The sequence below is a fragment of the Syzygium oleosum genome, unplaced genomic scaffold, assembly GCF_021117445.2.
Source record: "Syzygium oleosum isolate NSW1041296 unplaced genomic scaffold, Sole_v2.1 Sole_v2.11, whole genome shotgun sequence".
Taxonomy (NCBI): Eukaryota; Viridiplantae; Streptophyta; class Magnoliopsida; order Myrtales; family Myrtaceae; genus Syzygium; species Syzygium oleosum.
Genome location: NW_026607495.1, coordinates 1,967,968 through 2,022,091, shown reverse-complemented (window position 1 = coordinate 2,022,091; position 54,124 = coordinate 1,967,968). Strand labels below are relative to the sequence as shown.

Genomic DNA, 54,124 nt, shown 5'->3' with positions numbered 1-54,124 from the left:
CTAGCTTTGAAGGCAAAATGGAAGAAGGGTAATTTGTATCGTTCTCAATTTACCCTCAATCATCTCATTTCTAACATAAACTCCTGTTTTTGTCAGAAGGGAATTATCAACATCCGAGAAAACTCAAGGAGTTGTCAATTTAATCTTAAATGAGGGGAATCACGAAGGGTAATGTTGTATCGTTCCCAATTCCTATTCCCTCAAAGAGCCGTTCATTGACACGGTCTTTCTTATTGCTTTACAGGTTTACCTCGTCGCTGCTACAGCGTAGGTAAGTATTTTCTTTCCCTTAAAACTTTAAGAGTTGAAAGAATCAAAAGAAGGAGGAAACATGTTAAAGCAAATAAATGCTTAACCTTCCCCCAAGTGCATTGCATGTCTTTTGGAAAGAATTTCGCATGGTAATTTTACCTGTTTAATTCACCAATTCCCTGTGAAAATCTGGACAATTCGACGAATGGTGTCGAACTGCTCCGATGTATTGAACGAGGTGTCTCAGGATGATGAGAGGCAATCCTTAGCCTAAACACATTCTCAAGTACCAAACCCTTGCAAGATGAGCAAAAAGGTTTCACTTCTACAAGGTAAAGAGATTTCTCGCATAAGGTACGGTAGCCAAAATGACGAGAGGCGCTCATTTCTCTCGCCCCATACACTACCATTAATCCTTTGCTTGACCATTTGAGCCCATACACTTGGAGGTTCTTTTTAAATCACCCCTGTCAAGAACCACCCCACATTGGGCACTTGAGGTAAATCAAGATCACAGGGAGAATTCAAATTCGGAGGGAGCAAGACGAGCCCCTCCCTTTCGATCACTACTCCCGTGGTTTCGGCCTTGTCGTCCTTACGGATCCGGCGGTCCTCGACGAGTCCTCCAAGACAAGCACACCATCGACGGCTGAACAGTCGAGGCTAAGAGGGCTTTGTCAAGAGAGAAGCAGCAAACTAAAGCTTGTCTAAAATGCCAACATCTTATTGATAACAGTGATGAGCAAGACAAGAAGGATGAGGAGTTTGTAATATCTAAAATTTTCTATGATCATCAGCTGCATCAGCTCACACAAGGTGAAAAGATGAATAGAAATTTTCTTGCTCTCATTTGCATTAATCTTTGAGTGTTATTATTACAGGTGAACTCTCACGATAATTTGAGTGCCCTAGGATGACGAAGAGCAGTTCTTCTTCTATCCCATACACTTATATCCCTTGCTAGCCCAATTGAGCCGGCGATTTCATTTCGTACCAACCCGGGCTTGGTGATCATCCCCTACACCGGGCAAGGCAAAAGTCACCACAGCTTGAGCATCGTGGTCTAAAGTACCGAATCAAGATGAAGACTCCAAGAGCCTAATAACATTGTTCTCGCTCAAACTTGTTTAGGCTAGTCCCGACAATACCAAAAGAGCAGCAAAAAAAATGCTGAAAACTAGGGGCATGAAAAAGCAAGTGCCTGGTAAAAGCAAGGCCAATGCCCATGAATAAAAAACAAAGAAAAAGAAAAAGGAGAAGAAGAAAAACGATGAAAAGACGACCCCAAAGGGTTAAACTCGAGTTCTTCTTCGATACAAATTCCTACTTTAGGAACTCTGTCTTGACAAAGATCTGTCACAGAGATAGAATGGTATCCAGGAAAATGCTGGACGCAGAAGCTTCTCAAGAAAAAGTTGTCAAAGAAGCTAAAACAAGGGATTACCCAGGGAGTTTTCCAAAAGAGTCCCGACGGTGGAGAAAAAGGCTGGTGACAATGCCAAGATGATCACCAACTCTCACCCTTACACACATTTTTGAGCCTAACGATCCTTTCGTTTCTCAACCTGTGAACCGAGCCCACGTTACGTCCCTCAGGAAATCTCTTCTGACTAGGACACTTGAATTAACGTGGAATTTCAAATGTTTATAAACAACGCTCGAGGAAGTGCGAGCAAGATTATTTCTATCTCGTTTTGCAGGGTTCTTGACTTGTAAACCCGGAGATGATTGCAGAATATTTTCTTTCATGGCATTGACTTGAACAGTCACCTTCATTAAGCCATTGACCAAGCCTGCATTACGACCCTGAAGAAGACCTCTCAGATTGGCGTCGTACCGCTTGCGAGAAAACTCAGACCCTTGCGGATCTGATAACGGTCAGATTGAGTGTTTTCGATGTTCCCGCATTAATGGACGGGACAAATAACCCTTTTCAACGAGAGCGAGTGGAAACTGAGAATCCCTCGTTCAGCATCTTGAGAAGTCCACCTCCCGAGTGAATATTGTCTTGATTGACCCTCAGTGGATGTTTGGTGATGCAAACATGGCGAAATCATCATGTATGAACTTTCAAATACACATTCTGGGATAGCCTAGCTTGTCTATCCTTGATGAATGCATGCATGTTTGTGCTAACCCTCTTTGACAGCTCAAAGTTCTAATCCTCAGTGATAGAACACGAAAATTCGGGCACTGGAGAAGCCCTGATTATCATCACAAAAGAGATGCCCCGAAAAGGTCGGGTATTCAAGAGATGATACATCAAACCTCCTGATAAGAAATCCCGTGTATTTCATCGATTTCTTTTCAAACTACCCAGAAGGTAAACAGGGTGTTTCTTTGAAAAAGAAAAGCATCTTGACCAGCTGGTCAAGATATTTCATACGATATTCAAGAATAGCCTCAGTTGTCTATTTCTCCGATGAATACGTATGTCTTTGCACAAAAAAAATTTGTCTGACAGGAGACACGCCCTTAAGAGGCAGGAACGTGCCCAGGTAAGTACATTTTACCCATGCCTGATTCCAAAAATCCATGTACCTACGATTGTTATGGTACCCTTTGAACATCGGAGTGACCCCGTTGTTCACCCTCTGAACATCGGAGTGACCCCGTTGTTCACCCTCTGAACATCAGAGTGACCCCGTTGTTCACCAACTGAACATTGGATTGACCCCTTTGTTCACCCTCCTGAGCACAGGAATAACTCCCTCTGTTCCCATCAAGTCTTTTCAGGTACCCCTTATGATGCAGGTACTTTGGTAAAGCAAAATCCAGTCAGTCAAGGCGACCGAAGAAAGGTTCGGGTCCTAGACATACAAAATCCAGTCAGTCAAGGCGACCGAAGAAAGGTTCGGGTCCTAGACAGGCAAAATCCAGTCAGTCAAGGCGACCGAAGAAAGGTTCGGGTCCCGGACGAGACAAAATGAAATCCAGTCAAGGCGACCGAAGAAAGGTTCGGGTCCTAGGTAAGCGATTTCCCCAGTCGAGGCAACCGAAGGTAGATTCGGGTCCGAGACAAATGAAATCCAGTCAAGGCGACCGAAGATAGGTTCGGGTCCTAGACAAGCGATTTCCCCCAGTCAAGGCGACCGAAGAAAGGTTCGGGTCCTAGACAAAAGCAATTCTCGTCAAGGCGACCGAAGACAGGTTCGGGTCCTAGACAAACCATTTTTTTCGTCAAGGCGACCGAAGACAGGTTCGGGTCCTCGACACACAATATCAACTATCTGGAATTACTCTACCCTTCGGCAAGGTAAGTAGCCCCAGGTATGTTTTTACTTGCTTTAGCATGCATCATCTTATATCGCATCATAAAAATGGGACTCCGGTCTCGCCAAAAATAACATTCATTGAACATGCATGGGCCAAATTTAGGTGTCATTTTATCTTTGAACGTAACCTCTGCGAGCTCAATCTCTGCGAGCTCACCTTCAAAGAGGGGCAGCTGTTGACACCTATTTTTAATTTGCCCAAAATTAATTGCACAAAATTTAGGAATTAATTTTCTTTAATTCCTAAAACAAAAAAATATTTCTATTTAAATGCATTGCATATAGACATTAGGCATATGTGCATTAATAGGGCCTATTAGAGCATATTTTCTTAAATTTTAAACAAAAATTAAAAAAAAAAAAAAAAAAAAAAAAAAAATTCGGGCCGGGTCGGGGCTGGGCCGACCCGGCCCTTTTCTTTTTCCTTTTCTTCCCCCCGCCTGGGCCCCGGCCCATTCTTTTTTTCTTTCTTTTTCTTCCCCCCCGCACGGCTGGGCCTGGCCCGGCCCAGCCCTTTCTTCTTCCCCCTCGCCGGTCGCTCTCGCGCCCCTGTTCTTCCCTGTTCGCGACGTCACGCCGACGCACGGCGGCGCGCCGCTCCTCGCCGTCGCTATCCGGCCGTGAGGAAGGCCGAGAGAGCACGCCGACGGACCGGCATTAATTGCCGCCCGTCCTCCCCGTGTCCCGGCTTCCCTTATCTCCTCCTCCTCTCGCCTCCTCGTTCGTTCCGCTCTCGCCTCACCGAACCGATCCCGCCCGCACCGGCCTAAATGGCCGCGAAAGTCGCGTGCCGTAGTAGGCCGGTGCGACTGTCGTCATTACGACGTAACTGAGCGCAGGGCACCGTCGTCCGGCTATAAATAGCCAAAGGGAGAGAGAGAGCCCCTAGCAAAATTGAGAGAGAAACAGAGAGAAAAAATTGAGAGAGAAAGAGAGAAAATTGAGAGAGAAAGAAGGGAAAGTCGGTTTTTGCAGGTTCCCAGCCGCGTCGCCGTCGCCCCCCGATCAACCGGAAAGCCCCAGACGCGCCGTCGACGGTGAGCTCTCAGTCCGGCCCGAACCGCCTCTGTTTTGCTCTGTTTTTCTGCTCGGTATGGCCGGGACTCGCGCCGGCCGTTTCGCGCGAATCCCGGCCCATACCGTCATCCCCCGCCGTCCGTGTGTCCTCACCGAAGGTAGGTTGATTCGCCTGAATCCTCCGGTTCGCCGGAACAGGTCAGGATTTGTTGTTTTTGGAAGCGCACACCATCTGTTCGACAAAAGTCCTCAATGAAACCGGTTTTTGTTTTGGTCGCCGGCCGGCGAACGGCGGTCGGACGGTGACCCCGGTGGGTGGAGAGGCTTGGTTTTACTCCCAGGAGGCCGATTTGGGGGCGGCGCCGGTCTGGGTCGGCCGGTGAGAGGCCGTTTTTGGCTTCGACGGGGGCTGCTCCCACCGGTTCGGCCTGACCCGGTTCAGTTGACCCGACCCGGTCAACGCCCCGGGTCGGATCTGTTGACCCGGGTCGGTCCGACCGACCCGGTTCAATCGATCCGACCCGGGTCAACGACCGGGTCGGATCCGTTGACCCGGGTCGGTCCAAGACCGCTTCACCGATCCGACCGGTCAACGACCGGGTCTGGTCCAACAGACCGTCACCGATCCGACCGGTCAACGACGGTCGGATCCGTGATCCGGCTTCCGACCCGGTCCGGATTCCTTTTTTTTTATTTATTTTTATTTTATTTTATTTTATCGCTTTTTTTTTTTTAAAAAAAAAATTTTTTAAAAAAATTTCAAAAAAAAAAAAAAAATTTTTTTTCTTTTCTTTCTTTTTCTTTCTTCTTTTTTATTTGTTTTTTTTATTTAAAAAATATTTCGTATTTTATTTTATTTTTTTTTATTTCATTTTTATTTTTTATTTTTATTTATTTATTTTTTTTTTTTAAAAAAAAAAAAGAATTTTTTTTTTTTTATGTGATATATTGTTGTTGTTTTAATCTAATGTGATATTATTTTGTAAGTTTTTGTCTTATTTAAATTAGACAAACCTAAGGTTGCGCGGTAGTATTTGCATGTTAGTTTTTATTACCGTTGTATTGTTATGCATGTTTTTAATACAATTGCATGAATGTTGTGTTTTTGAATGTCATCTGACTTAGTTAGGGTTAGAACCTTAGGCTGCATGAATTGCTGTGTTCCTGACTGCTGATCGTTCCTGATTATGCACTCGCTTGATCACCTCACATATTAGGAGAAAGGTCCTAAAATCAATCCAAATTGCCTGACAAATGTTTTCAGAAATGAATAGGGTAAAATGGTACCGAAAGGGCATTAGTTATCCAACTAGTGTAACCAAGTTCCCGAATTTAGTTAATCACTGGTTCGTAGGAATAGGGTGATTCTCCCATCACCCTATTTGGGTTTCTAATCGGCCCACCCCAAATCGATTAGTGGCGACTCCTTGATATAAACCACTTGCATGTTAAACACTTAAACCCTAAGTCGCGATATGGTATGGGCTTGGGAGAGCCCGAGTTAAGTCCCGAACCTAGACTTAGCACGTACCAGGCGAGCCCCCCCTTTTTTTGCATGTTGTTTAAAAAGGGCTCGGGAGTTCGGTCGCGACAATATGTATATATGCAAAACTGAAATTAACTTATAAGAAACGCTTTTTAACATAACAACAACGTTTAGTATTAAAATTTCAGTGTTAAGCATGCTCAAGTGAGAGCACTGCTAGGATGAGTGACCTTCTGGAAAGTGTTTACCTACATGCCAAATGACAAAACCTAAAACTTGGTATAGGATGGACCAAAGAGGACAATAACTTAAATGAGTTAATCTTAGGGTGTCACAATATGGTGTTAAAGTGGTAACTTCAACGATCGGTGTGTGCTTCGAGGACAAACCACATAGAAGCTAGTGGGCCTATAACGACCCAGTCCGACGAGGGACAGGGAGTGTTCGTTGGGATCGAAGGGCAAGGAGCAATTCCTTGTAGACTTCCAAGATGGAAAAGGGAGTAAAACTGAACTGAATGGTGCATCCAATAGGGAGAGAGTGTTCTTAAGATATCATGTGAAATTGGAATCAACTCACAAAAAGTGTTTTTTGACTTAACAACAACGTTAAGCGTTAAAACTCCAATGTGAAGCATGCTTAGACGAGAGCACTACCATGATGGACGACCTCTCGGGAAAGTACCAACTTGTACGCCAAAGGACAAAATTGTGAGATTTGGTATGGGACAGGTTAAAGTGGATAATACCTCAAGTGAGTTAATTTAGTAGTATCACAATACGATATTATAGCATGACCTTCTCCCGTATGTGTGTGGTTTGAGGACGAACCACAAAGAAGCTTGTGAAACTATAACGATCTGGTCCAACAAGGGTGGGGAGTGTTCGCCAGGGCTAGAGAACTCAGACAATGAGTGGCTCCTGGCAAGTTTGTAGAATGGTAAAGGGAGTAAAAATGAATTAATTTACACACCGAATATGGGGACTAACGTGGGGAAAGTGTTCTTGGGATATATCCATGAAACTGGAATTAACTCACAAGAGGCATTTTTTTACGTAATGACAACGTTTAGCATTAAAACTCCAATATTAGCATGCTTAGATGAGAGCATTATTAGGATAGGTGACCTATTAGAAAAGTGCCCATATGTACATCAAAGGACAAAACTGTAAGACTCGGTATGAGACAGACCAAAATAAATAATATCTCGAGTGAATTAATTCAGGATTGTCAAAGTTTAAACTTTTCAATAATTCTTGAAGTAGTTTTTCCACTTTTGAATGTAAGTTTGTGAGCAACTTTTATATTATTTTAAAAACGCTGGTCAAAGTAGGCCTACTTCTTGCTTAAACATACTTCATACTAATGCAATAACATTACAGTGGCTCTTCAAATAACCATGACATTTATGACATTACTCGTTTTCATGACTTCGAAGTTTATTTATTTAAAGTAGATTGTCTTCATAAAAAGTACGTGTCGCATTATTCAACGGCTAAGATTAGCAAGAAATATAATTAATGTCTAACTATGCTTTTTATCCACCCTTTTGTCGTTCGGACTTGACAAGCAAAGCAGGCAAAAGTTCACCCTACATCGAATTGACTCGCCCACACATTATAGCCAATTCGAAAGAAAAAGCAAAGAGTCAAACGCCCAAAAATTAGGTTGACTGGATCGCAAAAATAATGAACTCAAGCTAAAACTGACCAATTCGAAATTGGAAACCAACCCGACCCGACGCATAACCCAATACTCTGTGAATCCGAGAAAACTTCATTTCAAGAAATGGTCAAACCTAGTTTGCCAATTAATTTTTCATATAAGCAATATCTAATAATCTATATAGTCTAGTATATCAATATCAAAAGGCCATTCATAACAAGAGCATATCATAAGTAATTCGAAATGGGATCGTCAAAAAATATGTAAAATTAATCAATTATTTCTATAAAAGAAATCCCTAAAGTTATAAGTGGGAAAGGGTAGAGAGGTCTAAGTATTTGGGCTATCCAAATTGACAAAAGAGGCATAACCTCACGGGACGGTGGCGCATGTCGCATGTGGTAATAGTAAATGCTTTTCTAAATCCATTCTATTTGACCAAATTAATTTTAAGATTTACCCTAATCAAAACTAGATTAATGGTAATATCATGAAATTTGAACATAAGATAATACTTTTTTTTTTATCAAAGAATATAGTGATTTGTGTTCATTTCATCGAGTAGGACACATTCTATTTATGCGAAAGCGATCATTCATAATTTTAGCGGAAAAAAAAGTGCCATTAGTATTACCCAAAACTAAAAGATATAACGATACTAATTTTCAGAATTATTAAATTAAATAATATGACAAAATGTCATTCTCAAAATGGAATATGACTCGTTTGTTCAGATGTTTACTTACATTATATCGCATTCATGTGCGCACGGTGTGATTAATAAAATTTACGTAGCATTTGGATGTTTGACATATACAAAATCAAATAATAGAAAAGGTCAGCCTTATGGGCTGAGTCAACACCTTGTGTTCTACAGTCAAATTTTCAACAATGCCAACCACGACCTCTTCCTTTTACATCGCCTACGCGTACTTCTCACATATAAATACGAACCCCAACCTCCTTAACCAAAACCACTTCAATCCTCAAACAAGCAATCCTCTCAAAATCATCACATTCACACCCTTGAAACACACACAAAAGATTAACAGCAACACAAGACTTGTCACCTTCATCAATGGCCGCTTTACAAGCTTCCTCTCTCTTAGTTTCTTCTTCTTCTTCTCCCTCTTCGGGTTGTTCTTCAAAGAGAACGATCACTGCATCGATCCAAGTCCCGAAGCCCTCGAGACTCCGGCTCGCAGATCCAAGCATGATGATCACGAAGAAGCTAGTCGAGGAATTGAGAACCAGGAATGGTTACGCGGAGCCATTACAAATGGACGTCGCCCAGAAAGATGGGGCTTTGGAGTCGCGCCTATCGCCTACTCCTTCTATCGAAACTATCACGAAGCTCTATGCAATCTTGGAGGCTGTCGAAGATAGAGTGGAGATGCACAATAACATGGGCGAGCAGCGAGACAACTGGAACAAGCTCCTGTTGAACTCGGTCAACATGATGACTCTCACTGCCACAACCATGGCCGCCATGGCTGCGGCTGCGCCGGCTCCGTCGCTGAGAGCATGCTCGGCTCTCTTGTTTACCGCGGCCACTGGGATGTCGCTCGTGATGAGCAAAATCCAGCCCTCACAGCTGGCCGAAGAGCAACGCAACGCCTCAAGGTTGTTCAAGCAGCTCCAGAGCGAGATCAAGGCGATACTTGCACTCCAATCTCCATCTGCGTCAGACGTGAAGGAGATGATGGCGAAGCTGCTGGCCTTTGATAGGGCTTATCCGCTGCCTCTGCTCGGAGCAATGCTCGAGAAGTTCCCCGCAAAATTCGAGCCCGCCGCATGGTGGCCTAGGGTTTCCAACAACTGCCACCAATCTCGAGGGTGGAAAACCGTTGCGAACACCGAGCGAAATGGATGGAGCGAGGACCTAGAAGTGGAGATGAGAGCGATCGTCCAAGTCCTCAAGAGCAAAGACAAGCAAGACTACTTGAGGCTCGGGAATTTGGCTCTAAAAGTGAATAAGATAATGGCAGTTTCAGCTCCTTTGCTAACAGGCATTGCCGCAGCTGGCTCGGCCTTCGGTGGCTCAACAGCCACAACGGTGGCAGCCATCGCCGGTGCGATGGCGGCGATCATCAACGGAGTCGAGCATGGAGGTCAAGTCGGCATGGTCGTGGAGATGTACAGAAACTGCGCGGGGTTCTTCGATCTTATGGAAGAGACGATTGAAGCGACGCTCGAAGAGCAAGACTACAGCAAGAGAGAGAATGGAGAACTGTTCGAGATGAAGGTGGCCATGAAGCTAGGGCGGAGCTTGTCGCAGCTCCGAGTTTTAGCACGAAAATCAATGGCTTCTTGTGTAGAAGGGACCGAGGTGGATGAGTTTGGAAGCAAGCTTTTCTGAACTCCTTTGAACAAAGATATACAGTGTATAGATGATACATGTACAATGAGGTTCATCAAACATGATTTTTTCATTCTTTAATACTTTGTAACAATTAATTCCACAAAAGAAAAAATTAAAAGCATTAATTGATAAGCGGGTCTGATTTTCACAACCACATTTCATTCCATTAATTAATTAGCCTGTGTAAAAAAATGTCAAATGGACAATGCTTTTATTATATATCACGGTAGCTAAATTTGAGTCCAATTTTTTTTTTCACAATTATAGTGATGATAAAAAAAATTGAGTCCATCACTATAATTGTGAAAAATAATGTGTCTTAATTCTTAAAATATGAACTTGTTGGTTGGGTCCGCCTCTCTTGTTGGGCCCAGATAAAACGTAAATACAAAAAAAGAAAGTCAAAAAGCCAAAAAAGAAGTGAAAGTGGGGCTGCTTCGTGCGAGAACACATGGCTTGTGTACGAGATTTATCTGCTCTTCATATACATGTGGTCTTCCTTCACCTATTAGAGTCGAGTTTTCTTCCGGTTTATGTCATTATGTCGCAGAGGATGTTTTGACTTTGATCAATACTGAACAATTTGATCTTGAAAGCTATACGTATAGTGTCATTTGAAATAATGTATGTAACGACGTAGTCTGACAAAGGGGAGAGTGTTTGTAGAGGCCAAAGGGCCGGATAAGAAATGGCTCCTAGCAGACTTTTAGGATGTCGAATGAGGTGGGAATGAACCAAATTGCGCAATGAAGTGGGAGAAAGTATTTTTGGGATATATATGTACATGCAAAACTGGAATTAACATAACAACAACATTTAGCATTAGAACTTCAATGTTAAGCATGCTCAAGTGAGAGCACTGCTAGGATGACTGACCTTTTGGAAAGTGTCCATCTATACGCCAAAGGACAAAACCTGAAGCTCGAGATAGGATGGACCAAAGAGGATAATACCTCGAATGAATTAATCTTAGGGTGTCAAAATATGATATCAAAGTGAGACCTTCTCCAGTAGGTATGTGCTTTGAGGACAAACCACACAGAAGCTAGTGGGCCTATAATAACCCAGTTCAACAGTGTTCACCGGGACAGAAGGTAAGGAGCAATTCCTTGCAGGCTTCTAAGATGGCAAAGGGAATAGAACCGAACTGAATTGTGCATCTAATAGGGAGAAAGTGTTCTTAAGATATATATGTGAAATTGAAATTTAACTCACAAAATGGGTTTTTTGACGTAGCAACAACGTTAAGCATTAAAACTCCAATGTTAAGCGTGCTTAGGTGAGAGTACTACCATAACGAGCGACCTCATGGGAAAGTACCAACTTGTACACTAAATGACAAAATTGTGAGGTTTGGTATGGGATGGGCTAAAATGGACAATACCTCAAGTGAGTTAATTTAGTAGTATCACAAGAGCATGACCTTCTTCCGTAGGTGTTTGGTTTGAGGACAAACCATGAAAAAGTTGGTGAACCTATAATGACCTAGTCCAACAAGGGTAATGACTGTTCGCCGGGGCTAGAGAACTCAGACAATGAATGGCTCCTAGTAGGTTTCTAGAATGCTAAATGGAGTAAAAATGAACCGATTTGCGCACCGAACATGGAGACGAACATAGGGAAATGTTCTTGGGATATATCCGTGAAACTGAAATGAACTCACAAGAGGCGTTTTTGCACATAATGACAACGTTTAGCATTAAAACTCCAATATTAAGCATGCTTAGATGAGAGTATTATCAGGATAGGTGACATCTTGGGAAAGTGCCCACATGTACAGCAAAGGATAAAACCGTGAGATTTGGTATGAAACAGACCAAAATGAATAATATCTCGAGTGAATTAATTCATGATTATTCAATAATTCTTGAAGTAGTTTTTCCACTTTTGTATGTAAGTTTGTGAGCAACTTCTATATTATTTTAAAAACGCCGGTCAAGGTAGGCCTACTTCTTGCTTAAACATACTTACATACTAATGCGATAACATTACAGTGGCTCTTTAAATAACCATGACATTTATGACATTACTCGTTTTCATGACTTCGAAGTTTACTTATTTAAAGTAGATTGTCTTCATAAAAAGTACGTGTCGCATTATTCAACGGCTAAGATTAGCAAGAAATATAATTAATATCTAACTATGCTTTTTATCCACCCTTTTGTCGTTCGGACTTGACATTTTCAAGCAAAGCAGGCAAAAGTTCACCCTGTACCGAATTGACTCGCCCACACATTATAGCCAATTCGAAGGAAAAATAAAAAAGTCAAACGCCCGAAAAATTAAGTTGACTGGATCGCAAAAATAATGAACTCAATCCAAAACTGATCAATGTGAAATTGGAAATCGACCCGACCCGAGACCCGATACTCTGTGAATTCCAGAAAACTCCATTTCAAGAAATGGTCAGAGCTAGTTTGCCAATTAATTTGTCATATCAGCAATATCAAAAGGCCCATTCATAACAAGAGCATATCATATGTAATTCGAATTGGGTTCGCCAATAAATATGAATAATTAACTAATTATTTCCATAAAATAAATCCCCATATACGTGTGTGAGTGAGTGAGAAAGAGCTGTAAGTGGGAAAGGGTAGAGAGGTCTAACTATTGGGGCTATACAAATTGATAAAAGAGGCATAACCTCACGGGACGGTGGCGCATGTCGCATGCGGTAATAGTAAATGCTTTTCTAAATCCATTCTATTTGACCAAATTAATTTTAAGATTTACACTAATCAGAACTAGAATAATGGTAATATCATGAAATTTGAACATATGATAACAGTTTTATTTATCAAAGAATATAGTCATCCGTGTTCATTTCATCGAGTAGGACAAATTCTATTTATGCGAAAGCAATCTTTCACAATTCTAGCGAAAAAATAAGTGACGTAAGTATTACCCAAAACTAAAAAATATACTGATACTGATTTTCAGAATTATTATATTACTCTGCTTGTTTAAATGTTCCATTCATGTATTAGGAAGTGATTAACAAAATTTACGACCTCTTCAATTGGATGTTTGACTTGTACAAAATCAAATAATAGAAAAGGTCAGACCCCAGGGGCAGAGTCAACACCTTGTGTTCTACTGTCGAATTTTCAACAATCACGACCTCTTCCTTTTACATCGCCTCCGCGTACTTCTCACATATAAATACGAACCCCAACCTCCTTAACCAAAACCACTTCAATCCTCAAACAAGCAATCCTCTCAAAATCATCACATTCACACCCTTGAAACACAAACAAAAGATTAACAGCAACACAAGGCTTGTCACCTTCATCAATGGCCGCTTTACAAGCTTCCTCTCTCTTAGTTTCTTCTTCTTCTTCTTCCTCTTTGGGTTGTTCTTCAAAGGGAACGATCATCGCATTGATCCAAGCCCCGAAGCCCTCGAGACTCCGGCTCGCTGATCCAAGCTTGATGATCACGAAGAAGCTAGTCGAGGAATTGAGAACCAGGAATGGTTACGCCTTTGCGGAGCCATTACAAATGGACGTCGCCCAGAAAGATAGGGCTTTGGAGCCGCGCCTATCACCTACTCCTTCCATCGAAACGATCACGAAGCTCTATGCAATCTTGGAGGCTGTCGAAGACAGAGTGGAGATGCACAATAACATCGGCGAGCAGCGAGACAACTGGAACAAGCTCCTGTTGAACTCGGTCAACATGATGACTCTCACTGCCACAACCATGGCGGCCATGGCTGCGGCTGCGCCGGCTCCATCGCTGAGAGCATGCTCGGCTCTCTTGTTTACCGCAGCCACTGGGATGTCGCTCGTGATGAGCAAAATCCAGCCCTCACAGCTAGCCGAAGAGCAACGCAACGCCTCAAGGTTGTTCAAGCAGCTCCAGAGCGAGATCAAGTCGATGCTTGCACTCCAATCTCCATCTGCGTCAGACGTGAAGGAGATGATGGCGAAGGTGCTGGCCCTTGATAGGGCTTATCCGCTGCCTCTGCTCGGAGCGATGCTTGAGAAGTTCCCCGCGAAATTCGAGCCCGCCGCATGGTGGCCTAGGGTTTCCAACAACCGCCGCCAATCTCGAGGGTGGAAAACCGTTGCGAACACCGAGCGAAATGGATGGAGCGAGGACCTAGAAGTGGAGATGAGAGCGATCGTCCAAGTCCTCAAGAGCAAAGACAAGCAAGACTACTTGAGGCTCGGGAATTTGGCTCTAAAAGTGAATAAGATAATGGCAGTTTCAGCTCCTTTGCTAACAGGCATTGCCGCAGCTAGCTCGGCCTTCGGTGGCTCAACAGCCACAATGGTGGCAGCCATCGCCGGTGTGATGGCGGCGATCATCAACGGATTCGAGCATGGAGGTCAAGTCGGCATGGTCGTGGAGATGTACAGAAATTGCGCTGGGTTCTTCGATCTTATGGAAGAGACGATCGAAGCGATGCTCGAAGAGCAAGACTACAGCAAGAGAGAGAATGGAGAGCTGTTCGAGATGAAGGTGGCCATGAAGCTAGGGCGGAGCTTGTCGCAGCTCCGAGATTTAGCACGAAAATCAATGGCTTCTTGTATAGAAGGGACCGAGGTGGATGAGTTTGGAAGCAAGCTTTTCTGAACTCCTTTGAACAAAGATATACAGTGTCTAGATGATGCATGTACAATGAGACTCATCAAACATGATTTTTTCATTCTTTAATTCTTTGTAACAATTAATTCCACAAAAGAACAAATTAAAAGCATTAATTGATAAGCGGGTCTGATTTTGACAACCACATTTCATTCCATTAATTAATTAGCCTGTTGGTATTTTCATTTTTTTAGTTTTCCTATGTAAATAATTGTCAAACGGACAATGCTTTTATTATATAATATGGTAGCAAAATGTTTTGTACTAAAGGCATTTTCTAAGACAAAATGAGTCCATCACTATTATATATAAATGTGAAAAATAAAGTGTTTTAATTCTTACCATATGAACTTAATGATAAAGTTGCCAGTGGGGAAAAAGTCGTTTGTAAAATATGGTATTAAGATACTATCACGATATTGATTGGGTCATATGATTCTATGTGCATAGATTCTCAAATCTTGATTAAATTCTAAAGTAATATGTTCTCCGAGTCTGGTTTCGATCCATATAAACATTCGATATCTTATCTAATTTAGGTATTTTATAATTTTACTAAACGATTAAGCAATTTCATAAGGCCATGGTTTTAATTTTTTATGAACGTTAGATGTGTAAAGAAAAACGAAGGGCAATGCGTCATACCTTTTTCACGATGTGGACGCAATCAAATGGTTGAATTCCTAAATGTCTCCTACCGCAAAAAAGGGTCTCTATGCGAGAGCGGCTTTGAATTTTCTGAAAGAGTTGACCTTTCTTACGAATGCAGTTTCCCTTTGCCCTTTGTTATTGGGCGTTGACTTGTTCTTTGTTCCATCCTGGAGCAGCAATTTGAGCATACTTCGTAGTATTTAAATGCTCACTCAAAAGTTTAAATTGATAGGTGGAGCAAAATCATATGTACATGAAAAGCATACAAATCCATGGACAATTGATGTGGGATATTTAATGCAGCACCATGGCTTTTCTCTTTCTGATTCTAAAAAGGTTTTTCACGTAAAAATATACATGTCTTCTTCTCTGATTTTTCTCTTTTACATTTCATGTTTTTAACCCTATCGGATTAAACTTTTGGGATGGATATTCTAATATGTTTCAAATTTTGTAGCTAAAGATGGTTCTGTCTTCTATACGTGTGTTCCTTAAAACGCTCGAATTGTTTAGTCTCAATTTCATTTCTAATTTTTCATATTTTAGCCATATCTACGGACGGATGCCATAATATCACGGTGGGTCTTTAAGTAACCATTACATTTATGACATCACTTGTTTTTATGGCTTGAAGGTTTACTTGTTTAAGATAGATTGTCTTCATAAGAGTATGCGTTGCGTTTTTTAATGAATAAGATTAACAAGAAATATAATTAAAATCTGACTATGCTTTTTAACCACCCTTTTGTCTTGACATTTTCAAGCAAAGCGGACCAAAGTTCACCCTGCATGAAATTGACTAACTCACACATCATAGCCAATTTGAAGGAAAAATCAATAAGTCAAATGCCCTAAATTTAAGTTGACTAGATCGGAAAAATAATGAACTCAAGGCAAAACTGACCAATGCAAAATTGGAAACCGACCCGACCCGACCAAAACCCGATACTCAGTGAATCGGAGAAAACTTCATTTCAAGAAATGGTCAAAGTGATATGTCTATAGTCTAGCAAGAGCAATACGTTATTCGAATTGGGTCCGCAATAAATATGAATGGTTAATTTGTTATAGAGCAATATCATACGTAATTCGAATTGGGTTCCCCATTAAATACGAATATTTGATTTATATTTCTGAAAAAATCACTAAAAAATAATGTATGTGAATTATAAGTGGGAAAGGATTGAGAGGTCTAACTATTTGGGCTAGCAAAGTTGACAAAAGAGGCAAAGGTTCGCGAGCCGAGGGCGGCATGTGGTAATAGTAAATGATTTCATAAGTTCATTCTATTTGACTAAATTAATTTCAAGATTTACTCAAATCAAAACTATATTAATAATTATATCGTGAAATCTGAGCATATGATAACGCTTTTTTAATGAAAGAATATAGTCATCCGGATCCTATATATTGTCCATGTAATGCTACAACCCCGTTTATTTATGCAAAAGTGATCTATCATAGGTATTACCCAAAAGGAAAAGATACACCGACACCGATTCTCGAAATTACTATATTAAATAATGTGACAAATTGTCATTCCAAAAGTTATATATGACTCGCTTGTTTAGATGTATACTTGCAATGCGTCATAATTCATTAACGTACCAATTAATATTATGATGAGAACATATGTTATAACTTATTACTACAATTAATCGTGATTCTATTTCATAAGTCACGTATGTATGGGGTGATGCAAAAAATATTTACGTAGCGTTTCATGTTTGAAGTGTACAAAATCAAACAAAAGAATAGAAAAGGTCAGCCTCGTGGGCCGAGTCAACCCGTGTTCGTCAGTCAACATTTTCAACAGCTACGACCTCTTCTCTTCCCGTTTGCATCGCTTGCTTCAGCATATAAGTACAACCCAAATGAACCTCCGACCTCCATAACCAAACCCACTCCAATTCTCTTTCAATCCTCTCAAGAACCATCAAATTCACACCCTTGAACCACACACACAAAAGATTAACAGCAACACAAGACTTGTCACCTTCATTAATGGCTGCTTTGCAAGCTTCCTCTCTCTTAGTTTCTTCTTCTTCTTCCTCTTTGGGTTGTTCTTCGAAGAGAACGATCGCCGCTTCGATCCATGTCCCGAAGCCCTCAAAGCTCAGCCTTGCTGATCCGAGCGCTGTGATCACGAGGAAGCTAGTCGAGGAATTGAGAACCAGGAATGGTTACCCCTTCGCGGAGCCGCTACGGATGGACGTCGCCCGGAAAGATAGGGTTTTGGAGCCGCGCCTATCGCCCAATTCTTCTATCGATAAGACCGCAAAGCTCTATGCAATCTTGGAGGCCGTCGAAGATAGAGTGGAGATGCACGATAACATCGGTGAGCAGCGAGACAACTGGAACAAGCTCCTGTTGAACTCGGTCAACATGATGACTCTCACTGCCACAACCATGGTGGCCATGGCTGCGGCTGCGCCGGCTCCGTCGCTGAGAGCATGCTCGGCTCTCTTGTTTACTGCGGCCACTGGGATGTCACTCGTGATGAGCAAAATCCAGCCCTCGCAGCTGGCCGAAGAGCAACGCAATGCTTCGAGGTTGTTCAAGCAGCTCCAGAGCGAGATCAAGTCGATTCTTGCGCTCCAATCTCCGTCTGAGTCAGACGTAAAGGAGACGATGGCAAAGGTTCTGGCCCTTGATAGGGCTTATCCGCTGCCTCTGCTCGGAGCGATGCTCGAGAAGTTTCCCGCAAAATTTGAGTCTGCCACATGGTGGCCTAAGGTTTCCAACAACCGCCGCCAATCCCGAGGACGGAAAATCATTGCGAACACCGAGCAAAATGGATGGAGCAAGGACCTAGAAGTTGAGATGAGAGCGATCGTCCAAGTCCTCAAGAACAAAGACAAGCAAGACTACTTGATGCTTGGGAATCTGGCGCTAAAATTGAACAAGATATTGGCGGTTTCAGCTCCTTTGCTAACCAGCATGGCCGCGGCTGGCTCGGCCTTCGGTGGCTCGACGGCCACGACGGTGGCGGCCATCACGGGTGCGATGGCAGCGATCATCAACGGCTTTGAGCATGGAGGTCAAGTCGGCATGGTCGTGGAGATGTACAGAAACTGCACGGGGTTCTTCGGGCTAATGGAAGAGACGATCGAAGCAATGCTCGAAGAGCGAGACTACAGCAAGAGAGAGAACGGAGAGATGTTCGAGATGAAGGTGGCGATGAAGCTGGGCCGGAGCTTGTCGCAGCTCCGAGACTTAGCAAGAAAATCAATAGCTTCTTGCATAGAAGGGACTGAGGTGGATGAGTTTGGAAGCAAGCTTTTCTGAACTCCTTTGAACAAAGATATGCAGTGTACATATAATACACGTACAATGAGGCTCATCAAACGTGATACTTTCCTTCTTTAATTCTTGGTGCATATTTCATGTACATTTTGTGGCAGAGAAAGAAATATGATCCAAGTATCAAAATCACTATTTCCCTTTTAATTATTGAAATGGATATATGCTTTGACCTTAGCTTAATACAATATACTTTTTTTCAAGATGGGCACGCAATCCAATGGTTGAATTCTTGAATGTCTTCTAATGCAAAGGCGGTCTCCATCCGAAAGCGGCGTGTCGACCTCACCTCACTGTCACATGCAGACTCGCTTTGCCCTTTGCTTTTGGGCATTGACTTTTGCCTTGTCGTGTCCCCCCATCGGGCAGCAACTTGAGCATCTCGTGGTCCTTTGTGTAGTCCTTGATTAGAGTGTTTTAAGATAGCAAGTGAAGGTCAGACCACGTGTGTACCCTGGACATAAACGACGTGCGATACTTTAACGCCACATTTTCACGCGCTAGAATGTCGAATCCAGAGGTAGACATGGCCACGGACCAGTTTTGGCACGGAACCAGCCCGGGTCAAATTCGGAATCGGCCCGTTGACCGGGTTCGCGGTTCGGAACTGGAACCAGCCCGTGGCCTACGAGTCCAGTTCCGATTCCACAAAAAAAAAAAACTGCTGCTGCTGCAGCCCCACGTTCCCACCTCCACCCATGCCTACCTCCTCCAGTCTTCCTCCTCCAAATCCCTCCTTCCCCTCTCTCCCCTGCGCCTCCTCCGATCCTCCCCTTTTCTCCTCCGCTCGTCCCCCGTGTTCCCAGAGCTGACCCCCGCCGCTGCCGCTGCCATCACCCCCGCCCATGGCCGCAACCGCCGACGCCGACGCCCCCTCCTCCTCCCCCTTCGCTACCTTGCGCCTCCTCCCCTTTTCTCCTCCGCCCGCCCCCTGTCTCCCCAGATCTGACCCCCGCCGCCGCCGCCCATGGCCGTAACTGCCGACGCCCCCTCCCCCTCCCCTCCTCCCGACCCTGCCCAGCCCCCGGAGGAGGAGGACCCCCTGCTCCTCCTCCCCGTCCCTGTCTCCGTCCCCCTCTCGGCCCCCTCCTTCTCCCCCTCGCCGCCGCCTCCGCCCCCGTCTCCAGCTTTATCTCCTCGCTGCCTTGAACCTCGCCTCCGCCACCGTGGCCAAGGCCGCGAAGCCCGAGCGACGACCGACGGAGGACCCAGGCCTGCAATTTTTATTTTATAATTTATTTTATTAATTTTTAAATTACGAACCGGAACTGGAACCGGCCGGAACCGGAACCGGCTCGAAACCGCCGGTTCCGGTTCATACATGGCCACGAACCGGAACCGGCGGTTCCTAAACCGTGGCCATGTCTATCCAAAGGTTCAGCCAACCAGATGTATGTAATGAAATATAAATCTCGTAAACAAGTGACGTAAAATGCTTTAACAACTTCAGTCTTTTCTATCAAACGTTATCGTTGAGGCGCGTGCTTTTTAAATGCTCGATTCACTACTTCGTTTGAGCTCGAGCTCAAGCAAACCACTAGAGAATATATGTTCTTAGTGACTTTTTTTCCCCATGAACTATTACATATATTATGTAGATTAGCTCTTATGTTTTAATCACGAGACCTTCTTTACTATACAAAATCGACATCGTGGTAATTACGCTCGAACAGCTGTAACCTAATGAAAAGCATCTCCCCTAGATTAACCTAGTCATAGAAGTCTAAACAATCAACAGTACAAAGTACGAATTTGTACCCAATTTGTCAGAAAATAAGTACGTAATCTTTGTGGGTAAGGGGCCGCACTGCGAAAGATTACATAACAAAGTCACCTAAAAATAAACAAAACCGAGGGCCAAGTGGCTTAGGACCAAATGAAATTGCAATTTAAGGCCTATATTTTCGTGCCACACAATCTTAAATATTTGAACAGCCAGGAAAAAGAAAAGGAAAGGAAAAAACATACGCGTAGCTTGTCATTTCTGACTGGGAGCGTCGTCGTTTTCGCGTTCCCGCTTGGTGAATCTTTCTTGGATCTCTCCATCTCCAAAAAGGATTCAACGGTTCACTGCTTGTTGCCTTCTTGAAGTTCACATTTTTGGCATGACTCTTTGACCATATGGACGTATACCTTCCCACCACGCGGCTGTTTTTTCAAGGATTTTTGGGGAACGGATCCTGGATCTCTCAATGACCGTGGGATAACGAGAGAGCGAAATTTGCCCGTTTGATCGTAAAGTCTTTAAATTTTTGTGTGCCATGACCTTTTGCATAAAAGGTATGAAAAGTTACAAGAAATTACGGCCCGTTAAGAACAAAGAATCCCTTTTTCAAGAGAGTTTGTATAGAAGTTACGAAAATCACAAGAAATTACGGTCTGTTAAGACCTAGGGATCCTCTCCCCCTCCAAATTTTCGATGATGTTGGTCTTCTTTAAGGCCTTCTAGAAGTTCATCTTTTTTCCTAATTTCCGTAGTCGATGGTAGTATACCGGTAATTCATCGAGGGTACACGAAAAGGAGTGTCTTAATAACGGTCATCTTCTAATACTTACCAACTCTTTCAAACATTTATCGATACCGAGAAAGCTGTCTTTTTTTTTTTCATAACAATATAGTAGAATTTTCGCGGGGTTGAATTATCGTATATGTTCAAGTAGCGAAGTTAATATGTCTCCAAAGGTGATTCCCATGGAAATCGAATGAACAAGCTTTAATTTAGTTAAAACAAAGTTAAACCAAGATGAGCATTTTTATGCTCCTTTTTCTTTGTTACATCAATGTGCACCAAATATGTGCCAAGAATCAAGGAATGAAAGAATCATGTTAATGAGCGTAACTTGTACATGTACATTATGTACCAGCTACTATCTTGTTCAAAAAGAGTTTCAGAAAAGCTTGCTTCCGAATTCCTCCACCTCGATGCCCTCTAAGCAAGAAGTCATTGATTTTCTTGCCAGGTCTCGGAGCTGCGACAAGCTCCGCCCCAGCTTCATCGCCACCTTCATCTCGAACATCTCTCCGTTCTCTCGCCTGTCGTAGTCTCGCTCTTCGAGCGTCGCTTCGATCGTCTCTTCCATGAGCGCGAAGAACCCGGTGCAGTTTCTGTACATCTCCACGACCATGCCGACTTGTCCCCCGTGCTCGAAGCCGTTGACGATTGCCGCCATTGCACCAGCGCTGGCGGCCACCATCATGGCCGTCGACCCGCCGAAGACCGAGCTGGCTGCGGCGATGCCGGCGAGTAAAGGACCCAAAACCGCCAACATCTTATTCAGTTTTAGCACCAAGTTTCCGAGCCTCAAGTAGTCTTTCTTGTCTTTGCTCTTGAGGACTTGGATGATTGCTCTCATCTCCACTTCCAGCTCCTCGCTCCATCCGTTTTGCTCCGTGTTCATGAAGGTTTTTCGCCCTCGCGATTGGCGGCGGTTGTTGGAAACTCTAGGCCACCACACGGCGGGCTCAAATTTCACGGGGAACTTCTCGATCATCTTTCCAAGCAGAGCCAGTGGATAAGCTCTATCGAGCGCCAGCACCTTCTCCATCATCTCCTTCACGTCTGACTCCGTCGGAGACTGGAGTGCTAGCATAGATTTGATCTCGCTCTGAAGTTGCTTGAACAACCTCGAGGCGTTGCGCTGCTCTTCGGCCAGCTGCGAGGGCTGGATTTTGCTCATCACGAGCGACATTCCGGTGGCGGCAGTAAATAAGAGAGTGGAGCACGCTCTTAGCGATGGTGCTGGCATGGCAGCTGAGATGGCCGCCGCGGTGGTGGCGGTGAGGGTCATCATGTTGACCGAGTTCAGCAGGAGCTTGTTCCAGTTGTCCCGCTGCTTGCCGATGTTATCGTGCATCTCCACCCTATCCTCGACAGCCTCCAGGATCGCGTAGAGCTTCGTACTCGTCTCAACAGAACCAGTAGGCGATTGGCTAGGCGAACGGCGTGGCTCGGAAAGCCTAACTTTCTCCACGACGTCCATTTGCAAGGGTTCCGTGATGGTGTAACCGCTCCTGTTGCTGAATTCGTCGACCAGTTTTTGCGTCATCGCCGAGCTCGGATGAGAGAGGCGGAGTTTAGGGATCCTCGGGACATGGATCGAAGCCGAGACCGTTCTCTTCGAAGAACGAGCCGAGGAGGATGAAGAGGGGATCAAGAGAGAGGAAGCTTGTAAAGCGGCCATCGGCGGAGGTGATCAGCCTTGTGCGAGCGTTTTTGAGACGATTGACTGAGAATTGGAGTGGTTCTGGCTATGGAGTTTGGAGGTTCATATTGGTTGTACTTATATATGCTGAAGCAAGCGACACGAATGGGAAGAGAACTGGTCATGGCTGTTGAATATGTTGACTGAAGAACACGGGTTAACTCAGCTCAATAGCTTGACGCGTTCAGATGCACTTTTTCATTTGCCTTTAGCTTCAGCTTCAGCCGTCAAGTTCAACAACAACTGCGGTTTTAAGCTGATTCAAAGGTTCATTTTTCAAGCAGTTGCCCGGGTCTGGGGTCTGATCTCTTCTTGCTTATGAATAAAATTTACAAGAACCAATGACCCACCAGGGCACATGTTAGACCTAATCCAAGATTAGTAACTATTCCAACACCAGGTTGCACGCGGGGATACCAGTTCGAAATTCGGTTTTAGCGAGTGGGAAAGGTAAGTCGAGATCTCTTCGCTCGTTAACCCCTCCTGTCTCGACGATTGCCCTGTCGTGATAGGACGGAATGGCGCATGACGTGTGCGATTCTATAGGTGCCGTAATAGGTACGAACACGCCTACAACCATGACCCACCTGGGCACATGTTAGACCTAACCCAAGATTAGTAATGTTTCAAACACAAAATTGCCTGCGGGCGACACGAGTTTGAAATTGATTTTAGCGAGCAGGAAAGGTAAGTCGAGCTCTCTTCACTCATCCCATTACTCCTCCCGTTACTCCTCCCATCTCGGTGATCACCCTGTCTTTATAGGACGGGATGGTGCGCAACACGTGCAATTCGATTGGTGTCGTAATATGTCCAAACACACCTACAGCCATGTCCAAACACGCCTACAGCCATGACCCACCAGGCACATGTTAGACCTAACCCAAGATTAGTAATGATCCAAACACTCGATCGCACGCGGGGGATACGAGTTCAAAGTTCGTTTTTAGCGAGCGGGAAGGTAAGTCGGGATCTCTTCACTCTCGTTACCCCTCCCGTCTCGGTGATCATCCTATCATGATAGGACAGAATGGCGTGTGACGACACGTGCAATTCAACAGGTATCGTAGTAGGTCCGAGCACACGTCTGCAACCTACCTAACATCGAGAGAAAGTCAGATTTCATGTTGCCCATTTGATTGGACGGAATCATATGAATTTCACCTTTACGTAGAAAGTCCAAGCATCTTTTAACCGAGGGTTTCCATTCAACAGGCAGCATACTTATTATGGAAACAAAGGTCAAGTCTTAGGGAGTTGAGGCGGGTGGGTAGCTAGATAGATGGAATTAGCTAGGTATTAATCTATGATCAAGCAGGTAATCTTCATTCTTTGAGAATAAGCAGGCAACATAAACCTTTGTCCTTATTATGTGAACATGATTCTGCATCTGTAGAGGAGAGATTTTAATGCCGACCATGAATGATGACTCCTTTTGTTCGAGGAAATAGCCCAACTTCGCGGCAGAAAGTACAATATGATAAAAGGAAAAGAAAGGAAAAGAATGCGTGATGACATAAACACTCCTGTTATTATGTATAAAGGGAAAATAACACAAATAATCCCTGAACTTTGGCTCAATATGCAATATGACCCCTGAATTTTTAATTTGTTCTATATAGTTCATGAACTTTAGCCCAATATACAATTTGATCCCTCGACATTAAAATTGTTTAATGTAGTCTATGGACTTTTGGTACATGTTTAATTTAGTCCCTAACTATACGAAAATATTCAATGTTATCCTTGAACTTAAATTAATGGAAGGACACCATTGAACATTTTCGTATAGTTTAGGGACTAAACTGAATATATAACAAAAGTTCAGGGACAATATTGAATAAATTAAAAGTTTAAGGACCACATTGCACATTGGAGTAAGGTTCAGGGACCACATTAAATAAATTTAAAGTTCAGGGATCACATCGCATATTGGGCCAAAGTTTATGGACCATTTGTGGACCATTTGTGTCATTATCACTTTTATAACACTACAAAAAAACATGTTCTTTGCGACGGATTTTGCGACGAAAAAATCGCAAAAATCCGTCGCAAATCGATTTTACGACAAATTTAGCGACGGAAAAAATTCCGTCGCTACTAGGTCGTCGCAAATTTTTGCGACGGAAAAAAATATTCGTCGCAAAATTCGTCGCAAATAATTCGTCGCAAAATACGTCGCAAATAATTCGTTACAAAATTCGTGGCAAAATTCGTCGCAAAATGTATTGGACGGAAATTAGGCACGAACTTGATTCGTCGCTACTTATTCGTCGCAAATTAGCCACGAACTGTAATGGTCACAAAATTCGTATGTAAATATTCGTCGCAAATTTTACAGCATTTCGACCATCAAATCTTGTCCATATCAATTGCTACGCATTAATGAACATCATATAATACATTGAAAACAGTCAAAGGACACGAGAAAACCGTAGATTCCGCTTCAGAAACAGAAAACGAACAAACCAGACACAAAGCCATATAATTAAAAAATGTAACTGAAGGAAAGATGCTAGTCCGCAAAAAATAATGATATATGTCAAGTTGCAAAGCCTGACACGATGATATTTGATATCCAATCTTATAATACATTCAAAACATTCATAGGAGGCGGGACAACCATAGAGATGCTTAGAAAACGAAAAATCGACAAACCAGACACAAGATTGGACAGCTGTGATACTCGGCAGGACACCAAAAGCAGTCACTTTTATGGACACCTGATGAAATGTGGATACATAAATAAAGATATTTAGTCAGTACAGAATATAAAAGAAGTGCTTATGCATGGATGTGGAACTAGGTATAAAAAAACAAGTAAGAGGGTTAACAAAAAAACGTTTCAGGACAAACATCAATGTTCTTACATATGAGTATGAGTCAACTTTGACATCCACCGTAGTTTTTTCACCATTGTAAACCGTATTTCTGTCACATAGGAAAAATTAGATCCTTGAACCTAGTTGTGAGAAAGTTGTGCACAAAAAGTAATTATAGGGCAGGAACAAATTGGGTGAAACTGCACTTATGTCATAAAAGAGTGTGAAGCAAGCTTACCCCCGATTTTGGCAATTTCAACTAAAAAGGACCGAGAAAATCATCAGCATCATCATCAATGTCAGCATCATTGTGTCGCTCATCATTGTGCTCATCACCTATTGGATTGGCAGGAGGTACAGGAGGAACCTGACCGCGATTGATGTTGAGGTGTTGCATAACGATTTGCATTTGCTGTTTCAAGTCATTTATTTCTTCGTCCCTCTCTACAATTATATTTTTCAGGTGGTTCACTTCTTGGGTCAATTGCTCGTCATGTCGTGTCCTCCTTCGACCAGTCGCATTGGATGATGAAGTTCCAGCTTGATTCGGCATGAACATCCTTGACAAGGATCCCATCCCAAATATTTTTCCTTTTTTCACCCCACCCGTTGCCTCCACCCATAATGCCATACTGTCAGCTGATGGCTCAGACGCACTTGCAGAACCATCACTACCACTAGCATTGCCCATTAAAAGTTCATTATATTTTTTCTACATTAACAATATAGATGAAAATAAAATAACTTCATATATATCTCTACCATAAATATTAAAAGCATTCACGGTTTTCATTCTAGTTTCCATAAAGCCCAAAGTATAACCTTACATACCTTAATAGCTTTTGCTCGATCGCCAATCCATGTCTTATCTTTCTTTTGAAATGTGCATTCAAATGTAGCTGCAAATGTCGGTTCCGTCCCCAATTCTTGTGCCTACAAAATGTAAACATGAGTAATTGAATTAAATTAACTTATAACTTGTTTAACAGACTTACCAGTCGTTTGCGATGCTCCCCAATGTTGATACAGCCCCCAGCATATGTGGCAGACCCTTCACTAGAACTAGAAGATCGATTCTTTTTATTCTGCTCACTGATTTGCTGACTCTTCTCAGTTTCCCAAATTCTGTTAATTTCCGCCCAATTGTCAGCTGTAATAAAAGCCGGCTTCACTCTCCTACTCTTCGCTCTATTCATCACATTTCGTATGTGATCACTGACTTTCTTCTGAAAAATTCTTCTCACTTCATTCTCGAGCTGGTCATCCCACCTGAACTTCCGCTGCAATCAATACAAGCAAAACTGAAAGTTATTATGATGGTCACATATCCATTACCATGCACCAGACAATTCGGCGATAGACTTTGTTAAGTTCATCTCGGGGAAAATATTCTTTCCCCTTTAGTACCGAAAACTAAAGAGCTGTTCTGGTCCCTTTACATCATTCTTGACCATCAATATACTACACCGAACTTAGTTGGTAAGAAAATAGAATATTTAAAACTTACCTTGAACTCATTCCACCACAAATCTTTCACCTCTTGTGGAACACTTCTGTAATTAACATACTCCCCCATCCAATAGTTTTTTATTATTTTATTCAGTTCCCTTACAACAAACGTAGCATCCGTGAATCTGCAAACATACGGATATTGTGCAACATCGACAATTCAGTTGACATCCATATCGAAAGCCATAAATATTACATATACTAAAAAAATTTTGAAGTACTTACGAATCTCCAAATGGGCATATCAGGATTCGGTTATCTTCTTGACCTTCGTTTCCATCATTATGCGAATATTGCGCTGAATAATAAGGTGGAACAGAAGGAAAGGGAGCCAAAGGTGATTGAACTGGAGGAGATTGAGTTGGCATGTGGCCAAGTCCCATAACATGTTCTTGAGCGTTGGAGGAAGGACCAACGTGTCCATATTGTCCATCAACATATCGTGGTTGCGGGTTAGATGAAAGAACAGGAGACGAGGAAAGGGCGGGGGATGAGGACGTTGAAGAGGCTGGTCTTCTATGCACGTGACCTCCACGTTTAAACTGACAAGTAGGAAGGTTAGATAAATATGTAAAAAAATATGAACACGTATTACGGAGACATAATGAGGTACATGACGAAGCTTACCATTTTGATAGGCTGCAGAAAATGTTCCCTCTTAATTAGCCAATGCCGAGTGTTTATGACGTGCAATTTCCTACGAACAAATATACTATGAATCGCACTCATTTTGATATCAAACATCAATATATGAGCACGATATGCCATGCTAAGCCGACATTAGCCATAATTAACCACACGATCCACTTTCAAACCACACGATAATTCATCAAGTACAAGAACAACCATGAAACATCAATTTCAGCCACATGATCTTCGTTCTCGGCCACACGATCATCAATTAAAGTGGCTGGCTACAGGCATTATAAGCCTTTAATTTTTTGGGCATCTAAAAAAATTTAAATTTCACTCAAAGTGGGTGGCCACAGGTATTCTAAGCCATTATGTAAAGTTTTGAAATTTTGTGGCTTTTATTATTTTTTAATTTTTTTGGGCATCTAAAAAAATGTAAATTTCACTAAAAGTGGGTGGCCACATGTATTATAAGCCATTCTGTGATGTTTTCAAATTTTTAATTTTTTATATTTTTTTTGGGCACCTACAAAAATTTAAATTTCACTCAAAGTGGCTGACCACAAGTATTTTAAGCCATTCCGTGAAGTTTTGTAATAAAATTAATTTTATTATTTTTGCAATTTTTTGGGCACCTAAAAAAATTTAAATGTCATTAAAAGTGGGTGGCCACGGGTATTCTAAGCTATTCTGTAAAGTTTTGAAATATATTTTTTTGTAATTTTTAATTTTTTTGGCCACGTAAAAAAATTAAAATTTCACTCAAAGTGGGTGGCCACAGGTATTATAAGCAATTCTGAGAAGTTTTCAAATTTTTTACATATTTAATTTTTTTTGGCCACCTAAAAAAAATTATTTTTCACTCAAAGTCGATGCACATGTATTCTAAGCCATTCTGTGAAGTTTTGAAATTTTTTATTTTATTATTATTTTTACATTTTTCGTGCACCTAAAAATTTACAATTTCTCTCAAAATGGTTGGCCACAAGTATTTTAAGCCATTTTATAATATTTTGAAAATTTTGAATTTTTTATTATTATTCTTTTTTCGGGCACCTAAAAAAAATTAAATTTCACTCAAAGTGGGTGGCTATAGTTATTTTTTGCCATTTTGTGATATTTTGAAATTTTGGTTTTTCTAATTTAAAAAAAAATTCACCAAATTTAATATTTTCCCGAAATATGACTTTTTAAATTTTCACGAAATTTTTCGAAATTTTTCTAGAATTGTTCAATTTTAATGCATTTTCTAAATAAATGCTTAATCAATCACCCGATGATCATTAAACTGTTAATCGGCAATATAATGAACAAATTAACCGGTCAAATATCGATCAAAGCCACATGCAATCCTCAAATCGACTCCTAACTTAGCCAATCAATCAGACACTAAACAATCCCTAAACAAGTCCGATTAATACTCATTATAATAGGTAGCATTTAGAGAGTTGCTTACTTGGTTCAAGGCCAAGAAAAATCCAACAATAATTAGATTTTGCGACGGTTAATAGTGGCGGGCTCGGCACGGGCGGCGGCTGGGCGGCGGCTGGGTGGCGGCGACGGCGGCGGCCGGACTGGCGGCGAGCCGGATGGCGGCGACGGCGGCGACGGCAGTTGGGCTGGCTGGGCGGTGGTAGCCGGGCGCGGCCGGGCGGCGGCGGCTAGACAAAGCGAGCCGGGCGGCGATGGCCTCGAGGACGGCGAGCCGGGCGGCGACGGCCTCGAGGACGGCGAGCCGGGCGGCGGTGGCTAGACGGCGGCGAGCCGGGCGGCGACGACGGCCTCGGGAGGCGGCCGGGCGGGCGACGGCGAGCCTCGGCGAGGCCGGGCGGCCGGGCTCGGCGACGGACCGGGCGGCGGCCGGGCGGGGACGGCGAGCTCGGCGGGGCCTGGCGGCTACTGGCGGGACAATGAGCTCGGCGAGGCTGGGCAGCCTGCCGGGCAGCCGACGGGAGCTCGGCGAGGCCGGGTGGTCAGCCGGGCGGCGACGGGGAGCCTGGGCCGAGGCCGGGCGGCGACGGCTGGGCTATGCGGCAAGCGGGCCGACGGCGAGCTCGGCGAGGCTGGTCGACGACGGCTTCAGGCGGCTGCGAGGCGGGCCGGCGAGGTGCGCGGGCGAGCGAGGAGGCGGCGAGAGGCAACCCCACGCGCGGGCAGACGACGACGGGGATGGCGGCGACGGCGACGGTAGTACACTCGGCGAAGAAGACGAAGAAGACGAAGAAGAATAATAAGAGGCGAAAAACAACAAAAAAATGTTAGAGAGGAAAAGCTGACCGGGGCACGTGCGCGTGCAGCCGGGAGAGAGAGATTGCGACAGACATTTTTCGTCCGTCGCAAATTTGGTAGGGAATTTTTTTTCCCGTTGCAAATTTGCGACGGATGTTTCGTCCGTCGCAAATTTGCAACAGACGCAAATTTCCGGGTAGTTCGTCGCAAATTTGCCACGGACGCAAATTTCCGGTGAGTCCGTCGCAAATTTGCGACCGAAAAAACAGTCCGTCGCAAATTTGCGACGGACTTTTTCGTCGGTCGTAAATTTGCGACGGACTTTTTCATCGGTCGCAAATTTGCGACGGACTTTTTCGTCGGTCGCAAATTTGCGACGAACTGTTTTTTCCGTCGCAAATTTGCGAGGGAATTTTTTTCCGTCCCAAATTTGCGACGGACATGTTTTGGTCCGTCGCAAATTTATGGCGGACATGTTTTGGTCCGTCGCAAATTCTTTTTCTCCAATTCAAATTCTTTTTTTCCATCACAAATTTGGGAGGGAATTTTTTTTTCCCGTCCCAAATTTGCGACGGACTTGTTTTTGTCCGTCGCAAATTTGTGATGGACATGTTTTGGTCCGTCGCAAATTTGCGACGGAATTTGTTGTGTCTGTCACAAATTTGCGACGGAAGAAATAGTCCGTCGCAAATTTGAGCGGAATTTTTCCCGTTCCAAATTTGCGACGGACCAACATAATGTCCATTGTAAATTTGCGACGGACATTATGTATGCCGTCGTAAATTTGCGACGGCATTTTTTTGTCCGTCGCAAATTTGCGACGGAGGTTGTTGTATCTGTCGCAAATTTGCGACGGACATTATTTTGGTCCGTGGCAAATTTGCGACGGACATTATGTTCGTCCGTCGCAAATTTGCGACGGACTTTGTTATGTCTGTTGCAAATTTGCGACGGGAATATTTTCCGTCACAAATTTGCGACGGAATGTTAGTGCATCGCAAATTTGCGACGGACTTTGTTGTGTCCGTCGCAAATTTGCGATGGACGAAATTATTTTCCGTCGTAAATTTGCGACGTATTTTTTTCCATCCACAATTTTGCGACAGACAATATTTTTCGGTCGCAAATTTCGACGGATTTATTTCGGATTCCAAAAATAAAGGACATTTTCGAATCCATCGCAAATTTTGCAACGGATTCGAACAATTGCCGTAAATTTGCAAATCCGTCAATAATTATTCGATGAATAGTAGCCACGAATAAGTTGTTGTCGTAAAATGAGCAACGAATTTAGCGACGATCCAAATCCATTGGAAAATATAATATCGCAAATGTCATCACACGAATAATATTTGACTTGTCGTCATTTAGCGACAAATTTTCCGACAATCAATTAAATTAAGAAGAATAAGCGACAACAACAGTAATAACAACAACAATAATGTTAATAACAATATCAATAATAACAAGAACAATAATAATAATTATGACAACCAAAATAACTCTTGTCGCAATAATAATTACACATCATTAGTATTTTGTCACAAAAATTTTAATCTTCGTCTTCGTCTTCCAATTCTTCTTCGTCTTCATCATCTGTCTCAAAATCAGATTCTGAACAGTCTTGTACATTTAATTCGCAAATTTCTGTTGGATCCACATCTATCATAGCTCCACATGGATCTCGTAAAATTGAAATGTTATATTCCTCAGTTTCAACCGTGTTAGAAACTTCCTCTTGTTGATAGGCTCTATCCTTCCAGTGTTCCTCGATTTTTCTCCATGCTTTGATTTTACATACAGCCCACCGATCAGCTTTATCACGTTTCAAACTAGGATATGATACATAACATACTTGAATTGCTTGTTGTGCCAAGACAAATGGTTCATATTTCATATACATTTTCTTGTGATTTATTTCAACCAAATTAAACTTCGTATGCACCTTCATTCCTTTGACGGGGTCGAACCACTTGCACTTAAATACCACAACCCGCATCATTAATGGTCCAGGGTACTCTTTCTCTATGATTTCATCCAACAAACCATAAAAATCATCTTTTGAACTACCACCATTGGATGACCGAACAGACACACCACTATTCATTGTGGCTTTTCCCATTCCATATTCTTGAGTGTGAAAATTATATTCATTTATGAAATATGCTGGCCAACTCCGCACCCTTAACTGTGGACCCCATGACAGATAATATAGCAATCCTTGCTCTCCAAGTTCATCATGATTATTGTGAACCTAAGGTTACACACGCAAAATCAATAATATATATTTCAATAAATGATGTATAAAATTTTAATAAGGCAAGTGAACGGTCCATAGGCAACTTACATATGTTTTGAACCATGATGCAAATTGTTCGTCGCACATACGGTCAAACTCATTTTGTGGTAGTCCATACATTGAAGTTTGGAAAATCCTAGTAATAAATATCATTTATATATTAGAAAATATTTGACACACAATATATATATTTGCAAATTTACACTTACTCGAAGTATGGCTCGACTTCTGGGCAGTTCAGTAAAATATATGTATGGGCTGCATGCAATTCTTCGCCTGTTAGGTAACGAGATTGACATGCGCCGCTTGGTCGACCCAGATAATTGAAAATAGAGAATGGGCGGCGACTGGGATCAATGGGGCCCTCATCATTTCTGCCTGCTCTCCGCCTCTTGCACAGCACATGCGGCTCAAAATAGTATGATGCAAATATTGTTACTTCTTCCACAATATATGCATTACAAATTGAAGCTTCAACACGTGCCTTATTCTTCACTTTTTTCTTCAAATGATATAAGAATCTAGTTGCAATAGAAAGAAGTTTATCGGAACATAATATATAATAAAGTAATTTGAACTTTATTTAAGAAAAAAAAAATTTACCTCTCAAATGGATACATCCATCGAAATTGGACGGGACCTGCAACTTTGGCCTCATAAGGCAAGTGAACTAAGAGACGCTCCATCGAATCAAAAAACGATGGAGGAAATATCCTTTCTAAGTTGCAAAGAATAATTGGAATATCTCTCTCCAGTTTCTCCAACAACTGCCACCAATCTCGAGGGTGGAAAACCGTTGCGAACACCGAGCGAAATGGATGGAGCGAGGACCTAGAAGTGGATATGAGAGCGATCGTCCAAGTCCTCAAGAGCAAAGACAAGCAAGACTACTTGAGGCTCGGGAATTTGGCTCTAAAAGTGAATAAGATAATGGCAGTTTCAGCTCCTTTGCTAACAGGCATTGCCGCAGCTGGCTCGGCCTTCGGTGGCTCAACAGCCACAACAGTGGCAGCCATCGCCGGTGCGATGGCGGCGATCATCAACGGATTCGAGCATGGAGGTCAAGTCGGCATGGTCGTGGAGATGTACAGAAACTGCGCGGGGTTCTTCGATCTTATGGAAGAGACGATCGAAGCGACGCTCGAAGAGCAAGACTACAGCAAGAGAGAGAATGGAGAGCTGTTCGAGATGAAGGTGGCCATGAAGCTAGGGCGGAGCTTGTCGCAGCTCCGAGTTTTAGAATGAAAATCAATGGCTTCTTGTGTAGAAGGGACCGAGGTGGATGAGTTTGGAAGCAAGCTTTTCTGGACTCCTTTGAACAAAGATATACAGTGTATAGATGATACATGTACAATGAGGGTCATCAAACATGATTTTTTCTTTCTTTAATACTTTGTAACAATTAATTCCACAAAAGAACAAATTAAAAGCATTAATTGATAAGCGGGTCTGATTTTCACAACCACATTTCATTCCATTAATTAATTAGCCTGTGTAAAAAAATGTCAAATGGACAATGCTTTTATTATATATCACGGTAGCTAAATTTGAGTCCAATTTTTTTTTTCACAATTATAGTGATGATAAAAAAAATTGAGTCCATCACTATAATTGTGAAAAATAATGTGTCTTAATTCTTAAAATATGAACTTGTTGGCTGGGTCCGCCTCTCTTGTTGGGCCCAGATAAAACGTAAATACAAAAAACAGAAAGTCAAAAAGCCAAAAAAGAAGTGAAAGTGGGGCTGCTTCGTGCAAGAACACATGGCTTGTGTACGAGATTTATCTGCTCTTCATATACATGTGGTCTTCCTTCACCTATTAGAGTCGAGTTGTCTTCCGGTTTATGTCATTATGTCGCAGATGATGTTTTGACTTTGATCAATACTGAACAATTTGATCTTGAAAGCTATACGTATAGTGTCATTTGAAATAATGTATGTAACGACGTAGTCTGACAAAGGGGAGAGTGTTTGTAGAGGCCAAAGGGCCGGATAAGAAATGGCTCCTAGCAGACTTTTAGAATGTCGAATGAGGCGGGAATGAACCAAATTGCGCAATGAAGTGGGAGAAAGTATTTTTGGGATATATATGTACATGCAAAACTGGAATTAACATAACAACAACATTTAGCATTAGAACTTCAATGTTAAGCATGCTCAAGTGAGAGCACTGCTAGGATGACTGACCTTTTGGAAAGTGTCCATCTATACACCAAAGGACAAAACCTGAAGCTCGAGATAGGATGGACCAAAGAGGATAATACCTCGAATGAATTAATCTTAGGGTGTCAAAATATGATATCAAAGTGAGACCTTCTCCAGTAGGTATGTGCTTTGAGGACAAACCACACAGAAGCTAGTGGGCCTATAATAACCTAGTTCGACAGTGTTCACCGGGACAGAAGGCAAGGAGCAATTCCTTGCAGGCTTCTAAGATGGCAAAGAGAATAGAACCGAACTGAATTGTGTATCTAATAGGGAGAGAGTGTTCTTAAGATATATATGTGAAATTGAAATTTAACTCACAAAATGTGTTTTTTGACGTAGCAACAACGCTAAGCATTAAAACTCCAATGTTAAGCGTGCTTGGGTGAGAGTACTACCATAACGAGCGACCTCATGGGAAAGTACCAACTTGTACGCTAAATGACAAAATTGTGAGGTTTGGTATGGGATGGGCTAAAGTGGACAATTCCTCAAGTGAGTTAATTTAGTAGTATCACAAGAGCATGACCTTCTTCCGTAGGTGTGTGGTTTGAGGACAAACCATGAAAAAGTTGGTGAACCTATAATGACCTAGTCCAACAAGGGTAATGAGTGTTCGCTGGGGTTAGAGAACTCAGACAATGAATGGCTCCTAGTAGGTTTCTAGAATGCTAAATGGAGTAAAAATGAACCGATTTGCGCACCGAACACGGGGACGAACATAGGGAAAGTGTTCTTGGGATATATCCGTGAAACTGAAATGAACTCACAAGAGGCGTTTTTGCACATAATGACAACGTTTAGCATTAAAAATCCAATATTAAGCATGCTTAGATGAGAGTATTATCAGGATAGGTGACATCTTGGGAAAGTGCCCACATGTACAGCAAAGGATAAAACCGTGAGATTTGGTATGAGACAGACCAAAATGAATAATATCTCGAGTGAATTAATTCATGATTATTCAATAATTATTGAAGTAGTTTTTCCACTTTTGTATGTAAGTTTGTGAGCAACTTTTATATTATTTTAAAAACGCCGGTCAAAGTAGGCCTACTTCTTGCTTAAACATACTTACATACTAATGCGATAACATTACAGTGGCTCTTTAAATAACCATGACATTTATGACATTACTCGTTTTCATGACTTCGAAGTTTACTTATTTAAAGTAGATTGTCTTCATAAAAAGTACGTGTCGCATTATTCAACGGCTAAGATTAGCAAGAAATATAATTAATATCTAACTATGCTTTTTATCCACCCTTTTGTCGTTCGGACTTGACATTTTCAAGCAAAGCAGGCAAAAGTTCACCCTGTATCGAATTGACTCGCCCACACATTATAGCCAATTCGAAGGAAAAATCAAAAAGTCAAACGCCCGAAAAATTCAGTTGACTGGATCGCAAAAATAATGAACTCAATCCAAAACTGACCAATGCGAAATTGGAAATCGACCCGACCCGAGACCCGATACTCTGTGAATTCCAGAAAACTCCATTTCAAGAAATGGTCAGAGCTAGTTTGCCAATTAATTTGTCATATCAGCAATATCAAAAGGCCCATTCATAACAAGAGCATATCATATGTAATTCGAATTGGGTTCGCCAATAAATATGAATAATTAACTAATTATTTCCATAAAATAAATCCCCATATACGTGTGTGAGTGAGTGAGAAAGAGCTGTAAGTGGGAAAGGGTAGAGAGGTCTAACTATTGGGGCTATACAAATTGATAAAAGAGGCATAACCTCACGGGACGGTGGCGCATGTCGCATGCGGTAATAGTAAATGCTTTTCTAAATCCATTCTATTTGACCAAATTAATTTTAAGATTTACACTAATCAGAACTAGAATAATGGTAATATCATGAAATTTGAACATATGATAACAGTTTTATTTATCAAAGAATATAGTCATCCGTGTTCATTTCATCGAGTAGGACAAATTCTATTTATGCGAAAGCAATCTTTCACAATTCTAGCGAAAAAATAAGTGACGTAAGTATTACCCAAAACTAAAAAATATACTGATACTGATTTTCAGAATTATTATATTACTCTGCTTGTTTAAATGTTCCATTCATGTATTAGGAAGTGATTAACAAAATTTACGACCTCTTCAATTGGATGTTTGACTTGTACAAAATCAAATAATAGAAAAGGTCAGACCCCAGGGGCAGAGTCAACACCTTGTGTTCTACTGTCGAATTTTCAACAATCACGACCTCTTCCTTTTACATCGCCTCCGCGTACTTCTCACATATAAATACGAACCCCAACCTCCTTAACCAAAACCACTTCAATCCTCAAACAAGCAATCCTCTCAAAATCATCACATTCACACCCTTGAAACACAAACAAAAGCTTAACAGCAACACAAGGCTTGTCACCTTCATCAATGGCCGCTTTACAAGCTTCCTCTCTCTTAGTTTCTTCTTCTTCTTCTTCCTCTTCGGGTTGTTCTTCAAAGAGAACGATCATCGCATCGATCCAAGCCCCGAAGCCCTTGACACTCCGGCTCGCTGATCCAAGCTTGATGATCACGAAGAAGCTAGTCGAGGAATTGAGAACCAGGAATGGTTACGCCTTTGCGGAGCCATTACAAATGGACGTCGCCCATAAAGATAGGGCTTTGGAGCCGCGCCTATCGCCTACTCCTTCTATCGAAACCATCACGAAGCTCTATGCAATCTTGGAGGCTGTTGAAGACAGAGTGGAGATGCACCATAACATCGGTGAGCAGCGAGACAACTGGAACAAGCTCCTGTTGAACTCGGTCAACATGATGACTCTCACTGCCACAACCATGGTGGCCATGGCTGCGGTTGCACCGGCTCCGTCGCTGAGAGCATGCTCGGCTCTCTTGTTTATCGCAACCACTGGGATGTCGCTTGTGATGAGCAAAATCCAGCCCTCACAGCTGGCCGAAGAGCAACGCAACGCCTCAAGGTTGTTCAAGCAGCTCCAGAGCGAGATCAAGTCGATGCTTGCACTCCAATCTCCATCTGCGTCAGACGTGAAGGAGATGATGGCGAAGGTGCTGGCCCTTGATAGGGCTTATCCGCTGCCTCTGCTGGGAGCAATGCTCGAGAAGTTCCCTGCGAAATTCGAGCCCGCCGCATGGTGGCCTAGGGTTTCCAACAACCGCCGCCAATCTCGAGGGTGGAAAACCGTCCCGAACACCGAGCGAAATGGATGGAGCGAGGACCTAGAAGTGGAGATGAGAGCGATCGTCCAAGTCCTCAAGAGCAAAGACAAGCAAGACTACTTGAGGCTCGGGAATTTGGCTCTAAAATTGAATAAGATAATGGCAGTTTCAGCTCCTTTGCTAACAGGCATTGCCGCAGCTGGCTCGGCCTTCGGTGGCTCAACAACCACAACGGTGGCAGCCATCGCCGGTGCGATGGCGGCGATCATCAACGGATTCGAGCATGGAGGTCAAGTCGGCATGGTCGTGGAGATGTACAGAAACAATGCGGGGTTCTTCGATCTTATGGAAGAGACGATCGAAGCGACGCTCGAAGAGCAAGACTACAGCAAGAGAGAGAATGGAGAGCTGTTCGAGATGAAGGTGGCCATGAAGCTAGGGCGGAGCTTCTCGCAGCTCCGAGATTTAGCACGAAAATCAATGGCTTCTTGTATAGAAGGGACCGAGGTGGATGAGTTTGGAAGCAAGCTTTTCTGAACTCCTTTGAACAAAGATATACAGTGTATAAATGATACATGTACAATGAGGGTCATCAAACATGATTGTTTCATTCTTTAATTCTTTGTAAAAATTAATTCCACAAAAGAACTAATTAAAAGCATTAATTGATAGGCGGGTCTGATTTTCACAACCACATTTCGTTCCATTAATTAATTAGCCTGTTGATATTTTCATTTTTTTAGTTTTCCTATGTAAATAATTGTCAAACGGACAATGCTTTTATTATATAATATGGTAGCAAAATGTTTTAAACTAAAGGCATTTTCTAAGACAAAATGAGTCCATCACTATTATATATAAATGTGAAAAATAAAGTGTTTTAATTCTTATCATATGAACTAAATGATAAAGTTGCCAGTTGGGAAAAAATCGTTTGTAAAATATGGTATTAAGATACTATCACGAAATAGATATTGATTGGGTCATATGATTCTATATGCACAGACTCTCAAATCTTGATTAAATACTCAAAGTAAATTTATTCTCCTAGTCTGGTTTCGACCCATATAAACATTCGATATCTTATCTAATTTAGGTATTTTATAATTTTACTAAACGATGAAGCAATTTCATAAGGCCATGGTTTTAATTTTTTATGAACGTTAGATGTGTAAAGAAAAACGAAGGGCAATGCGTCATACCTTTTTCACGATGTGGACACAATCAAATGGTTGAATTCCTAAATGTCTCCTACCGCAAAAAAGGGTCTCTATGCGAGAGCGGCTTTGAATTTTCTGAAAGAGTTGACCTTTCTTACGAATGCAGTTTCTCTTTGCCCTTTGTTCTTGGGCGTTGACTTGTTCTTTGTTCCATCCTGGAGCAGCAATTTGAGCATACTTCGTAGTGTTTAAATGCTCACTCAAAAGTTTAAATTGATAGATGGAGCAAAATCATATGTACACGAAAAGCATATAAATCCATGGACAATTGATGTGGGATATTTAATGCAGCGTCATGGCTTTTCTCTTTCTGATTCTAAAAAGGTTTTTCACGTAAAAATATACGTGTCTTCTTCTCTGATTTTTCTCTTTTACATTTCATGTTTTTAACCCTATCGGCTTAAACTTTTGGGATGGATATTCTAATATGTTTCAAATTTTGTAGCTAAAGATGGTTCTGTCTTCTATACGTGTGTTCCTTAAAATGCTCGAATTGTTTAGTCTGAATTTCATTTCTAATTTTTCATATTTTAGCCATATCTACGGACGGATGCCATAATATCACGGTGGGTCTTTAAGTAACCATTACATTTATGACATCACTTGTTTTTATGGCTTGAAGGTTTACTTGTTTAAGATAGATTGTCTTCATAAGAGTATGCGTTGCGTTTTTTAATGAATAAGATTAACAAGAAATATAATTAAAATCTGACTATGCTTTTTAACCACCCTTTTGTCTTGACATTTTCAAGCAAAGCGGACCAAAGTTCACCCTGCATGAAATTGACTAACTCACACATCATAGCCAATTTGAAGGAAAAATCAATAAGTCAAATGCCCTAAATTTAAGTTGACTAGATCGGAAAAATAATGAACTCAAGGCAAAACTGACCAATGCAAAATTGGAAACCGACCCGACCCGACCAAAACCCGATACTCAGTGAATCGGAGAAAACTCCATTTCAAGAAATGGTTAAAGCGATATGTCTATAGTCTAGCAAGAGCAATACGTTATTCGAATTGGGTCCGCAATAAATATGAATGGTTAATTTGTTATAGAGCAATATCATACGTAATTCGAATTGGGTTCCCCATTAAATACGAATATTTGATTTATATTTCTGAAAAAATCACTAAAAAATAATGTATGTGAATTATATGTGGGAAAGGATTGAGAGGTCTAACTATTTGGGCTAGCAAAGTTGACAAAAGAGGAAAAGGTTCGCGAGCCGAGGGCGGCATGTGGTAATAGTAAATGATTTCATAAGTTCATTCTGTTTGACTAAATTAATTTCAAGATTTACTCAAATCAAAACTATATTAATAATTATATCGTGAAATCTGAGCATATGATAACGCTTTTTTAATGAAAGAATATAGTCATCCGGATCCTATATATTGTCCATGTAATGCTACAACCCCGTTTATTTATGCAAAAGTGATCTATCATAGGTATTACCCAAAAGGAAAAGATACACCGACACCGATTCTCGAAATTACTATATTAAATAATGTGACAAATTGTCATTCCAAAAGTTATATATGACTCGCTTGTTTAGATGTATACTTGCAATGCGTCATAATTCATTAACGTACCAATTAATATTATGATGAGAACATATGTTATAACTTATTACTACAATTAATCGTGATTCTATTTCATAAGTCACGTATGTATGGGGTGATGCAAAAAATATTTACGTAGCGTTTCATGTTTGAAGTGTACAAAATCAAACAAAAGAATAGAAAAGGTCAGCCTCGTGGGCCGAGTCAACCCGTGTTCGTCAGTCAACATTTTCAACAGCTACGACCTCTTCTCTTCCCGTTTGCATCGCTTGCTTCAGCATATAAGTACAACCCAAATGAACCTCCGACCTCCATAACCAAACCCACTCCAATTCTCTTTCAATCCTCTCAAGAACCATCAAATTCACACCCTTGAACCACACACACAAAAGATTAACAGCAACACAAGACTTGTCACCTTCATTAATGGCTGCTTTGCAAGCTTCCTCTCTCTTAGTTTCTTCTTCTTCTTCCTCTTTGGGTTGTTCTTCGAAGAGAACGATCGCCGCTTCGATCCATGTCCCGAAGCCCTCAAAGCTCAGCCTTGCTGATCCGAGCGCTGTGATCACGAGGAAGCTAGTCGAGGAATTGAGAACCAGGAATGGTTACCCCTTCGCGGAGCCGCTACGGATGGACGTCGCCCGGAAAGATAGGGTTTTGGAGCCGCGCCTATCGCCCAATTCTTCTATCGATAAGACCGCAAAGCTCTATGCAATCTTGGAGGCCGTCGAAGATAGAGTGGAGATGCACGATAACATCGGTGAGCAGCGAGACAACTGGAACAAGCTCCTGTTGAACTCGGTCAACATGATGACTCTCACTGCCACAACCATGGTGACCATGGCTGCGGCTGCGCCGGCTCCGTCGCTGAGAGCATGCTCGGCTCTCTTGTTTACTGCGGCCACTGGGATGTCACTCGTGATGAGCAAAATCCAGCCCTCGCAGCTGGCCGAAGAGCAACGCAATGCTTCGAGGTTGTTCAAGCAGCTCCAGAGCGAGATCAAGTCGATTCTTGCGCTCCAATCTCCGTCTGAGTCAGACGTAAAGGAGACGATGGCAAAGGTTCTGGCCCTTGATAGGGCTTATCCGCTGCCTCTGCTCGGAGCGATGCTCGAGAAGTTTCCCGCAAAATTTGAGTCTGCCACATGGTGGCCTAAGGTTTCCAACAACCGCCGCCAATCCCGAGGACGGAAAATCATTGCGAACACCGAGCAAAATGGATGGAGCAAGGACCTAGAAGTTGAGATGAGAGCGATCGTCCAAGTCCTCAAGAACAAAGACAAGCAAGACTACTTGAGGCTCGGGAATCTGGCGCTAAAATTGAACAAGATATTGGCGGTTTCTGCTCCTTTGTTAACCGGCATCGCCGCGGCTGGCTCGGCCTTCGGTGGCTCGACGGCCACGACGGTGGCGGCCATCACGGGTGCGATGGCGGCGATCATCAACGGCTTTGAGCATGGATGTCAAGTCGGCATGGTCGTGGAGATGTACAGAAACTGCGCGGGGATCTTCGGGCTAATGGAAGAGACAATCGAAGCGACGCTCGAAGAGCGAGACTACAGCAAGAGAGAGAACGGAGAGATGTTCGAGATGAAGGTGGCGATGAAGCTGGGCCGGAGCTTGTCGCAGCTCCGAGACTTGGCAAGAAAATCAATAGCTTCTTGCATAGAAGGGACTGAGGTGGATGAGTTTGGAAGCAAACTTTTCTGAACTCCTTTTTCTGAACTCCTTTGAACAAAGATATGAAGTGTACATATAATACACGTACAATGAGGCTCATCAAACGTGATACTTTCCTTCTTTAATTCTTGATTCATATTTCATGTACATTTTGTGGCAGAGGAAGAAATATGATCCAAGTATCAAAATCACTACAATATATTTTTTTCAATATGGGCACGCAATCCAATGGTTGAATTCTTGAATGTCTTCTAATGCAAAGGCGGTCTCCATACGAAAGCGGCGTGTCGACCTCACCTCACCGGCACATGCAGACTCGCTTTGCCCTTTGCTTTTGGGCATTGACTTTTGCGTTGTCGTGTCCCTCCATAGGGCGGCAAATTGAGCATCTCGTGGTCCTTTGTGTAGTCCTTGATTAGAGTGTTTTTAAGATAGCAAGTGAAGGTCAGACCACACGCGTACCCTGGACATAAACGATGTGCGATACTTTAACGCCACATTTTCACGTGCTAAAATGTCGAATCCAGAGGTTAAGCTAACCAAATGTAAGTAATGAAATATAAATCTCGTAAATAAGTGACGCAAAATGCTTTAACAACTTCAGTCTCTTCTATCAAACGTTATCGTCGAGGCGCGTGCTTCTTAAATGCTCGATTCACTACTTCGTTCGAGCTCGAGCTTAAGCAATCCACTAGAGAATATATGTTCCTAATGACTTTTTTTCCCAATGAACTATTACATATATTATGTACATGAGCTCTTACGTTTTAATCGCGAGACCTCCTCTACTATACAAAATCGACATCGTGGTAATTACGCTCGAACAGCTGTAAGCTAATGAAAAAGCATCTCCCCTAGATTAACCTAGTCATAGAAGTCTAAACAATCAACAGTACAAAGTACGAATTTGCACCCAATTTGTCAGAAAATAAGTACGTAATCTTTGTGGGTAAGGGGCCGCACTGCGAAAGATTAAATAACAAAGTCACCTAAAAATAAACAAAACCAAGGGACAAGTGGCTTAGGACCAAATGAAATTGCAATTTAAGGCCTATATTTTCGTGCCACACAATCTTAAATATTTGAACAGCCATGAAAAAGAAAAGAAAAGGAAAAAACATACGCGTAGCTTGTCATTTCTGACTGGGAGCGTCGTCGTTTTCGCGTTCCCGTTTGGTGAATCTTTCTTGGATCTCTCCATCCCCAAAAAGGATTCAACGGTGCACTGCTTGTTGCCTTCTTGAAGTTCAACATTTTGGCATGACTCTTTGACCATATGGACGTATACCTTCCCACCACGCGGCTGTTTTTTCAAGGATTTTTGGGGAACGGATCCTGGATCTCTCAATGACCGTAGGATAACGAGAGAGCGAAATTTGCCCGTTTGATCGTAAAGTCTTTAAATTTTTGTGTGCCATGACGTTTTGCATAGAAGGTATGAAAAGTTGGAAGAAATTACGGCCAGTTAAGAACCAAGAATCCCTTTCTCAAGAGAGTTTGTATAGAAGTTACGAAAATAACAAGAAATTACGGTCCGTCAAGACCTGGGGATCCTCTCTCCCTCCAAATTTTCGATGATGTTGGTCTTCTTTAAGGCCTTCTAGAAGTTCATCTTTTTTCCTAATTTCCGTAGTTGTAGGTAGTATACCGGTATTTCATCGAGGGTACGCGAAAAGGAGCGTCTTAATAACAGTCATCTTTTAATACTTACCAACTCTTTCAAACATTTATCGGTACCGAGAAAGCTATCTTTTTTTTTTCATAACAATATAGTAGAATTTTCGCGGGGTTGAATTATCGCATATGTTCAAGTAGCGAAGTTAATATGTCTCCAAAGGTGATTCCCATGGAAATCGAATGAACAATATTTAATTTAGTTAAAACAAAGTTAAACCAAGATGAGCATTTTTATGCTCCGTTTTCTTTGTTACATCAACGTGCACCAAATATGTGCCAAGAATCAAGGAATGAAAGAATCATGTTAATGAGCCTAACTTGTACATGTACATTATGTACCAGCTACTATCTTGTTCAAAAAGAGTTTCAGAAAAGCTTGCTTCCGAATTCCTCCACCTCGATGCCCTCTAAGCAAGAAGCCATTGATTTTCTTGCCAGGTCTCGGAGCTGCGACAAGCTCCGCCCCAGCTTCATCGCCACCTTCATCTCGAACATCTCTCCGTTCTCTCGCCTGTCGTAGTCTCGCTCTTCGAGCGTCGCTTCGATCGTCTCTTCCATGAGCACGAAGAACCCGGTGCAGTTTCTGTACATCTCCACCACCATGCCGACTTGTACCCCGTGCTCGAAGCCATTGACGATTGCCGCCATTGCACCAGCGCTGGCTGCCACCATCATGGCCGTCGACCCGCCGAAAGCCGAGCTGGCTGCGGCGATGCCGGCGAGTAAAGGACCCGAAACCGCCAACATCTTATTCAGTTTTAGCACCAAGTTTCCGAGCCTCAAGTAGTCTTTCTTGTCTTTGCTCTTGAGGACTTGGATGATTGCTCTCATCTCCACTTCCAGCTCCTCGCTCCATCCGTTTTGCTCCGTGTTCATGAAGGTTTTTCGCGATTGGCGGCGGTTGTTGGAAACTCTAGGCCACCACACGGCGGGCTCAAATTTCACGGGGAACTTCTCGATCATCTTTCCGAGCAGAGCCAGTGGATAAGCTCTATCGAGCGCCAGCACCTTCTCCATCATCTCCTTCACGTCTGACTCCGTCGGAGACTGGAGTGCTAGCATAGATTTGATCTCGCTCTGAAGTTGCTTGAACAACCTCGAGGCGTTCCGCTGCTCTTCGGCCAGCTGCGAGGGCTGGATTTTGCTCATCACGAGCGACATTCCGGTGGCGGCAGTAAATAAGAGAGTGGAGCACGCTCTTAGCGATGGAGCTGGCATGGCAGCCGAGATGGCCGCCGCGGTGGTGGCGGTGAGGGTCATCATGTTGACCGAGTTCAGCAGGAGCTTGTTCCAGTTGTCCCGCTGCTTGCCGATGTTATCGTGCATCTCCACCCTATCCTCGACAGCCTCCAGGATCGCGTAGAGCTTCGTACTCGTCTCAACAGAACCAGTAGGCGATTGGCTAGGCGAACGGCGTGGCTCGGAAAGCCTAACTTTCTCCACGACGTCCATTTGCAAGGGTTCCGTGATGGTGTAGCCGTTCCTGTTGCTGAACTCCTCGACCAGCTTTTGCGTCATCGCCGAGCTCGGATCGGAGAGGCGGAGTTTGGGGAGCCTCGGGACATGGATCGAAGCCGAGACCGTTCTCTTCGAAGAACGAGCCGAGGAGGATGAAGAGGGGATCAAGAGAGAGGAAGCTTGTAAAGCGGCCATCGGCGGAGGTGATCAGCCTTGTGCGAGCGTTTTTGAGAGGATTGACTGAGAATTGGAGTGGTTCTGGCTATGGAGTTTGGAGGTTCATATTGGTTGTACTTATATATGCTGAAGCAAGCGACACGAATGGGAAGAGAACTGGTCATCGCTGTTGAATATGTTGACTGAAGAACACAGGGGTTGACTCAGCTCAATAGCTTGACGCGTTCAGATGCACTTTTTCATTTGCCTTTAGCTACAGCTTCAGCCGTCAAGTTCAACAACAACTGCGGTTTTAAGCTGATTCAAAGGCTCATTTTTCAAGCAGTTGCCCGGGTCTGGGGTCTGATCTCTTCTTGCTTATGCATAAAATTTACAAGAACCAATGACCCACCAGGGCACATGTTAGACCTAATCCAAGATTAGTAACTATTCCAACACCCGGTTGCACGCGGGGATACCAGTTCGAAATTCGGTTTTAGCAAGCGGGAAAGGTAAGTCGAGATCTCTTCGCTCGTTAACCCCTCCTGTCTCGACGATTGCCCTGTCGTGATAGGACGGAATGGCGCATGACATGTGCGATTCTATAGGTGCCGTAATAGGTATGAACACGCCTACAACCATGACCCACCTAGGCACATGTTAGACCTAACCCAAGATCAGTAATGATTCAAACACCCGATTGCCTGTGGGCGATACAAGTTCGAAATTGGTTTTAGCGAGCGGGAAAGGTAAGTCGAGATCTCTTCACTCTCGTTACTCCTCCCGTCTCAATGATCACCCTATCGTTATAGGACGGAATGGTGCACAACGAGTGCGATTCGATAGGTGTCATAATAGGTCCAAACACGCCTACCGCCATGACTCACCAGGCACATGTTAGACCTAACCCAAGATTAGTAATGATCCAAACACTCGATCGCACTTGGGGGATACGAGTTGAAAGTTCGTTTTTAGCGAGCGGGAAGGTAAGTCAGGATCTCTTCACTCTCGCTACCCCTCCCGTCTCGGTGATCACGCGGTCGTGACAGGACGGAATGTTGCGCGTGACGACGCGCGATTCAACAAGTATCGTAATAGGTCCGAGCACACGTCTGCAACCTACCTAACATCGAGAGAAAGTCAGATTTCATGTTGCCCATTTGATTGGACGGAATCACATGGATTTCACATTTACGTAGAAAGTCCAAGCATCTTTTAACCGAGGGTTTCCATTCAACAGGCAGCGTACCTTTTATGGAAACAAAGGTCAAGTCTTAGGGAGTTGAGGCGGGTCGGTAGCTAGATAGATGGAATTAGCTAGGTATTAATCTATGATCAAGCAGGTAATCTTCATTCTTTGAGAATAAGCAGGCGACATAAACCTTTGTCCTTATTATGTGAACATGATTCTGCATATGTAGAGGAGATTTTAATGCCGACCATGAACGATGACTCCTTTTGTTCGAGGAAATAGCCCAACTTCGCGGCAGAAAGTACAATATGATATAAGGAAAAGAAAGGAAAAGAATGCGCGATGACGTAAACACTCCTTTTATTTTCTATAAATAGGAAAATAACACAAATGATCCCTGAATTTTGGCTCAATTTACTATATGATCCATGAATTTTTAATTTATTCTATATAGTCCATGAATTTTAGCCTAATATGTAATTTGATCCCTCAACTTTAAAATTGTTCAATATAGTCCCTGGACTTTTGGTACATGTTTAATTTAGTCCCTAATTATATGAAAATGTTCAATATTATCCCTGAACTTGAATTAATGGAAGGACACCATTGAACATTTTCGTATAGTTTAGGGACTAAACTGAATATATAACAAAAGTTCAGGGAAAACATTGAATAAATTAAAAGTTCATGGACCACATTGCACATTGAAGTAAGGTTGAGGGATCACATTGAATAAATTTAAAGTTTATAGACGACATCGTACATTTGGCCAAAGTTTAGGGACTATTTGTATCATTATCACTTTTATAAATATATGTAAAATAAGGTTATAAGTGAGAGAGAATGATAAGTTTGTTTGTTAGTACACAAATCCCTCCAAATACTCCGAGTCCCTCCATACTCGTGGTGGCTCGAAGGGATTTAAGTTGTACATGGAATTGACCGGACCAATCCTTTTCTAATGGCGCCGAGCACTGTAGGCCCACGCCCGACCACCGGCGAGGGCCTACTTGCCTTGGCCTCGGCGAGAGCAAAGGCCCTTGCTTGTGGTCGCGGCAACCTTTGCCACCATCGGGTGTGGATCGCTTCGCCCTCACAACCTTCCATAGTGGTTGTGAGGATTGTTGTGGCCACCACTAGGCAAGGGCAAGGGCAAGGGCACTTGCCCGAATCTAGACGAGGGCAAGTAGGCCTTTGCCTGGTTGGGGCGAGGGTTGGCCGCCCTTGCCACGGCCAAGGTGAGGGTCGCCGACCCTCGTTGACGACAAAGAGGGCGACTTGCTTTGCCCCTAGCCCTTACTTGTTTTTATTTTCAATTTCATATTTCTTTTCAATTTGTTCAAATTATTACATCGTAGGCGTAAATTGACGTCATTTTGTTCCAAAAAGCCACACGAGTTGGAAAAAATAATCACAAAACCACATGTGCATTTCCGTCCATTGGAAATTGCCAGACTTGATGGGAAGACTGAAGTGCACAAATTTAATAAATTTTAGGACTTACATGCACGAATTGAAAGTTCTAGAACACAAAATTGACAAGTTTAGGAACTGCAATCATAATTTTTCCGTTCCTTTTTTCTTTATTTTTTGGGAATTTCTCACCTCCCAAGGTCAACCAAATATCATTCCTACCAATGTTGACATATACACCAAAAGGGAGTTTGGATCTGGCATGGTAGAAGGCGTTGAAAGTGGATCGAGTCTTTCATATATTTTTGTTTATTTAATATCACAAAAAAAAAGAATAAGAAAATGAAGAAAGAGACCCCATACACCATTCCTTTATTTATATTATTATTATTATTATTTTCTTTTGGCCAATAAAAACAAAAATGCATCTGCATATTCTATTTCCAAAAGAAAAATACAAAAATAAAAAAAAGAATCAGAAAAATATAATCCATATATTAAGATGGAGATTCTTATGGAGCCCTATAGAAAAGAAAAGAGAACTCGTCAATTAAAATTGAGTAATTGCTCTAGAAATAAGTCTGCCCGGAGTGAAGAAATAGTCTTACAAATTTGACTCCTATTTGTATAATTAAACCAAAAGTGGGCTTTGTATTTTTTTTAATGGCTTTCCCAAATTACCCCTACATCAACTAATAAGAAAATAAAATAAAAAAGGTATAATTACCATTTTCAATAACTTTCATTTGTTGAGGAAATTATCCAATCGATTGTAAAGCTATTGTGCAGTTGTCAATCAGTCCTAAATTTTCTGGTTTTGCCAATTTTATGCTAGACCTTCACATGCGATTCTAATGTAATTATTTCGGTCAATTCTCGTCGAAACTTGCTAACTTGATAGTGTACCACGCAGAACAACTGACGATAACTAGATCGCTACGTCAGTGACTTTCGACGAAAACTGATTGGAATGATTACATTTTTATTAGTGCACATATGTTTAGGAGCAAATTGGTAAAATTGAAAGGTTTAGAACTAAATTGACATTTATACAATAGATTTAAGACCGATTTGGTAATTTTGCCTCCATTTATCTCCCTTTTTGTTTCCAAAATTTAGTCTTGCATCAAAACTTAAAACTATAGATTACTCTCTCCATTAACTACTCAATTTACAAATATTTAATAACTACCAATTGCGCATAAAGTAACTCATCCGCACATGGTTTCCCACGTTCTCCCTTTTCATTTAATCAATCATACTTTTAATTAAGATTTTCATGGGTACTTGAACATTGCATTAACAAGTCAGAAAGAGCTCGCAGTGATTGGTGGATCGTTCTTTCAAGGCCTTTGCTTAGACACTTTAAAATATTAATTAAAAAATTTATACATGACAATCCTAATAAACAACATTTAATGTCTTTAGGTATAGAAAAAAAATATATATTAGTGATTTTTAGGATTTTATAAAAATGGAATCTTTAATGCTAACCCAGCACAAAGCTCGTGCCCTTTCTGCGGGAAGGCAATCATGAGTACACGAAGTTTCCAACAGTCCTCGAATTTGTTAATATCTACTATATTCTCTAGTAAAATTATTGATACACTGAGATCGATTTACATAATTTATTTATAAAATAATGTGCTAATATTCTAATGGAGTGATGAATGCATCCCCACTTCCTTAATGACCAATTTTATTGTGCGACATCGTCATCAATATTTAAGAAATTCTTACTATATCTAGTATTCTTAGTTTTGGGGTTTTGTTCGAAAATCCAAATTGTAGATTTTTAAAATTAAGGATGAAAATTGATACAATGGTGGAAAACTAAAGATGGGTTTTGAAATTTTTGCCAAACTAAAATGAGGCTTTGTCGATCATCATCACTAATTTAAGCTGTCCACGTGACAAATAGAAATCACCTGACTAATTTAGTTAGATTACAATATTTAGTAAAGATTTAGGGCTGGTTTATATTTTTCAATAATGATTCGTGATTTAGTTGCACCACTTAAAAGATATAGGATGTGGCTGCTGGAAAATAAATCCCAACCTAATATTAAGTCCTCTCATTACATCTTTCAATATAAAAATGTATAAAGCTTTTTTCGGTTTTATCAACCAAAAATGGCTTCCAGACATTTACAAAAACGTCTTCAGAGATGGGGTAAAATGAGGAGGCCCTCCCAAACTTATGATGCCTTAAAATCAAATATCACAAATAGCCCTAAAGTCAGGGAATCACATGCATTAATCTCTCTAATTTTACTTACTAAATCTTTATGCTTATATACTCGCTACTGATTAATTACGAAAAAAACTCCCATTAACCTCGTTAATTTAGTGATACCCAAGTTGATAACTGTTTATACACGATAGTATGGAGAGTCAAACATGTACTGTATTTTTAATCAACACACTAAATTTCATTTTCTAACCACTACACGCGGTTTTCTATTATACCAAAGCAATTACATTTCTTTTATTATCATGGTCTATTGGAATTAAGCACTGTATATTTATTTATGCATTAACCTTTTTTTGGAAGAGATAATTGTACAAATAGTTCCCAAACTTCGGTTCAATATATAATGTCATCCCTAAACATTTAATTTGTTCAATGTGGTCCCTGGATCATTGGCTCAACGTTCAATGTAGTCCCTGAACCAAAGTTCATGGACCACATTGAATAAATTAAAGATTTAGGGATAACATTGTATATCGGATTGAAGTTCAGAATACCATTTGTGCCATTCTTCCTTTTTTATAATTATGAATTTTCTTAAGCGATGGGTTTTTTTATTGATTAAGCTAATGTCTTACTCGATAAATCAAGTCAATTGTGGGAGTTACATGGCAGTTAACACATGAAAGGGGCTGCTCTAAAATCTCAATCCTCTCAACCTAAGAAGAAGATAAAGAATTTCAGGTGTTAGGGTGGCCATTGAATTAAGCTAATTGGAAAGAAAGAATTTTGATTTGCATTAATTGGAGATAAAACCAGAAATTTCCTGTACAAAAAATCGATGATTAGTCACAATTGAAAGGAAATTTTTTTTGTTGCAAAAAAGTCCATAATTCTTATTGAAGAAACCATGAGCAAGAGAGAGAGAGAGAGAGAGAGAGAGATCGATCTTGAGAAAGACGGCAACTTTTCTTCTTTGGGTCACTCTGGCTCTGCAGATCTCGTCGCTCTGTTTGTTCATCTCCTTCTTCTTCTTCTTCCGTTGGCTTTGGTCTCTTCCTTGTTCTAGCGCCTCTCCGTCTCTCCGATCAAGAAGCCCCGTCTCTCTCCGTTGGACCCCACCTCCGACCTCCCCCTCCCCCCTCTTCTTTAACTCGAGAGAAAGACACCCCCCATCATGATCTCCACACACCCTCCTCCTCCTCCTCCATTCCTCCTGATCTGAAACGCACGCACCCTGTCTCTCTCTATCCCCCCGTGTGTAGAAAGCAAGGAGACGGGAGAAGCGATGATCCAGCTCCTGTTCGCGGCGATATTCGCCGAAGGGTCGCTGATACTGCTGCTGCTGTTCAGGACCCCGCTGAGGAAGCTCGCGGTCGTAGGGCTGGATCGGGTCAAGCGCGGGCACGGGCCGGTGGTGGTCAAGACGGTGGCCGCCACCGTCTGCGTCGTGCTGGGCTCCGGCGTGCACAGCATGGTGAAGATCCGGCGGCGCGGGGCGGCCGAGGACGGCGGGGCCAACCCGACGGACCAGGTCCTCATGGCCAAGCACCTGCTCGAGTCCACTCTCATGGGTGAGTGACGGGTTCTTAGGATTTCTGGTTTTGATCGGTGAAAATGTGATCTTTTTCCATGTGGGTGTGTGTGTTTCTGGATGGTGGTCACTAAAAGGTTCCCAATTCGATGGTCCGGATGGAGAGTTTTGATACTTAGATTCGGGTTCGATTCGATTTAATGTAGTCCTCTTGATGAGAACCAGTTATTCCTCGGTGAATTCGAATTGGTGGGTGCCGGTTTTGAGCGAATTGGAGAGGTGCTGAAGTGCAGGCGAACAGAATGACAAGAAAGTGAACGGAAAGGTTTGATTGCCAAGTAATTAGGTGCCTAGTTTTGATTCTGCTTTGGTTTTGTCATTGCAATTGGTGGATGATCTTGTTTTTACAATCTAGACTAGAAGGAAGCTAGCCGTGTTTTGATACGACTCCTTATTCTGTTTGAGTGAACTGGATTTGATGGTTTTGGTGGATTGATGGAAAAGTTGTGGGTCTTTGATCACATTATATTGCCTTCGGATCTCCATGAGCCCTTAGTCTCGGTATCTCTGGGTCTTCTTAATTTTTATTTGGACATACTTCTGTTTGGAATATTCTTAGGCTGCATCGTATTGATTTAGCCACTTTGAGCAAGGATGGGATTTCTTTCACAGGACTACACTTTTTTTCTACGGAAAAAGAAAAACAGAGTGCCCAATCGAATTCCTTGCTGCAATGTCCAATGCAGCATCTCTGTTTTCAATTTTTGGACATGATGGTGGAAACCTTGAACAACAATTCTAGCAGCATATAATAGAAATAATTATATATTAGTCATACGGGAATTTGATATAATTGTGCTAGTAGTACGTGGTAATCGGTTGATTATGCCTTGTTAGTTTTACAGTATGAACCTTGAAGCCGTCGAGTCCTCAATCAATTATGTCATTTGGGTAGTAATCTGCTCCATACAAGGATGAGGATTAGCAGAGACAAAGACTGCGTCTGTGCTAATGTAAAAAAGTAAATTCGTCATCTAACAATTCGAATCGCTCTTTAGATAACTCCATAATATGCGTATTAATGTCTCTCTACTAGTTCTATACGATCACAATTGTGAATTAATCTACAACATGATTCAATCATATATAGGCTTCTTCTGAGTTACAACACTGTCTTTCTATATTGGCCCTGCAACTCGTTACTCATGTTGCCTTTCATGAAAATGATTCATCTGGGCCATTACGTATCACTCCTATCTAATGTTGCGCATTTGCCTTTCGCTGCAGAACCTTTGTTTCAATGGGTAGTTGTTTTGCAGGAGCCACCTTGTTCCTTGCTTTGATGATAGACAGACTGCATCACTACATCAGAGAGCTCCGACTGCGAAGGAAGAGCATGGAGGCTGCGAAGAAACAGACCCGACCCTTTGAGGACGGGAAAAACGGGAACTCAGAGGAGCTCAAGAACTTGGAGGAGGAGACGAGAGCTTTGAGAGAGAAAGTCAAGCAGCTGGAATTGGATCTCAAGACGAGGATCAAGGACGTGCACGCCGCAGAAGCCAACTCGATCGCTCTGAGGAAACAATCAGAAGGGTTCCTTCTTGAATATGACCGTCTGCTCGAGGAAAACCAAAACTTGCGGAACCAGCTGCAATCACTGGATCGGAGGTTGTCGCGTTCGGGAAGCAAGAAGAACACCTGAGAGGCTAGCTAATCTTTTCGGTGTAGACAAAAACTGTTCATTGTACTCTGTTCTTGGTTTCATTTTATCTGTTCTTGTTTTCTTAGTGTGTATATTTTGGAAGCTGAGGCATTTGTTCAGGTTGGTTATACCTGTGGTTGAATCACATTTGGGTTTTGTTAAGATGAAGAGAATGACAAGGAAAAAAGGGGACAAAGGTTGGAAAAGGAAGAAACAATACGAATTCATTTAACCTGTGCTTTACTCAGTGCCAGATGATATTTCTTGTTTGGTTTATTACAGTTTAAACCTTGCGTGCAAGGAATTTTCTTCTACATTTGTCTGTTCATACATCTCATTTTGCTCCTCCTCATCTAGTTAAGTTGTCTCAGTTGGCAAAAAGTATGTTGCCTCCCGGTCTTCGATGGGCTCTCAAGAAATCATTCCGTAATGCGTCATGTTGTGCTCGAGTTTATAGTGTCGTGATATCTGTACAAAGTGTTTGAACACCATACTTCTCATTTTGCTCCTCCTCATCTAGTTGTCTCAGTTGGCAAAAAGTATGTTGCCCCTGTGTCTTCGATGGACTCTCAAGAAATCATTCCGTAATGCGTCGTGTTGTACTCGAGTTTATCGTGTCGTGATATCTGTACAAAGTGTTTGAACACCATTAGGTAAGTTGTCCGTTTTGACGCTTAGG

General features: G+C 42.2%; 8 protein-coding genes across 8 annotated transcripts; 6 read left to right on the top strand and 2 right to left on the bottom strand.

Annotated features, from left to right (window-relative positions):
• The first annotated feature begins 8,688 nt into the window (after nt 1–8,688).
• On the top strand, nt 8,689–10,135 carry LOC130139363 (probable F-box protein At4g22030). Its single transcript, XM_056316170.1, has one exon. The coding sequence runs from the start codon at nt 8,774–8,776 to the stop codon at nt 10,052–10,054; it is 1,281 nt and encodes a 426-aa protein (XP_056172145.1). The 5' UTR covers nt 8,689–8,773; the 3' UTR covers nt 10,055–10,135.
• Nucleotides 10,136–13,267: 3,132 nt separating this feature from the next.
• LOC130139347 (probable F-box protein At4g22030) lies at nt 13,268–14,653 on the top strand. Its single transcript, XM_056316147.1, has one exon. The coding sequence runs from the start codon at nt 13,352–13,354 to the stop codon at nt 14,636–14,638; it is 1,287 nt and encodes a 428-aa protein (XP_056172122.1). The 5' UTR covers nt 13,268–13,351; the 3' UTR covers nt 14,639–14,653.
• A 2,450-nt stretch (nt 14,654–17,103) lies between these two features.
• Nucleotides 17,104–18,792, top strand: LOC130139326 (probable F-box protein At4g22030). The gene has a single exon (XM_056316105.1). The coding sequence runs from the start codon at nt 17,306–17,308 to the stop codon at nt 18,587–18,589; it is 1,284 nt and encodes a 427-aa protein (XP_056172080.1). The 5' UTR covers nt 17,104–17,305; the 3' UTR covers nt 18,590–18,792.
• Nucleotides 18,793–21,302: 2,510 nt separating this feature from the next.
• Nucleotides 21,303–22,786, bottom strand: LOC115664922 (probable F-box protein At4g22030). The gene has a single exon (XM_030586798.2). It carries the CDS (start codon nt 22,784–22,786, stop codon nt 21,494–21,496), a length of 1,293 nt encoding a protein of 430 aa, XP_030442658.1. The 3' UTR covers nt 21,303–21,493.
• A 14,036-nt stretch (nt 22,787–36,822) lies between these two features.
• On the top strand, nt 36,823–38,329 carry LOC130139369 (probable F-box protein At4g22030). Its single transcript, XM_056316180.1, has one exon. It carries the CDS (start codon nt 36,907–36,909, stop codon nt 38,191–38,193), a length of 1,287 nt encoding a protein of 428 aa, XP_056172155.1. The 5' UTR covers nt 36,823–36,906; the 3' UTR covers nt 38,194–38,329.
• A 2,336-nt stretch (nt 38,330–40,665) lies between these two features.
• On the top strand, nt 40,666–42,152 carry LOC130139333 (probable F-box protein At4g22030). The gene has a single exon (XM_056316128.1). It carries the CDS (start codon nt 40,869–40,871, stop codon nt 42,150–42,152), a length of 1,284 nt encoding a protein of 427 aa, XP_056172103.1. The 5' UTR covers nt 40,666–40,868.
• Nucleotides 42,153–44,069: 1,917 nt separating this feature from the next.
• LOC115688114 (probable F-box protein At4g22030) lies at nt 44,070–45,509 on the bottom strand. Its single transcript, XM_030613857.2, has one exon. The coding sequence runs from the start codon at nt 45,450–45,452 to the stop codon at nt 44,166–44,168; it is 1,287 nt and encodes a 428-aa protein (XP_030469717.1). The 5' UTR covers nt 45,453–45,509; the 3' UTR covers nt 44,070–44,165.
• A 5,677-nt stretch (nt 45,510–51,186) lies between these two features.
• Nucleotides 51,187–53,651, top strand: LOC115688110 (uncharacterized). Its single transcript, XM_030613852.2, has 2 exons — nt 51,187–51,783; nt 53,063–53,651. The coding sequence occupies exons 1-2, from the start codon at nt 51,498–51,500 to the stop codon at nt 53,443–53,445; spliced, it is 669 nt and encodes a 222-aa protein (XP_030469712.1). The 5' UTR covers nt 51,187–51,497; the 3' UTR covers nt 53,446–53,651.
• The last annotated feature ends 473 nt before the right edge of the window (nt 53,652–54,124 follow it).

Coding starts and splice junctions, on each gene's coding strand:
- LOC130139363 (XM_056316170.1), top strand. CDS start 8,774: ATGGCCGCTTTACAAGCTTCCTCTCTCTTAGTTTCTTCTTCTTCTTCT.
- LOC130139347 (XM_056316147.1), top strand. CDS start 13,352: ATGGCCGCTTTACAAGCTTCCTCTCTCTTAGTTTCTTCTTCTTCTTCT.
- LOC130139326 (XM_056316105.1), top strand. CDS start 17,306: ATGGCTGCTTTGCAAGCTTCCTCTCTCTTAGTTTCTTCTTCTTCTTCC.
- LOC115664922 (XM_030586798.2), bottom strand. CDS start 22,786: ATGGCCGCTTTACAAGCTTCCTCTCTCTTGATCCCCTCTTCATCCTCC.
- LOC130139369 (XM_056316180.1), top strand. CDS start 36,907: ATGGCCGCTTTACAAGCTTCCTCTCTCTTAGTTTCTTCTTCTTCTTCT.
- LOC130139333 (XM_056316128.1), top strand. CDS start 40,869: ATGGCTGCTTTGCAAGCTTCCTCTCTCTTAGTTTCTTCTTCTTCTTCC.
- LOC115688114 (XM_030613857.2), bottom strand. CDS start 45,452: ATGGCCGCTTTACAAGCTTCCTCTCTCTTGATCCCCTCTTCATCCTCC.
- LOC115688110 (XM_030613852.2), top strand. CDS start 51,498: ATGATCCAGCTCCTGTTCGCGGCGATATTCGCCGAAGGGTCGCTGATA. Junction 51,784..53,062: donor GCTCGAGTCCACTCTCATGG/GTGAGTGACGGG, acceptor GTTGTTTTGCAG/GAGCCACCTTGTTCCTTGCT.